Below are 72,089 nucleotides of genomic sequence, written 5' to 3'. Positions count from 1 at the left end.
AGCGAGAGGGAGGACTTGAGGAAACAGAGGGGTCGATTCAATTCAACGCGAATTGAAGAGCGCCGGGAGTGAGCTCCCGGAGCTATTCAATTCAGTGCACTGTGTGGTTGGAGAATGCCAATTATCGTGCCTATCGCGCCTTGACAAGGGTGTTAAGGTGCGTTAACCGGAATTCTCTGACCAAAGATGTGTGTGTTTGCCTCCATGAAGATAGCCATATAGTATAAGCTTATTTTATAAGTTTATTAGTCTATCATATGTTTAAATAGTTTGCTTAAAAAAAAAAAAAAAAAAACATCGGTAAACATCGGTTCCAGAGAACCAATGTTTATATCTAAATAATGTTTTGTATTCAATGTTAAAAACATCGGTACTTCCAATGTTTTCTTTCGATGTCCCATCCCTACTTCCTAGTGAAGTGGGCAGAATTAGGAGAATACCCGCGGCAATCGCGGGTCTCCGTGAAGGGGGCGGGGCTTAAGCTGTGATTCTGCATGAATTACGTGATTAATAACGTGAATAGTCAAGCCCCGCCCCCGTCGGCCCCCTGCTGCTTCTCTTACCCGGGCTTCTCCCGGGAAGAGAATATTAAAGGTAGGCAACCCTGCATCAGATTGAGTTGCAAATACAGATGACTGGGGATGTCGTTAGCGACCCGCGGGAGTGTGCATCGCTAGCGATCTAGTGCGTACACACTGGATGATAATATGAATTTGTCGTAACAATGTGTCGTTATCGGAAAAATCGTTTAAAATGTCGTCTAGCGTGTGCGCACTTTAAGAGATTAGATCTCCACTATATGGGAATTTTATCTGGTCACAACTAGAGCCCACAATTTGTTTTTGTTTCTCTTAATTTCTCCTATTTTTAAAGAAAATAAATGTTATATCCAGCGCCAGAGAAACACACACATCTGCCTCAGAATAAGGCCCAGCCTACCTGTATGGTACCATACAGTCTTCTACACCAATCCATCAATACTACACTAGAATATTTCACCATTTTTATTAACTGTGCCTGATTCAGACCCGCTCGCAAGCGGGTCGATGTTGGCCAAGTGTGCATGCGCACGAGGGAGCCGGCTCCGTTGTGCGCATGCGCGAGACCCGCATAGCGACAGGCAAGCCGTCGCTATGGGTCTCGCTACAAAGGGGGCGTGCTGTCGATGTTGAGTGACAGCATGCCCCCTTTGGTGGGCATGCCGGGAGTGTTGCTGCCCAGACGGAGGCGCTCCCATGGGAACGCCTACCGTCTGGGGCCGGCCCCACTGACATCACAAATGATGGTGGGAGTGCCTTCGGCTCTGATCGAGCCAAAAGCACTCCAGGGCTTGCGGCAGACGAGACCCTACCACAAGGGTCTCATCGCAAGCCCGATGGTCGCGATGGTCTTGACCATCGCGACCATCTTTTTGGCTGCTCGCTATAGCTGTGGGTGGTCACACACAGCTATGCGAGTGGCCAGGAGGCCGCTCTAAAAAAAGAGAGGGAGGGCACTGATTCAGAGCGAGCGCTCTGAAAGAGTGTCCGGCTCTGAATCAGGCCCTCTATTACTAGCATTACTATTTTTTTTTATTGTTCGCATTAGAATCTAGTGTTGAATACAATTGCAGTCACTCTTTATTTGCTACTAGCTGAAGTACCCGGCGTCGCCCGGGTTTAAAGTTATCAATGAGTTGGATGTGACTGTCAACATTTTTCCAGACCAATTGCATCAATATCCATCCAGTGGAAGGCTCAGAACAGGCTCCCTGGGTCAAAGTTCTGCTCAGCGTACACCAACGGGAGGTCCAACCAGGACCCTAACCCCCCTAAAACCTGTCCAGGATCCAACTAGACCACTTCGCGTTGGTTTCATCCCAATTGGTGCAGGGGTTTCCGAATGCATAACCGGACAGACAAACAAACAGACCAATGAATTTTATATATAAGATAATTTTTTATATAAGGTCGCCAGCAGTCCTGAGTTACTATCTCCTTTTAAATACCACTACATTTGTACTCAAATATACTGTGTATGGGGGGTCTATATGTACTAAGCCTTGATAAAGTGGACGGATATAAAGTACCAACCACTTCGCTCCTAACTAAAGGCCCCCATACATCAGAGATTGATTGCAGCAATCGTGCAATTTGCAATCGATTGTGTATAAAAATCTTTCCCCTTTTCAATCGATTGTGGCAATTCTGCAATCTACAATCGATTGAAAGAGGGAAAGATTTTTATACATAATCGATTGCAAATTGCACGATTGCTGCAATCAATCTCTAATGTATGGGGGCCTTAACTTTACAGGCTGTTTGAAAAATGACAGCTAAGAGCTGATTGGTTGGTACTTTATCTCTGTCTAAGGCTTAGTACATAGACCCCATAGTTACCCACTTTATTTAAACTATATGACAAACCTTTAGCCCATGTATTTCTGATATTATCGTTTCATGGAAGTTAACACTTGCCAGACAGAATTTAGGAGGATCACCACCACACAGAATTTGTGCTGTATAAGCAATAAGTATTTTTGTACTTCTCCCATGGGTGGAGTAACTCTTGTAGTATCGCAACTACTGAAACACATCAAATTGAGGATCGGATGCTGAGTTGGGCGTGAGTTTTCGTTGGTGCAATTTGTGCTTCTTATTACAATTGTACACAAAAATGATGGCGCACAGTCCTAGATGTAAAATGCGAAGTGATGTTGATAACTATCAGCACTCACCTCTGATTGGCTGAGAGCATCTTAATCCCTCCCACTGATACTTCTAGCATGGCCATCGGCAATCGGTCCCTGGTATTGTGTAGGGGTGAGCTCATTGCTCAAGCCCGTTGCCAATCACCGGCGTGTGTGTGCTGACAGGGCACCCATAGGCAAACGCCCCCTCCCCAGCCCACACCATGACCACAATAGAAATAGTAATATAATAGAATGTTACTAGCGCTACATGTTCTTCTCAGCATCACAAATGTAATAATTAGCACCACCTGTGGATCTCTTAACATGTATCAGCCAGTAATAAATTACCTTTGCATCATCTAGGAGATCTGGAAAACATGCACTGTTAGAGATGTGTTGCTATAGAGACCAATATGTACATATATGTCCAGGGCAGTGCTAGGTTATTCTGCTGCTCCTCCAGGCTCCCGGACTTGCTCCAATTCTCTGGAATGGTGCCCACATCTAAAATAAACATCGCTGGTCCTTTACATGGTGGAACTATGACACACAATACACTTTGTATGACGCATATTAAAGCTGGTTAAGTGTTAATTCTACCCTCTTCATGGACTGGCCACACTCGCTCTAAAATCAAACATTTAGAAACCCCTCACTAGAAATCTTTTGCCACTGGCGCGCGTACTTTGTACCTGCTCCACCCCCTACTGAATGAGGCCGCTATGATCGATTTGCATTTTTTATTTCATATTTGCAATGGATCTGCGGCAGGAAATCAAATTCCCATGTGACCCCTCATAGGGGAAGACAATGGATATGTGTATTTAATCGAACTTAGGGCCTGATTCAGACCCACTCGCGAGCGGCTGTCCACTCGCAAGTGGGTCGATGGTGTGCACTGCGCATGCGCACGACGAAGGGAGCTCCGTCGTGCGCATGCGCCAGACGCGACGAGCGAAGGACTTTCCTTCGCTCGTTGTGTCTGATCAAAGGGGGCGTGCTGTCGATGTTGATTGACAGCACGCCCCCTTTGGTGGGCGTGCCGGGGGGCGTGCCTCCCAGACGGAGGCGTTCCCAAGGGAACGCCTACCGTCAGAAGCCGGCCCCACTGACATCACTAGTGATGTCAGTGGGAGTGATTTTGGCTCTGATAGAGCCAAAATCACTCCGGGCCTTGCGGTTGAGAAACTCAACCGCAGGCTTCGGCTCGCAGTGGGGATGATCGCGATGGTCAAGACCATCGCGACCATCATCCTGCACGCTCGTATATGCTGTGGGTGGTGACCCACAGCTATACGAGCGTCCAGGAGGACGCTCCATAATTATGGAGGTGGGCCCTGATTCAGAGCAAGCGCTCTGCTCAGAGCGTCCGGCTCTGAATGAGGGCCTTAGTATTTTAATTTTGTATTTGTGTTTAATTGATCTTTACATGGTAAATGCACCTTTGTTATTTGTTTATAAGGCTGTAAATGCCCAGACAGACTGTCGTATGTATAGTATGTATAGTATGTATAGTATATGATATGATATGAGACTTCATTAAAGTACAATACTGTATATGAATTGTGTACTATAAATGTATCACCTGGAACATTATGAAGCTACATCTGGGGCAAATTAGCTGCTGTTACTACTGCTCTGGGCGTAACCTGGCGCACGTGCTCCCCGTGCAGATCTGACTGAACGCGCTGAGCAAAGTGCTGCTGCCTATCAGAACATATTTGCGTCCTTCAGCTAAATTTGCATCTTCTCGACCACCAGGGGCTCATTCCAATAAGGAACTCCTCCGGCCAGCCATCCAAACCTAGGTGCAAAGCTAGATAAAGTGGGAATGACTGCGCCAAAGTAAAGGTGCGACCACCATGCTGCGCTTTTGCTGTTTTACTTGTTTGTAAAGAGGACGTAATGTGTATTCCATGTCCATTGTAATCCATTTAGAAGCATCCAGCGTAATAATCTGTTTATTAGCAACCCCCGGAGAAAGCCGTGAAATCCCATTCCCAGGAGTCTGTATCACGTCTGTCTCTACGTACATAGGATTAGTGACACGCTCTGCAGGGAGCTGGCTGAGCAACCCGGAGAGGACCCAGCTAACCGGTATTATCATCCTGCAGCAACAACCACGGATCACCTATATAACTACAGACCGGCATGTTAGCTTATTGCATACTAATGCTTCGGGAGCTATGGCACCAACTTACTCCTCCTGGGATTATGGTGCCAGGCTGTGACATCATCACCTTGCGCTGCTACGTCAGCCCATTACCAACATGGAGGAGCAGCTACTAGCTGCATTACAGTAAGCAGCTGCTGGCTTTTTCCCCTCCATGTCAACGAATGCCACCTAAAGGGGGGAGAGGCGCCACAGAGACAATAAAGACCTTTAAAGCGTTTAATTCGGTCATCTAGGGAGAGATGTATCAAGTGTCTTATAAAGTGAAGTTACCCATAGCAACCAGTCAGCCTCTGGTTAGAATTTAGCAAGTACATTCTATAAAATGATAGGTAGACGCTGATATGTTGCTATGGGAAACTTCTACTCTATCCGTACAGCGGAGATCCTTTGCAAACCAGCATGTCTACAGCCTGATGAATCCATCTTACAGTCAAGATGCAACAAGTTTGCCAAATTCTTTGCAGATAATGTATCTTCCCCCCTGGGCTGGAATCCCCAAAGTGCCATCAATGGAGTGCCAAACTACCGAGCCTGCCAAAGTAAGCCATCTGTCGCCATGGAACAGCTTTGACATATGGATGTAAAAGAAATTGCTAAAAATTACCTGAATGTTGCGTCCCACCACCTGTGATCTGGACCCTGCCTCAACCAAGCTTCTAATAGGATGTATGGACAAGATTGGCCCTGTATTTGCAAAAATAGTTAAATGCTCTTTGTAGACAGACATATTTCCTGAACCACTAAAAGAAGCAATTATTAGACCACTTCTTAACAAACCTAATTTAGACCCTGACTACATGATCAACTGTAGACCGGTATAGAACCTTCATTTTCTAGGAAAGGTTATTGAGAAAGTGGTGGCAAATCAATTAGAAACCCACCTTTCAACCCATGATATTTATGATCCATTCCAGTCAGGATTTAGGAGAAGACATAGCACTGAAACAGCCCTGGTATGTGTGCTTAGTGATCTTCTGATGGCAAGAGACAGAGGTGACTGCTCAATCTTAATCCTTCTGGATCTCTCTGCAGCATTTGATACCGTGTACCATGGGATTCTAATTGAGCGCCTGAACATTTTCTCTGGACTGGGTGGCACAGTCCTTAGCTGATTCAAATCATCTGTCAATGGCAGGTCACATAGAGTTTCTTCTGGAGTAAACCCTTCATCACCAGTGCCACTTTCATGCGGTGTTCTATACTATCTCCCATTCTTTTTGTAGTATACATGCTACCACTGGGTGAAATAATCAGACTTCATGGCCTGGTCTACCACTGCTATGTAGATGATACATAACTGTATCTGTCCTTTGCTTCAGGTACTGAGAACCCAATACGAACTTTAAATGGCTGTCTTGCTGAGCTCCAGGAGTGGATGCGACTGAACCCTCATAAAATCGAGGTCCTGATGGTAGGTCACAGGACAAGGCTACAGAATAGCCAACCAACAAGACTTACGCTTGGGGGCTCAGACTTGCAAAACACTGAACATGTGCGGAATCTTGGTGTTGTCCTGGATATTAGCATCTGACACTTAATCATCAAGTATCAGCCGCAATCAAATCATCAATCTTTCATCTGAGGAACATAGCCAGAATCAGACAAGTAATTCCCTCCGAAGATCTGCCTAAAGTCATACATGCATACATCATCACGCCTAGACTACTGCAACGCCCTCTACCTGGGTCTCCCAGAAAAAGAATTGCACAGCTTGCAGATGGTACAAAATGCAGCTGCCAGGCTATTAACCAACCAGCCCCGTTCCAGCCACATAACACCCACTGTCTACTCCCTTCGCTGGCTGCCTGTTAGATGGCGAATTGTTTTCAAGATTGCCTTACTAACTTACAAAGCCCTACATGACCATGGCCCAAGGTACTTGAAGCAGCTTCACCCTGGAAGAGTGGGTGGCTCTCCTGCATCCTGCCACTTCCTAGAGAAGTGGGCATGATGGGGAAACATTACATGGATTTGCGGGCTCCCAGGGAGGGAGTGGGGCTAAAATTATGTGAATTGCGTCACTTTTGCTCCATCCCTACCCCACGGACCTGCGATTTGTGTCATTTTACCACAATATGGGCGGGCCTAATGAAATAAGGAGCCCGTCCGCGCAGTGGTTACCTCTTTGGGCTTCTCCTATAGAGGAGAATGGAGAAGTAGGTATATGTGAGGCAACCTGTGGCACTCTGCATGTCCAACCATGGCTGTAACTAAGGTGGTGCAACATGCGCCATGGCACAGGGCACCGCAGGGCGGGGGCACTGCTCGAGCCTGTCAATTTTCTGTGTATATTCATTTTAACTTGTAGCTTCCTCTTCTTTTATCCCTGGCATCTCCTGGCCGCCCAATATCTCTTTCCCTGGCCAACTCCCCAAGCACCTTCAGTCTTATCCTCCTTTATTTAACACACATTTCAAAATACTGGCATACCCGGGACTTAAACCTATCACCTCTTACATGGCAGTTAGACACTTTACACATGGAGCAATCTGCCCCAGAATTTTTGATGGCAGCCCTGAACACAGTCACCAATTCCCGACCCAGGTGTTCAGGACCAGTTCTATAGTTTGTGGAGCTCGAGGCGAAAAGCATCCTTTGGCACCCAGAACTCAGGGGGTGTGGCCATGGTTGCTCATAAAATAAAAATACTAATTGCGGGGCTGCACGCTGCCCAAGGGGGGCCGCCATTTGCCTAATTTCTAATCTTTTCAAGGCAGGCAGTTCCCTCCTTGCTGCTGCTGTTCCAAGTCCGTCCTCTTTTTACTGCAGACACTCCCAGAATGCCATGCTTGTCGTCATGCGTGGCACCAGCATTCTGGGAGACTGGGACTTCCAGTTTGAGGGAACAATGAACAGCCCCGGACTGCACAGTTTTGAAATATGTCTGTCAGATTAGATGGCGCCATCAGGCCGAGGTGCACTGGACGATAGCGCGGCTTGCCTGCCCCTAGAACCGACACTGCTACCAGGACACTTAGAATACTTTTTGCCGGTGAGTTCAGCTGCCTGCTCAGGGTTCACTGCTTACACGATTCAACCCGCTGCTGACATTTGCTGCATACACACTACAAGCAGCGCTCTCTCTATACCTTCACGCTGTGATGTGCACTGCCGGCTCCAGGCCTGTGCACGGCTGTTCTGATGGACAAATCCTGCTACAGGTGCAGCTTCCCCAGCGCTCTCCTACATCTACAGCTGGTGAGTTATACTGTATAATTATTGTATCATCACTGCAGCCATTGGGTTCACACTGTATTTGGCAGTGACACCTGGATAACAGTGGTACAACGGGATCAGTAAACCTTCATCATCGTACGGGACAAATCAGATTTGTCATGCCCCTTACCCCATGAGACCACACCCCTTTTTCGGCCACGCGTCTTATATCCCTGTTTAAAAAAAGGTAGCGAGGGCGCCAATGCTCTTTCTGGCTCAGAGCGCCAAAAGTCTAGTGACGGCTCTGTGTGTAACGGACCCCTAAAGGGATAATAAACAGGCCCTCAGTCATTACAAAGATAAACTCTATTCATTTTTCAAAGTTGATAACGGGATGATTTGCAAAACGTTGTTAATCATTTCTTATGGTTAAAATAAAGTACATAATAAAATGTGTTATCTGATCCGACCTTAATCATATTCAATTGTAATGCGACTATTTGGGGCTCTCATTTTTATTTCTAAATATGTAGTGTAAGCAGAGGGTGACTCTGGGTCTGATTCCGAGATTCACGTTAATGTAATCGCATCTGCGATCTCTCATGGTTCGCAATAGCGAAAATAGGCTGACTTCCAAAGCACTGGGGCACAGGGGCACCCCCACATCGCCGCACCCTACAGGTCACCCCCACATCTCCCGCACCCTACAGGTCACCCCCACATCTCCCGAAACCATCAGGTTAACCCGTCACAGGAGATGCTGGCGCATAGAATACCGGCGCCAGAATACCGAAGGTAAGTAGCGGGGTTGGGGGAAGGGTTAGGCACTAGGGAGAGGGTGCGGGGAAGGGGAGGTTAGATTTAGGCACTGGGGGGGTGTTAGGTTCAGGCACCAGGGAGGGGGAGGGTTATAATACTTACAGACAGGTGTCTAAAATAAGCTAGTACTCGCCCAACGCCCAACACCGTGTCATTCTGGCAGGAGAAGCTTCAGTTGCTATTCCTGGGCAGCCCGGACCTCTACCCCACCCCACGGCAGCACCCATGCAGACCCGACTCACCTTTCCCGTCTGGACTTGGAACTGACACAGACGCAGGAAGTGAAAACCCCGATCCCCCCCCCCCCCCTGGAGGTGGTCTGGGAAAAAACTCCCCTGTCAGCTCCGTGAACCACACTGGTTGAAAAATGCTGCTGCACTACTTGAAATGGACTTTGGGCCTGATTCAGAGGTGCAGTTTGCGAGCACTCGCTCTGAATCAGGGCAGGGTTTTTTTTTCTCCTGCCCGCTCGCTAAGCTGTAGGTGCTCACCCACAGCTTGTGCGAGCGGGCTGGAGATGGTCACAATTATCGCGACCATCGGCATTGCGAGGAGACCCTAAGGTAGGGTCTCAGCACTCGCAAGCCCGAGTGGACTTCCTGCTCTAATAGAGCCGGAAGTCCACTACTGACATCACTGGTGATGTCAGTAGGGCCGCCCACAAATGGCAGGCGTTCCTTCGGGAACGCCTCCGTTTGTTCAGCCGCCCCCCCTAATCGCCTACAAAACGGGTCAAGCTGTCGATCAACATCGACAACCGCCCCATTTTGTTGCGAGCCCCGGAGCAAGTGAAATTCTCACTCGCTACGGGTCTGAATCAGGCCCTTTGTACATTCAAAGACTGATCATTGTCTCTACCATAAGTCATACTTGCCTACCCAGAAATAAAGAGTCACTACTGTGGCTCTATATCAGGGCACACCTTTAGTTCTGTAATTACTTAGAACAAATAATTAGGACTATAATACGCTTCTCCCCAGTAAGCAAATCTGGATTGCTTTGTTTAAAACTTATAGAGGGTTAGTGCAGAATACGTTATAGTTGTAACCAACAGACACACAACTATTAAAAATAATAAAATAAACTATTGTTTATTGCACATAAATCCAGAGTCAAAGAGCCTCACAATAAAGTCTAAATATAATACTAGTATACTTAATCCTGATGGACCGAAAAAAAAAGGACATATATATCAATAATTAATTAGGTCCAGATTGTATGAATCCACAGTGTCAATCAGTATGCTCACCTCCTTATACTCAGTAACAGGAAGAATGGAAATTGCACATCATTCAAAGGTGATTATCACACACCTATAGTGGTAGGCTGCCAAAAGCATTAAAAGTGGGAGCCGGAAGAATTCCCAGGGTTCCTAATGACATTAAAAGGTAGGTCCACCGGTCTGGTTCCTTGATCCGAGTTCACTACAGGGATGGATAAAAGTTATAACACAGGATATCTCTTATAACTGATCTCAGTAGCCGTCACGCCGAAGTCGGGGTGAGCCAATTTGCTATCAACCGAGGAAAGCAACATTGGACAGCAGTTAAAATAATGTTCGGATACCTGATTTTATCCAAATCTGGAAATACCACATTGAAATTTTTCTGTGATGGCAACTGGGGATCAGATGAGGATGACCGTCATTCCTACATAGGATATCTATTTGTGTTGGCAGGAGCAGCCATCAGCTGGACAAGGAGAAAGCAACCCACTGTAGCACTGTCCACCACTGAGGCGGAATATATGGCACTTACAGAAGCAGCTAAGGAAGTACTATTACTAAAAGAGAATGTGTGAACTCTCTCTTTTAGGTCAGGATGAAATGTTCACTGTGGAATGTGACCACAGAGGTGCAATTGACCTGTTCTAAAGGAACCAAGCACCACAGGCTGTCCAAGCACATTATGAGACATACTTCACCCGTGAGCTATTCGAGCTATTAGTGTTACCTTTGTAGCAAGTTAAAATAATCCCGCAGCTGTGTTCACAAAGGGACTAATGTCACATTTACTGAATATATTAATACAGATATGAGGACTGAAAAGTGTATCATTGTTCATGTTTGACACATAACCCCTGATTCTGTTTACAGGACAAGAAATGGTAAAATGTATTTAGTACAGCCAGAGACAGCCTGTAGCGAGGGGAGGCAGGTATTAAATCTACCACCCAACACGTCACTACACATCTTCCACACTGCCTGTCACCAGAGCAAGAGATGGGATGCAGTCAGGAAGTCAACAGTCGCAATGCCGTCTGCCGGCTTCCCGACTGTCAAATCCCGGCAAGGCACTAATGACAGGCGGCGAAATCCCAATGCCTGTCATTAGACCCACACCGGGAGCCCAACGACCGGCATACCGAACGAAGGTAAGCCGGGCAGCCGCGGGGGGGGAGGGTTAGGTTTTAGGGCTCCCGGGGGGACTTAGGGTTAGGCACCCCCCCTGGGAGGGTTAGATTTAGCTGGGGAAGGGGGGGGTTAGGCACCCCCGGGGGGAGGTTAGGGTTAGGCACCCTCCTGGGAGACTTAGGTTTAGGTTGTGGGGACAGGGGGTTAGGTTTAGGCACTTAGAGTGGGGTTAGGCACTGGGGGGGAGGTTAGGGTTAGGCACCCCTAAAGGAGGGAGTTAGGGGGTAGAATAGGGTTAGTTATACTAACCTTTTTAGCTGTCTGGATCTTCACTTCCATGCTGCCGGCGGTATTACAAACTGATTCCCGAGAGACGTCACCTATCAACCAGTCATTTTCCGGCGGTGTTTGTACTAATACCAGAGTTAGGGGCATATTTACCAATTACCGGGCATACTTATTACTTTAGACCTGATAATTATTAATTTCTCATCTCCGCTAGTTGCGGCAATAAGAATGGATCGCGTGAACGTCCCTGCGTTGTATAAGAAGTAAAATGACAGCTAATGTGATCATTTTACTTCTCTATTGGGACCCCCGATGCGTTACTGGTCTGCTGACCGCACACGTGCAGTGGCCATTTCCGGGTAGACTTCCTACGGAACCTTTTCCTGGGAATTTTGGCAATCTGTAGCCCATGAGCTGGTACCCTCCAAAAACCGCCAAAAATATTATCTGATCAATAGGCCCCTTTATAGTGCTTTCCATACTTTGGCCAAATCTTTAGACACTTATTTTATTCATCTCATATTGTTCCAGGAATCTCTTCCTGTTTCTGGAACTACTTATAACAATTACAAAATATGGCAAAAAAAAAAAAAAAGGAGGAACGCCATAGAGCGCGGCCAGAAAGAAAAAAGCGTTGCGTAGACACTGGACTAGAATTGATAAAACGACTGACATTTGCATGTTAGAGCATTTGACTCCCCCCAGCCAATCACAAGTCTACTTTCCATGGAAAACTTTAAGCATTCTAGCAAACGTCTTTGTTTTCCTATGTAGCACAGGTCCATGGCTGGGAATGAGATGTACATACTAATGTGTTTTCTAGGAGAATTAAGGGAGGAAGGAAGGAAGGCTTGGATTACATAACGATTAAAAACTCAGCAATGTCATAGAACGTTATCTTTCCTCTCTGTATCTTTACAAGGTACATACGGGCCAGCGAGTCTCCCCGTGTGGCTGTGCTCTGTGTCAATACTTCCATGAATACAGCTGAGGGCTTCTATTCAGTCATGCACCTGGGAAATACAGCAGACTCTGCAGGGAGCGGCCAGACCTACCTACAGCAATATGCATAAAACAGGACAGGACAAGCAATGATACCTTAGCTCAGGTCACTTCTTATACCAGGCGAGGCAAAGCTCTACACAAAGCCAAGGAACTTTACACACGTTTGTCAGGTACCCAGGGCCCTGATACAGTGGTGGACGCTAATCCTGTCGCGGCAGATGTAATTTCTGGAGATGTCCACCAGCTGCCACTCTAATCTGTCGCTTGTGTACAAAGATGCACCATCATCAGTCGCACCATCGATCTTCTGAGCAACTGTGTGGCTGCTCAGAATGCCCATCGGAAGTAAGCCGCTGGGGCCAGTGAAACTACGCACAAAAGACGTAGTCGCTGGCTGCAACACGCCCTCAAAATGCTTGTGACATGCCAGAGTTTGACTAGCCACCCCCTGTTACCTCCCATAAACGAACGCTGAGCGTCAATCACTCGGCGTACAACTACACACTACAGACGCCGTCACTACACACTACAGACGCCGTCAGACGCGGCACATGATCTCTTCTGTACTACGCAAGCATCCGAGTCGCACAGCGTATACGTCACAAAGGTTACCGCCAGTGGACGCAGAACTAACGGGAGTGTTGCGCCCAGCCACTGCGGCTTTTTTCGCAGTAGCATTGGTACCGGCGACCATGTTCCGACGGACATTCTGCGTAACCATAGGGCTATTCTGACGTCCGATTGTGCGGCCTTTTTATGCAAAGAGGCGGATTAGCGCCGTAGCCGTCTCTGTGCGAATTCCTTCGACTGTGGCATTAGCTTAAAGACGCAGTTGCGCTGTGAAAAAAGACAGTTGTGGCTGCATTAGCTATTAATCCGGCCCTAATATAATAGGCTACAACAGATGTTAGATACTGGGGCCAAGCTGCAGGATGCTTTGCATTCCGGAGATTGGTAAATTTGGCAAATAAGCAGAACCTATAATTTTTTTATGGTCGCTGCTTTTGTGATCGCAAATGGAATATAGGCCCTGATTTATAGCCGGACGCTCTGACAGAGCGCTCGCTCTGAATCAGGGCCGTCCTTCTTAATTTTAGAGCGGCCTCCTGGTGACCACCCACAGCTATAGCGAGCAGCCAGGAAGATGGTCGCGATGGTCAAGACCATCGTGCTTGCGACGAGACCCTTGTGGTAGGGTCTCATTGCCGCAAGTCCTGGAGTGCTTTTGGCTCTATCAGAGCCAAAAGCACTCCCACTGACATCACTTGTGATGTCAGTGGGGCCGGCCCAAGACGGTAGGCGTTCCCATGGGAACGCCTCCGTCTGGCCAGCCACGCCCCCGGCACGCCCACCAAGGGGGGGGCGTGCTGTCACTCACCATCGACAGCACGCCCCCTTTGTAGCGAGACTCATAGCGACAGCTTGCCCGTCGCTATCCGGGTCTCGCGCATGTGCACGACGGAGCCGGGTCCGTCGTGCGCATGAGCACTGGGCCAACATTGACCCGCTTGCGAGCGCTCAGCGCTCGCGAGTAGGTCTGAATCAGGCCCGTAGTGTCTTCGATATCTGCTGTGGTCCCCCGTAGATGATATCTACAGGGGATACTTAATATTGGTGAAAATATTCATTGATAAATAGACACCAACTGCTATCGGCCTGTGTACGTTTCACTCTTCTTACTGCAATGACCGGTCGCAGCGTGAGAGGGAAACAGTTAGCGGTCATTCAGTTTGGCCGCCCACATGTAGATAGAATACATTAAATTTTTCAGCCATGTTTCAATTCTCCAGCTACAAGACCTGAGAAGCCTAATGACGCAGAACACGACGCAGAAAGCGCTAAAGGTCCCCCCTGCTGCCTATCTGCATTGAGAACGTGTCAGGTCCTGTAAAGTCATTCGCAAGGAAAATAAAGCCAGCGTCCGGCGTTTGCACAGCGCAGATAATGAAGAGCAACGAACGTGACAGATAAAAATCTATTGTTTCCTAGAGGCTAATCCTAATCAGATGAGATCGCTGAATTAACAGAAGCATCCACAAAATAAACATATGCTCTGTTATCCCATCAGGTGCCTCCTGCAGGGAGACCTGACCAGCTTATAATAAATGGATTATCACTTTTTTTTTTTTTTTTTTTTGTTCTTTTACGAACCTGAAATTCTTGATTTAAAAAGAGAAAAGTCACATTTACGGCATATCATCATCAGGTAACTTAATATGGAAATAAGGCATTGATCATTGGGTGGTACACTTCTCCTATGCACACCAGGCTTCATGTCAGCAAGTCAACAGATGAACACCAAGAATTCTAAGGCCAGACTCACACAGAGAGATCCTGACATTCACCCCTGGGGGTATGAACAGTTCCCAGATTGCCCACACAGGCTGACAGAGGGCGTCTGATTTTTTGGACCTGCCATAAAATGATCAGAATGATGGTGATAGATGCACTATTGGACATGGGGGTGTCTTCGGGACCACAAGTGTCATTGTTAGGGCAATTTACTAACAGGAAAGGGGTGGTGGGGGGCAGCGTAAACCAGAAATGGGCAAAGCTAAGGACAATAACTTGCAGTGAGGGGTCTGTATATCAGGGTTTCTTAGCCTGTTAGTACATTTACTGCAATTAGTAAATGGGGCAGATTCAAGTTGTTCACAGTGCAGCTTTTCCATCTTGGAGAATGCTCTATATATTTTTATATGATTGTCGTCTTGAGTTTTTGTAAAATAAACCACTTTTTTGATACAAAGAAAAAGATCTTTTATTGAGTATGGAGGATTGAAAAGATACCTTTATGAGCAGACAATCTTTCGTAGCCTTGTGAGTACGGGTACGCTCCTCCATTTCCATATTACATCAAAGATACCTTTATATGCTGAGCACCACCTGATAGGACTGTAAGTTCTAGGTGTGTGCATACACTTTGTGTTGTATTAAAACATCATGATAGGAGTGTCCCCATCTCTGCATTTAGTGAGTTGGGGGACGCCTTATTTTTCCACCTTATTTTGAAGAATCATTGTCTATTACCAACTCTTACTACATCTCACACTGACGTCATATACATAATTCTTTTTTTCCCCATGATCTCGGAACTTTGGGTAAAGACAAAGAAAGAATATTAGAACTGACGTTTATTACAGCATCTACACGGATAAGTATTTTTTCTATTTGTTCTAAACACACTATAACTAGCAGCGCCAATTTTTTCAATAAATTTTGCATAACGGATATTTCTTTGGATCTTTGGGGAAAGATCTTTATTGAAAAGGCTGCAGCATAGTTTTGAAGCGCCCTAGACTTTCTTCCACCTTGTTGTTGTATTCAGATTCAAGGGGTATTTGCAGCTGCCAGTTACGGGGTAATACAGTAGTAAATAATACAACTTATACATATCGATTTTATTAAAATGCTTAATGCTTCCTACTTGGACCGTACTTTGCTTGCTTACAGGTCATTATTCTTTTCTTTTAACATATTTAAGAGGATATGGCATCAACATCGGTGTTTCACAAACATCGATGCTATGAGGCCGCTCTTGCGTCTGTTGCCGGAGTCACGGCTGCGATAATATGTAAATGCTGGTATCAGCCTTCCCCTGGTGAAGTAGCTGCGCCTGAATGAGCCAGCACTGAAACGCCCACTTTCAGCGACTCTGCAATAACATCTATGGTCAGGGACATGCCACCATCGACACACCAGTCCTATGGCAGGTGCAATATCTCCTTCTGACCACAGCTCTGCGTCTGAGAATGCAGCCGCGGTGTCACATCTATCATGGGTGTTGGGTGTGCAGTGCACCTGGGTCCAGGGAGGCTCTGCACTGTACATCCTGCATACAGGACTGACCACTGTGCCTCCCGTGTGGCGGCTCCCTATGCTTTTCACACGGCACCATCCTGTTAGTGCTTATAATGAGAAAGATGGCGCCGCAAAGGATTTAGCATTTAGCCAGACGCTGGAGCGAGAAGCGATTCCTCATATCACTGCTGGTTACATCGACCAACTGTGTGCGTCAGACACTGCGTCCACCTACAAGTCAGACCCATAGTGGGGGATTCACTTAGCCATGGGGCTAAAGTTAGTCAATGAAATCCCCTGCATGATAAACCATGGGTTAACGCGCACTAACCGACTGATTCAGCATAAACGGCAGATTCATTGGGATTTTCCCCCGTCTTAAAGCTCAGTGGTAAAGTCCACCTCTGCTGTATAACGTGCGGGGGTAACAATCTCCCAGCTTGGGTAATTAGCCGCAGTTTTGTCCCCCCCCCCCCAATAATGTTATATTCACCGGGGGAGACGTAAAACATTGCTCTATAGGTTTACACTGCAGCCTGTACCAGTCATTTCTACCTGAGAGAAAACTAATGGTGGGATGAATAAGGACACAGGACGGCAGGGGGGGAAGCGGGGTAAAAAATTATTTTTGTTGGATACAGACATAGGGGAGCACCCCATATATCTGCTGGATCAATATACCAAATAGTATTCAACAATTACTATACTTTATTTACACAGCGCCACAATTGGGCCGCAGCGCGATACATAGAACATAAACAGTGCAAACAAAACAAGAAAACAGTGCAAAAGTCCTACAGTAAGAAACATTGCAGAACATGGGATACAGGCTATAGAACCGTGGCTGCACATTCAATCATAATACCCAGCGATGCAGCACCAGCTGTACCCAAAGGCTCATTGTGGGTGGGGAGGAGACGATGGCAAAGTGAGGGCAGGAAAAGCACATGAGGGCAGAGGGCCCTGCTCCCGAGAGCTTACAGTCTATACAACAATGAAGACAATTCAGAGTTGTACGCTAACGCCACGGCTACTGCGTCTGTTTACGCAGTGGATGTGCGAAAATATGCAAATGACACAGACGCAAGGAAATGAATAGCAACGTCCACTAAGCATCAACGCACAAAGACGCAGCATCGGTAACTTACTGTCCTTAGGCACTGTGCATTAACCTAGTGATTCAGCAGTTACATGAGCCGAGCCCAGCTAGTGACAGCGTGACAGTGTAGCCCCCCCTCTCTGGAGACTGAGCGGATGCCGGCACCTCAGCAGTTACATGAGCCGAGCCCAGCTAGTGACAGCGTGACAGTGTAGCCCCCCCTCTCTGGGGACTGAGCGGATGCCGGCACCTCAGCAGTTACATGAGGCGAGCACAGCTAGTGAGAGCGTGACAGTGTAGCCCCCCCCTCTCTCTCTGGGGACTGAGTGGATGCCGGCACCTCAGCAGTTACATGAGCCGACCCCAGCTAGTGACAGCGTGACAGTGTAGCCCCCCTCTCTGGAGACTGAGCGGATGCCGGCACCTCAGCAGTTACATGAGCAGAGCCCAGCTAGTGACAGCGTGACAGTGTAGCCCCCCCCTCTCTGGGGAGTGAGCGGATGCCGGAACCTCAGCAGTTACACGAGCCGAGCCCAGCTAGTGAGAGCGTGACAGTGCAGCCCCCCCCCTCTCTCTCTGGGGACTGAGTGGATGCCGGCACCTCAGCAGTTACATGAGCCGAGCCCAGCTAGTGACAGCGTGACAGTGTAGCCCCCCTCTCTGGGGACTGAGCGGATGCCGGCACCTCAGCAGTTACATGAGCCGAGCCCAGCTAGTGACAACGTGACAGTGTAGCCCCCCTCTCTGGGGACTGAGCGGATGCCGGCACCTCAGCAGTTACACGAGCCAAGCTAGTGAGAGCGTGACAGTGTAGCCCCCATCTCTGGGGACTGAGCGGATGCCGGCACCTCAGCAGTTACACGAGCCCAGCTAGTGACAGCGTGACAGTGTAGCCCCCCTCTCTGGGGACTGAGCGGATGCCGGCACCTCAGCAGTTACACGAGCCCAGCTAGTGACAGCGTGACAGTGTAGCCCCCCCTCTCTGGGGACTGAGCGGATGCCGGCACCTCAGCAGTTACATGAGCCGAGCCCAGCTAGTGAGAGCGTGACAGTGTAGCCCCCATCTCTGGGGACTGAGCGGATGCCGGCACCTCAGCAGTTACACGAGCCCAGCTAGTGACAGCGTGACAGTGTAGCCCCCCTCTCTGGGGACTGAGCGGATGCCGGCACCTCAGCAGTTACACGAGCCCAGCTAGTGACAGCGTGACAGTGTAGCCCCCCCTCTCTGGGGACTGAGCGGATACCGGCACCTCAGCAGTTACATGAGCCGAGCCCAGCTAGTGACAGCGTGACAGTGTAGCCCCCCTCTCTGGGGACTGAGCGGATACCGGCACCTCAGCAGTTACATGAGCCGAGCCCAGCTAGTGACAGCGTGACAGTGTAGCCCCCCTCTCTGGGGACTGAGCGGATACCGGCACCTCAGCAGTTACATGAGCCGAGCCCAGCTAGTGACAGCGTCAGTGTAGCCCCCCTCTCTGGGGACTGAGCGGATGCCGGAACCTCAGCAGTTACATGAGCCGACCCAGCTAGAGACAGCGTGACAGTGTAGCCCCCCTCTCTGGGGACTGAGCGGATACCGGCACCTCAGCAGTTAGACGAGCCGAGCCCAGCTAGTGACAGCGTGACAGTGTAGCCCCCTCTCTGGAGACTGAGCGGATGCCGGCACCTCAGCAGTTACATGAGCCGAGCCCAGTTAGTGACAGCGTGACAGTGTAGCCCCCTCTCTGGAGACTGTGCGGATGCCGGCACCTCAGCAGTTACACGAGCCCAGCTAGTGACAGCGTGACAGTGTAGCCCCCCTCTCTGGGGACTGAGCGGATGCCGGCACCTCAGCAGTTACATGAGCCGAGCCCAGCTAGTGACAGCGTGACAGTGTAGCCCCCTCTCTGGAGACTGAGCGGATGCCGGCACCTCAGCAGTTACATGAGCCGAGCCCAGCTAGTGATAGCGTGACAGTGTAGCCCCCCTCTCTGGGGACTGAGCGGATGCCGGCACCTCAGCAGTTACATGAGCCGAGCCCAGCTAGTGACAGCGTGACAGTGTAGCCCCCCTCTCTGGGGACTGAGCGGATGCCGGCACCTCAGCAGTTACATGAGCCGAGCCCAGCTAGTGACAGCGTGACAGTGTAGCCCCCCCTCTCTCTGGGGACTGAGCGGATGCCGGAACCTCAGCAGTTACATGAGCCGAGCCCAGCTAGTGACAGCGTGACAGTGTAGCCCCCCTCTCTGGGGACTGAGCGGATGCCGACACCTCAGCAGTTACATGAGCCGAGCCCAGCTAGTGACAGTGTGACAGTGTAGCCCCCCTCTCTGGGGACTGAGCGGATGCCGGCACCTCAGCAGTTACATGAGCAGAGCCCAGCTAGTGACAGTGTAGCCCCCCTCTCTGGGGACTGAGCGGATACCGGCACCTCAGCAGTTACATGAGCCGAGCCCAGCTAGTGATAGCGTGACAGTGTAGCCCCCCTCTCTGGTGACTGAGCGGATGCCGGAACCTCAGCAGTTACATGAGCCGAGCCCAGCTAGTGACAGCGTGACAGTGTAGCCCCCCTCTCCGGGGACTGAGCGGATGCCGGCACCTCAGCAGTTAGACGAGCCGAGCCCAGCTAGTGACAGCGTGACAGTGTAGCCCCCCTCTCTAGGGACTGAGTGGATGCCGGCACCTCAGCAGTTACATGAGCCGAGCCCAGCTAGTGACAGCGTGACAGTGTAGCCCCCTCTCTGGAGACTGAGCGGATGCCGGCACCTCAGCAGTTACATGAGCAGAGCCCAGCTAGTGATAGCGTGACAGTGTAGCCCCCCTCTCTGGGGACTGAGTGGATGCCGGCACCTCAGCAGTTACATGAGCCGAGCCCAGCTAGTGACAGCGTGACAGTGTAGCCCCCCCTCTCTGGGGACTGAGCGGATGCCGGCACCTCAGCAGTTACATGAGCCGAGCCCAGCTAGTGACAGCGTGACAGTGTAGCCCCCTCTCTGGGGACTGAGCGGATGCCGGCACCTCAGCAGTTACATGAGCAGAGCCCAGCTAGTGACAGTGTAGCCCCCCTCTCTGGGGACTGAGCGGATACCGGCACCTCAGCAGTTACATGAGCCGAGCCCAGCTAGTGATAGCGTGACAGTGTAGCCCCCCTCTCTGGTGACTGAGCGGATGCCGGAACCTCAGCAGTTACATGAGCCGAGCCCAGCTAGTGACAGCGTGACAGTGTAGCCCCCCTCTCCGGGGACTGAGCGGATGCCGGCACCTCAGCAGTTAGACGAGCCGAGCCCAGCTAGTGACAGCGTGACAGTGTAGCCCCCCTCTCTAGGGACTGAGTGGATGCCGGCACCTCAGCAGTTACATGAGCCGAGCCCAGCTAGTGACAGCGTGACAGTGTAGCCCCCTCTCTGGAGACTGAGCGGATGCCGGCACCTCAGCAGTTACATGAGCAGAGCCCAGCTAGTGATAGCGTGACAGTGTAGCCCCCCTCTCTGGGGACTGAGTGGATGCCGGCACCTCAGCAGTTACATGAGCCGAGCCCAGCTAGTGACAGCGTGACAGTGTAGCCCCCCCTCTCTGGGGACTGAGCGGATGCCGGCACCTCAGCAGTTACATGAGCCGAGCCCAGCTAGTGACAGCGTGACAGTGTAGCCCCCTCTCTGGGGACTGAGCGGATGCCGGCACCTCAGCAGTTACACGAGCCCAGCTAGTGACAGCGTGACAGTGTAGCCCCCCTCTCTGGGGACTGAGCGGATGCCGGCACCTCAGCAGTTACATGAGCCGAGCCCAGCTAGTGACAGCGTGACAGTGTAGCCCCCCCCCTCTCTGGAGACTGAGCGGATGCCGGCACCTCAGCAGTTACATGAGCCGAGCCCAGCTAGTGATAGCGTGACAGTGTAGCCCCCCTCTCTGGGGACTGAGTGGATGCCGGCACCTCAGCAGTTACATGAGCCGAGCCCAGCTAGTGACAGCGTGACAGTGTAGCCCCCCTCTCTGGGGACTGAGCGGATGCCGGCACCTCAGCAGTTACATGAGCCGAGCCCAGCTAGTGACAGCGTGACAGTGTAGCCCCCCCCTCTCTCGGGGGACTGAGCGGATGCCGGAACCTCAGCAGTTACATGAGCCGAGCCCAGCTAGTGACAGCGTGACAGTGTAGCCCCCCTCTCTGGGGACTGTGCGGATACCGGCACCTCAGCAGTTAGACGAGCCGAGCCCAGCTAGTGACAGCGTGACAGTGTAGCCCCCCTCTCTGGGGACTGAGCGGATACCGGCACCTCAGCAGTTAGACGAGCCGAGCCCAGCTAGTGACAGCGTGACAGTGTAGCCCCCCCCTCTCTGGGGACTGAGCGGATGCCGGCACCTCAGCAGTTACATGAGCCGAGCCCAGCTAGTGACAGCGTGACAGTGTAGCCCCCCCCTCTCTGGGGACTGAGCGGATGCCGGCACCTCAGCAGTTACATGAGCCGAGCCCAGCTAGTGACAGCGTGACAGTGTAGCCCCCCCTCTCTCTGGGGACTGAGCGGATGCCGGAACCTCAGTAGTTACATGATCCGAGCCCAGCTAGTGACAGCGTGACAGTGTAGCCCCCCTCTCTGGGGACTGAGCGGATGCCGGCACCTCAGCAGTTACATGAGCCGAGCCCAGCTAGTGACAGCGTGACAGTGTAGCCCCCCTCTCTGGAGACTGAGCGGATACCGGCACTTCAGCAGTTACATGAGCCGAGCCCAGCTAGTGACAGCGTGACAGTGTAGCCCCCCTCTCTGGAGACTGAGCGGATGCCGGCACCTCAGCAGTTACATGAGCCGAGCCCAGCTAGTGAGAGCTTGCGTGACAGTGGCGGGTGGATAATGATAGATGTCGGGATTTCGACGCCTATCATTAGACCCATGCCGGCGTTTGGCATTTCGACCGCCAGCTTCCTGACCGCATACCGCTTGAACATACTGACGATATCGTCAGGCCGTGTAGGTTCAGGAATGAGGGAGGGTGCCAGCACTGACCGACATATTGTTCAGTGTGGGCACATTATCCACTGCACAGTATAATGAACGATTATGATGTTATCATTCAATAGTCGTGTAGTAGATATTCGGCTTAAGAACAGTCTCCTGACCTGCACTACTGTAGCTGTTACTGCCCCCTTCTGGTCACAGGCTCACATTACCCATGATTATTCCTCAACATACAATCTTACTTTTTTGTGACACTGTGGCAGCTTCCTGCCAAGACACTCTCTATATATTTCACCGATACATTTATTTATAAAGTGGATTTACCCTCCCTCGTTATTGGTTAGTATGGCGCTCACTCACTTCCGATAGAATCATCCACATCACCTGGAGGCGTCACAAGGATTTTCTACTTTTTCAGGGCAACAATTTTTAGTAACACAATTGATTTGAGAGTAACATATATTGTGTCATTACTTTATAGATAAACTAGTATATTCGTACAGTCATTTGTCGGGTCGCAACCTAGCGTGCAGAAGTTCCCCCCACCGCCCATTCTGTTCTCTTTTTGTCTTCCCCCCATCCACATTCTCTCTCTACCTCTCATCCCCTGCAATTACCACTCTCTGCATCTCCCGTTCTCTTCCACCACCCCCCTTCTTGTTGTCTCTCTCACCCCAGCCGTTGCCCCCCCATACATTTCAGTATGTAATAAGAATATACGCACAGACAACAGTATCTCATTTTCTTGTGGCTGGCGTTGCCTTCATTTTCTGATTTCTCTGTAACCCTCCCCTTTCCATGTCTGTCCCCCTTTCCCCCCCCCCCCCCCTATATGAGGCTCTCTCCGGCTGTCTTCTTCCTTACCTGGCTTCTCCTTTTCTAACCTCTCTTCGCTCTTGGCCCAACTCTCTTATCTCTCTCCCCTTGCACCATATTCCTCTCCCACTCTATTTTCTCTTCCCAGCTGTAAATCAATAGATCAGATCTGGCCAATATCGTCCCAGCTGCAGATAGATAATACTATATTACTATGATAATACTATGCATTGGGGAGACACGGTGAGCTGGGGGAGAGGATAAGCTGTGGTGTCCAGGCAGCCAGTGAGAGCTATGAGGGGAGGGAGGGGGTGGGGCCTCCTTGCAACTCTCCACTGCGTAGCTGTTAGACACACCCTTTAAGAACATTACATAATAGATCTATTGTTATTTTTGGCTGGCTGCAGTTGTAGTTTTATCCGATGCGCATGATAACCACTAAAAGCCACCAGCGGCGGAATCAGACCCAGTTTTACTGCATATACTGTTATTGCCCCTATAAAATAACTGATGTGGATCAGATTTCACACGTAATGATCTGTAATATATATTAATAGCCTGGATTCTACTCAACTAGTAACAGATTTTCATTTCATCATGGAAGCAATGTTTCGCATTGATCCCTTTAGCCGATTTTGGGGGGGGTTTGAGAGAGAGAGAGAGAGACCAATAGCACCAATCAGCTTCTGACATCTCAGACTGCGCTAGATAAATGCACCAATCAGCATCTGACATCTCATGGACTGTGCTAGATAAATGCACCAATCAGCTTCTGACATCTCAGACTGCGCTAGATAAATGCACCAATCAGCTTCTGACATCTCAGACTGTGCTAGATAAATGCACCAATCAGCTTCTGACATCTCATGGACTGTGCTAGATAAATGCACCAATCAGCTTCTGATCTCATAGACTGCGCTAGATAAATGCACCAATCAGCTTCTGACATCTCAGACTGTGCTAGATAAATGCACCAATCAGCTTCTGACATCTCATGGACTGTGCTAGATAAATGCACCAATCAGCTTCTGACATCTCAGACTGTGCTAGATAAATGCACCAATCAGCTTCTGACATCTCATGGACTGTGCTAGATAAATGCACCAATCAGCTTCTGACATCTCATAGACTGTGCTAGATAAATGCACCAATCAGCTTCTGACATCTCAGACTGCGCTAGATAAATGCACCAATCAGCTTCTGACATCTCAGACTGCGCTAGATAAATGCACCAATCAGCTTCTGACATCTCATGGACTGTGCTAGATAAATGCACCAATCAGCTTCTGACATCTCAGACTGTGCTAGATAAATGCACCAATCAGCATCTGACATCTCATAGACTGTGCTAGATAAATGCACCAATCAGCTTCTGACATCTCATGGACTGTGCTAGATAAATGCACCAATCAGCTTCTGACATCTCAGACTGTGCTAGATAAATGCACCAATCAGCTTCTGACATCTCATGGACTGTGCTAGATAAATGCACCAATCAGCTTCTGACATCTCAGACTGCGCTAGATAAATGCACCAATCAGCTTCTGACATCTCATAGACTGCGCTAGATAAATGCACCAATCAGCTTCTGACATCTCAGACTGTGCTAGATAAATGCACCAATCAGCTTCTGACATCTCAGACTGCGCTAGATAAATGCACCAATCAGCTTCTGACATCTCATGGACTGTGCTAGATAAATGCACCAATCAGCTTCTGACATCTCAGACTGTGCTAGATAAATGCACCAATCAGCATCTGACATCTCATGGACTGTGCTAGATAAATGCACCAATCAGCTTCTGACATCTCATGGACTGTGCTAGATAAATGCACCAATCAGCTTCTGACATCTCATGGACTGTGCTAGATAAATGCACCAATCAGCTTCTGACATCTCAGACTGTGCTAGATAAATGCACCAATCAGCTTCTGACATCTCAGACTGTGCTAGATAAATGCACCAATCAGCTTCTGACATCTCATAGACTGTGCTAGATAAATGCACCAATCAGCTTCTGACATCTCATAGACTGCGCTAGATAAATGCACCAATCAGCATCTGACATCTCAGACTGTGCTAGATAAATGCACCAATCAGCATCTGACATCTCATGGACTGTGCTAGATAAATGCACCAATCAGCATCTGACATCTCATGGACTGTGCTAGATAAATGCACCAATCAGCTTCTGACATCTCATGGACTGTGCTAGATAAATGCACCAATCAGCTTCTGACATCTCAGACTGTGCTAGATAAATGCACCAATCAGCTTCTGACATCTCAGACTGTGCTAGATAAATGCACCAATCAGCTTCTGACATCTCAGACTGTGCTAGATAAATACACCAATCTGCTTCTGACATCTCATGGACTGTGCTAGATAAATGCACCAATCAGCTTCTGACATCTCATGGACTGTGCTAGATAAATGCACCAATCAGCTTCTGACATCTCAGACTGTGCTAGATAAATGCACCAATCAGCATCTGACATCTCATGGACTGTGCTAGATAAATGCACCAATCAGCTTCTGACATCTCATGGACTGTGCTAGATAAATGCACCAATCAGCTTCTGACATCTCATGGACTGTGCTAGATAAATGCACCAATCAGCTTCTGACATCTCAGACTGTGCTAGATAAATGCACCAATCAGCTTCTGACATCTCAGACTGTGCTAGATAAATGCACCAATCAGCTTCTGACATCTCAGACTGTGCTAGATAAATGCACCAATCAGCTTCTGACATCTCATAGACTGTGCTAGATAAATGCACCAATCAGCTTCTGACATCTCATAGACTGTGCTAGATAAATGCACCAATCAGCTTCTGACATCTCAGACTGTGCTAGATAAATGCACCAATCAGCTTCTGACATCTCATGGACTGTGCTAGATAAATGCACCAATCAGCTTCTGACATCTCAGACTGCGCTAGATAAATGCACCAATCAGCTTCTGACATCTCATAGACTGTGCTAGATAAATGCACCAATCAGCTTCTGACATCTCATGGACTGCGCTAGATAAATGCACCAATCAGCTTCTGACATCTCAGACTGTGCTAGATAAATGCACCAATCAGATTCTGACATCTCAGACTGTGCTAGATAAATGATAGCTGGAAGCTGATTGGCGATTTCTCCACTTTCTCTCTCTCCAAGCCTCGATACATCTCTCCTATAATGTTATTTCCGATTTCACATGAATATTTCTCACTGAACACATTACGCAGAGGAATCCATTTATACTACATAACCGGCGATAATTGTCCTGGAAGGTGCCTCATCCTCTCGCTCATAGCTTCCTCTACAGTCCCTATTTTCACCAATTCATTGATTCTATTCACATACTAAGGGAACCCCAGCTTTTAGGCAGTAAATCCTTCCATTTCTTCCTATCTTTTCTGAGTGATGCAGGGTATATTGCCTACAGGGGCCTATCCATTAGCAGATAAATTGACCAACTGAACGATATATCGTTCAGTCGGTCATCTGCTAATGGATAGGCCCTGAATGATGACAGATGCGCACTCCCACGGCCGATAAATTGTGTCTTTCGTCTCTCCAACGTGTTGGTCAATTATCGCTTATCGCTGACAGATATTAGAAATATCTGGCAGTTTATAAGCGGTAAACGAACGACATTTTTAATGAAAATTCATAGAAACATAAAAAAATCCACTCCCTGAATGATGTCATGTAATATCGTTCGTTGTTCGCATAAATCTGTCTTGTACGTGACAGATATCTGTCACTGCAGCCCCAGGAGTTTTCAAGGGATAATCTTTCGTCCTTCATCGTAGAGCAAGATCTGCTAATGGATAGGCCCCGTTATCCTCATCAATTACTAATAGGACTTATATTATTTGTAATATTTCCCTATTCACATTAGTTTTGGAAACCATTACGCAATTGAGGAGTCACTTCTACGCCAGAGACGTTACACGGAGGAGACGTCATTGTTTGCGCATCCGTTAGAAATCAGTGTTACGTGACAATTACGCAGCAGAGAGCATATTTGCTGCCGTTCGATTTGTAGCAGATTAATCACTTCATTAAGGCTCAGTGATGGAGGGGACTAAGTTTCAGTAGCCGGCAAAGAGAGAAGATAAGGGGGGACCAGACACACCCAGAACCTTCACCTGCGAACCCCGGAAATTATCTCCACGTGATCACTGGAAAATGGCAGCTGAAAACGTATCTGACACAAAGCATTGGCCAGGCGGCCAGGCTACAGAATGATGGCACTCCTTATACTCTATCATAGGGAAACTTCTCAGCAGAGATATACCCAGCAGCTTATATTTACTAACCAGCAGCGGTCTAAACCGCCGATCATTGGTGCTTTGACCGATGGATTTAAAAGCACGGCAATAAAAAGAACTTGCTAAATCGGTTTTGTGTAGCATTTTTTCTATTGCCGTTTTAGATCTATCGGTCCAAGGCGCCAGTGACCAGCAGCTTCAGCATCCCGCTGGTTAGTACATCTACCCCAATATCTTTTAGTACAGCAGAGGCGCTGAGCGCACACAGGGCCTAATTCAGCAAGGAACGCACGCTAGCAGACGCACGCACCCGACCGCTGCGAGAATATGCTAATCAATGCATACGCACGGAGACCGCAGCACAAGATACAGACGCCCAGCCCCATACTAAGCCGCCCATCTCCCTTTATTCACAGCCTGATCAGCACGCAAGATAGCGTAACCATCGGAACAATTAGCATAATAGTGGGTGACCTGACTTGCCGCAGGATTTTGCCCGCTTCCTGTGTATAGCTACGTATGCCACCGCACTGCCTTAATTATGCACGCCCCTATAACACCTGACCACCCCGTCACCACCCACAAACGGCACTTCCTGTCAATCAATTTCGGAAGGGTCTGCGTACACACTGCGTGTAGTCTGCGTACCGAAACCCGATCGCACTGGCTAGTTTGCGCATAAGCAGTGCAAAAACATCGACCGAGTGCGTGCGTGCGTTCTCTCCTTTGCGTCCCTTGCTGAATCAGGCCCTGAGTGTAGGGTGGAAAGTAAATGGACACAAGTTTAGCAGCCAAATCTGTAATTAAAAGTCGTCCATTCGGGTTTAGCTTAACTCCCAAGTCTCTGCTAAAACAGTCTTCTGTCATCCAATGACAACCAGCGCCCACCAATCAGCTGATCATTTATCATCGGCCCAATCAGGCCGTGAGTTACAGCCTATAACTGCGTCACCTTTATGTATTTGATATTTCAAGTAAAATTTTATTGTTGTATCAACTAATAATTTAAGATTTTCGGTCACTGTTGAAATATTTCCAAAGGCCTCAATTTAGAATGATAAAAAGTTTATTAAAAAATACAGAAAATGGCTTTGTATAGTCTCCTTGTATCGCCCCCATCGTGCACCGTTCCAGGGTGTAACCCTTACAGTCCTTATGCTAACGATCCCCCCCGTAAATTATCTCTTCTTGCCCTTGCTTGGCTTTGGGAAGAGCCCTGGATCCATCTGCTCTCTGGAAAGCCCGCGCACGGAGAAGAGCCTGGCCGCGCGTTCCTGCAGAGTGCCGCCACATTTCAGGCCCAGGGCCAGGAGTTCCAGCTTCAACTTGTCCAGGCCCAGGGCTTCCAGCTCAGCCGCAGAGGTGAACGCGAGGAGGTCAAAGGGAGAAGAGTCCTGCGGACGGGACAAAGCATCAGCACATAGCGCCATGAGCCTTTATATAGGGAAAATAAAGACAATCATGGACGGAGAGCTCATTACTGTGACATTCACTTACAGTGTGCGGGGTCTTCAGCTGGGCTTCAGGGTTAACTGATGATTGGTCAGGTTCTGGGGTAACTGCTGGTTCGTGTGATGGGGTAACTGCAGGGTGATCAGCCTCTGGGGTAACCGCGGGAGCACCAGCCTCTGGGGTAACCGCGGGAGCACCAGCCTCTGGGGTAACCGCGGGAGCACCAGCCTCTGGGGTAACCGCGGGAGCACCAGCCTCTGGGGTAACCGCGGGAGCACCAGCCTCTGGGGTAACCGCGGGAGCACCAGCCTCTGGGGTAACCGCGGGAGCACCAGCCTCTGGGGTAACCGCGGGAGCACCAGCCTCTGGGGTAACCGCGGGAGCACCAGCCTCTGGGGTAACCGCGGGAGCACCAGCCTCTGGGGTAACCGCGGGAGCACCAGCCTCTGGGGTAACCGCGGGAGCACCAGCCTCTGGGGTAACCGCGGGAGCACCAGCCTCTGGGGTAACCGCGGGAGCACCAGAACTGCACGTTGGCTGATCCTCCATGTCTCTGAACCCTTGCATGGAACTCTCAGCCTCCATCTGTTCCGGACTCTGTTCGATGGGTGCGGCTACGAAGGAACCGTGTGCTGCTCCATCAGAACTGCTTTCAGAGCTGTGCAGCCCCGATACGGTATTTCCACAGGACGCCGATGTACAGGGGGATTCCGAGTCACTATCGCTGCCACTATCAGAACTTGAAGAAGAGACGTCCAAACCTTCCACCCCAGACCTGAAAAGGAATTGCAGAGTGTTGTATAGGTGGCTGTACGACAACGCATAATACATGGCTCATCTACAGTGCTCCTGACCTCCCGATCATGGAAATGAATTTATCTGCATAATCTATGAGCATATTAAGTAAGACTAAACTCTTTCCCCGAATTACATTCATCCTACCTATAGGCATCCCCACACCGTAGCCTATAAACAAATTATACGCATTTAAAAGGCAGAAAAAACAACAAAAAAACTTTAGTTATTGATATCACAAACTTCAAAAGATTACGAGCAAAAATAGTTTCCATCTTTGTTTGTGAAATGTGTTTATTATTCCTGGATATTTCCTAATGAGACTGGCATTATTCAATGTTAAATATTACATTTCAGGGGTACTTCTGGTGTATAAAGGCCAAGAGATGTGGTGTGTGGGGGGGGAAAGAGCCCTGGCCAGGGGTCTTCTGCTAAAGCTGGGTACAAACTATTCGATATATCGTTTGGATGTGGTTCTGAACGATATATCGGACATATTGTATATATGGTGTACGCCCAGATCCGTTGTTCCTGACATCGTTCGTTGCATCGTCCCATATGCTGTACCGCGCAGGAGACGGGCTGCATGCAGACTACTTGGAAGTTTTGCTCATTCACTTGTGAGATTTGCCGTCACATTACTAAAAGGAACTGAGAGCCTGATTCAGAGCCGCTCGTTAGCACAACTGCGCTTGCGTATGGGTCGTAATGCGCAATCCAGTCATTGCGGGCGGAAATCGTGCGCTCGCAAAACAGCGAGGGGCTGCTAATTTGATTGACAGAATGTACAGTTTGTGGGTGGTAACAGGGGAAGGTAACAGGGCCGAGCGTGGGCATATTTCTTTTCTGTTTTGTTTCGTAACAGGGGAAGGTGCTTGAAAACGGGGGAGTGGAGATCCAAACGCAGGCGTGCCTAACGGTCAAAAAAGCGTAATTAGTAAAGGAGCGTCATCGACCACGTCACTTGGTTGTCTATTAGCCTGAACTGCTCGCAGTGATTGCGGTAAGAAAATCCTACCACAAGCACTGCGAGCAGTTCAGATGCCTTTCGATGTTCCCGATTAATCTAATACCGGAGATGATGTGTGATGCGAACGGCAAAGGGGCGTCTTTACAAAATAGCGAGCGCATTTTTAGTTAGCTCGCTCAGACATAGAGGCGTCAACAAACCGCAAAGAGCAAGCGCTCAATTTAAATAGCCGGCCCCTATTTTGGAACGACCGTCCGCAAATAACGTCCGGCCTATGAATCAGGCCCAGAATCTACAAAGGTCCTCTGAGGAGGCTTTAGAGCCGATGGTTAAGGGAAAAAAAGATGTAAATTCCACTATAGGACGTAGTGATCACTAAAATGATCTCTTGGCCAGTGCTGCATGTCCTGTGCAGCAAGAAGTGCCCCACTGCGCCCTCTTGTGGCTAAACATATAAATGCAACAATCCTATGACTATCCCAGTGGAAAGATCAAAACAAATCAGTTACAAGGTGATAATTTCTACTACAATTCACGGAGAGTCCCTTTAAGTAGTGCTCACCAAAGGCATTTCTTTTTGTCAGATTGTCCTTTGCTGCTCCCTGGGTCCTTCCGGCGTTTACGAGAGTCACCTGAATCTGCAGAAACCTCTCTGCTTGACGCAGCCTGCAGACCTGAGGAAAGGGAAATAATCTGCATGTCATTGTGCGCAGCAGAAATATCCCAGCAGAAGCCTCGTCATTAAGAGACTTAGACTGAGAGGGGCGCTCATTATCAAAGTTTAATTTTCCCCGATGTAAATGGGACACCTATTAATGGATAATATCAGTGACGTTATTGATTTAAAACAAAGGAGCTCCACTAAATTACCAACATACAGTCAGGTGCATAAATATTGGGACATTGACAGAATTTTCAGATTTTGGCCTCTACTCACCACCACAATGGCTTTGAAATGAAACAAACAAGATGTGCTTTACCTGCAGACTCTCAGATTTAATTTGAGGGTAATTACATCCAAATCAGGTGAACGGTGTAGGAATTACAACGGTTTCTATATGTGCCTCCCACTTTTTAAGGGGCCAAAAGTAATGGGACTATCAACTCAAAAGCTATTTCATGGACAGGTGTGGGCTATTCCCTCATTATTTCATTATCAATTAAGCAGGTAAAAAGTCTGGAGATGATTCTAGGTGTGACATTTGCATTTGGAATCAGTTGCTGTCGACTCTCAATATGAGATCCAAAGAGCTGTCACTATCAGTGAAGCAAGCCATCATTAGGCTGAAACATCAAAGCAAACCCATCAGAGAGATAGCAAAAACATTAGGTGTGGCCAAATCAACTGTTTGGAACATTCTTAAAAAGAAAGAACGCACCGGAGAGCTCAGCAACACCAAAAGACCCGGAAGACCACGGAAATCAACTGTGGTGGATGACAGAAGAATTATTTCCCTGGTGAAGAAGAACCCCTTCACAACAGTTGGCCAAGTCAAGAACACTCTCCAGGAAGTAGGTGTATATGTGTCAAAGTCAACAATCAAGAGAAAACTTCACAAGAGTGAATATAGACCACAAGATGTAAACCATTGGTGAGCCACAAAAACAGGAAGACCAGATTAGAGTTTGCCAAACAACATCTAAAAAAGCCATTACAGTTCTGGAACAACATCCTATGGACAGATGAGACAAATCAACTTGTACCAGAGTGATAGGAAGAGAAGAGTATGGAGAAGGAAAGGAACTGCTCATGATCCAAAACATACCACCTCATCAGTGAAGCATGGTGGTGGTAGTGTCATGGCGTGGGCATGCATGGCTGCCAATGGAACTAGTTCCCTTGTATTTATTGATGATGTGACTGCTGACAAATGCAGCAGAATGAATTCTGAAGTGTTTCGGGCAATATTATATGCTCATATTCAGTCAAATGCTTTAGAACTCATTGGACGGCGCTTCACAGTGCAGATGGACAATGACCCGAAGCATACTGCAAAAGCAACCAAAGAATTTTATAAGGCTAAAAAGTGGAATGTTATATAATGGCCAAGTCAATCCCCTGACCTGAATACGATTGAACATGCATTTCACTTGATGAAGACAAAACTGAAGGGAAAATGCCCCAAGAACAAGCAGGAACTGAAGACATTTGCAGTAGAGGCCTGGCAGAGCATCGCCAGGGATGAAACCCAGCGTCTGGTGATGTCTATGCGTTCCAGACTTCAGGCTGTAATTGCCTGCAAAGGATTTGCAACAAAGTATTAAAAAGTGAAAGTTAGATTTAGGATTGTTTAGTTTGTCCCATTATTTTTGGCCCCTTAAAAAGTGGGAGGCACATATAGAAACCGTTGTAATTCCTACACCGTTCACCTGATTTGGATGTAATTACCCTTAAATTAAATCTGAAAGTCTGCAGTTAAAGCACATCTTGTTTGTTTCATTTCAAAGCCATTGTGGTAGTGAATAGAGGCCAAAATATGAAAATTCTGTCAATGTCCCAATATTTATGCACCTGACTGTATATTATACACAGACACTGTACATGATTTAAACACCAAAATATAAACAGAACACAAGTAACATTTAGCAACACAATTCTCCCATACACAGTACAGCTCTGAAGGTGAAGGCTGTCATAGAAGTGCTAGAGAAGAAGGCTGTGAGACAGGGGGGAGGAGGACCCTGCTCCTAGGAGCTTACAATCGATAGGAGCAGTTATAAATAACTGCTGGGTTCTGCCAGGGCAGAAAAGGATTCAGTATGATTTACCAACGGGCCGCATCCCGGCATCACTGGAAATCCTGATCGTCCCCAGGTAAGTATCGGTCTAACCTTTTCTACCCCCTAACCCTCCATAGGGGTGCCTAAACCTAAACCCCCCCTTCCCCGCCGCCTAAACCTAAGTCCCCGGGGGGGGGGGGGGGGGGGGTGCCTAACCCTAACCTTTCAGGGCGTAGGGAAACTAACAGGCGTCGGGATTTCGACGCCTGTCATTTAACCCTTACCGAGATTATACAGTCGGGAAGCCGGCGGTCGGGATTCCGTCCATTGGCTTCCCGACTGTTTCCCGTTATAACACATCTGGGTCTGTCACGTAACACATTGGGATTGACCTTTGTACCTTTACAGTCAGTGATCATACAAGGTCCAAAACCCACCCACAGCGGCAGCTTTCTTCAGCTCAGTGGCCCTCAGGGAACAGCCCTAAACGAGTGATCTGATGACGGATACCTTGGATAACCGCATCCTCCATCCTCTCCGACATATCGCTGCACTGACGATCGTACTCTGGGTCGTTGAAGTAGTGTTTGGGCTCCGCGAGTTTACGCTTCAGCTTTTCGATGCGCCGCTGCTCTTTCTCAGCCTCGCGGTCCGCTTGCTTCTTTATCCATTCCGCCATGCTGGGAACAAAACGATATAAATATCCAGTATAAAATAGCATCAAAATATTTACATCCTGGAAAAAAAAGGGAAATAAAAACAGGATCTGTATATTTCCATTAATCCCTTTTCTCCAAATCCATTGGGGGACCCTGGGCCACGAGATATTGGTCTTTGACACTTTTAAATAAAAAAAAAAAAGTTTCAATCCTTTCTGTGCTATGGGCCTCATTCAGCGCATACAGCGCTGTACCCTATGCCGATGTTTTCGCAGTTGAGCAATTATCGGCCGTCTGCCTCTTGTCCGAGTCGCACTGCGTATGCGTCAAGGTACATTACCGTAGTCACTCGCAGCGAGCATTTATTCGCAGTGCGATTGTCAGGGAACATTAAAGGTAGGTAACGGAGAGTGGTGGGAAGCAACGCCGGCGTGTCGCGACGCGGCGGCAATAGTGTACAGCGTGAACTAGGCCCTATATCCCCAACCTGTTATAACAGCATCAGAAAGGGAACGCCATTATTTTTGTAACCAAGCAGTGGCGTAACTAGGGTATTTGGAGCCCAGGGCAAATTTGAAAAGAGAGGTGCGCGCGGCAAAAAATGGGCGTGGTCACTTAAAAGTGGGGCGTGTGCCCTTTATATAGTGCCCCCAGCAGTAGTCCCCCCCCCCCCCCCTCCCATGCAGCTTTCCCAGTAGTGGCCCCCTTATGCAGGCACCCAGTAGTGATCCCCCCTATCCAGTGCCCCCTGTAGTGGCCCTTCCTATTATTGCCCCCAGTAGTGGTCCCCCGAGTGCAGTGTCTCTAGTAGTAGGCCCCTTTTATAATGCCCCCAGTGCTAGTTCCCCCCCCCCCAAGTAGTAGTCCCCAGTAGAGGTTCCTCCTCCCGATTAAGTGCCCCCAGTGCTAGTTTCCCCCCCCCGCCAGTAGAGGTCCTCCCAATAATGGTGCCCCCAGTAGTAGCCACCCCTCCCCCGTTGTGCCCCCACCCCTAGAAGAGGTCCCCCCAGTAGTAGCCACCCCCTCCCACGTTGTGCTCCCACCCCCAGTAGAGGTCCCCCCAGTAGTAGCCACCTCCCTCCCCCGTTGTGCCCCTGCAGTGCAGATAGGTTAAAAAAAAATTATATATATATATATATATATATATATATATATATATATATATATATATATATATAAATAAATATATAAACTTGCCTGAATCCACGCTGCTGCTCCGGTCCGCGACGCCGCTCCGCCAGTCCTCCTGGGCTGGCGCGCTCAGCATTACGGGACAGACGTAACAATGTCAGTCCCATTACCCACTGCAGGAGCTGGACGGAAGTCCGGCTCATGCAGTGGGTGCTGCAGCAGTCAATGAGAGTCTATCTGACTCTCATTGGCTGCTGTTTAACACACGCATTGCCGCCAGCGCTGGCGGCAATGCGTGTGTTATGCACAGCCTGAGCCCGCCTCCTAGCGCTATTGGGCAAGCGCTCAGGGGGAGGGAACGGGCTCAGGTGTGCAGCACAGGACCGGCGCTGGAAGCCTAGCGCCGGTCCTGTGTAAATGTGTAGCGCCGACCGCACTCATTGCACTCACTAGGGCGGGCCGGTACCGTGGCCGGCGGCGCCCCCCCCCCCGCGCCGCCGGTCCAACGGCGCCCAGGGCACACACCCCGCTCGCCCTGCCCTAGTTACGCCACTGTAACCAAGTCCCTGAGGGCAAAACCAGTCAGAAGCATCAGACTCAAAGAGAAAGAAATAAATTAGAAATAAAAAAAACAACCCAACAATGTAACAATAGTGTAAATGTCCCCAAATGTACTCAGAGAACAATGTGTGACATACACCGCCCATTACAGGCTATAGAACACCCCCATTTTTTTCCAGGTTCTTTTTCATTGAAATTTACACAGCTCACTATTCTCTGACAGTAAAAGCATAAAACAAATAAATAATTGGAGATTAAAAAAAAAAATCATCATCAATGAGCTCTCGGAGCTATTCAATTCAGCGCGCTGCTAAACTAGACTAAGGATTCTTCTCGCATCCCTCCTGGGGTGCGAGCAGAAATCCGGCAAAAGAACAGGCGCAATGCTGTTTTCTGCCCTTATCGCGGCGGAAACAACATTGCGCCGGGAAGTTTAGTCGGAGAATGCCCTCTCACACGACAAAACAACTTGTTTAAGGTGCGAGAACGTGCATTCCCCGACCTAACAGGGCGCAGAATTGAATAGCATGGGAAGCGCCTTCCCTGCGCTATTCAATTTGCGTTGAATTGAATCGAGCCCATAGAATCATTTTCACAAAATTTGATTCAAATTTCTGACCCTTTAAAGTAGCCGCCTTTAGCAGATATGACCACAGGACACATGCGTGGCTCTTCCTACAATGGATATCACATTGTCCAGAAAGTTCCCACAGATGTGTTCCACCTATAAGTTACCTTCACCCTTCATCCCAAACTAGCCCAATGGAGTGCAAGTCTCGGGACTGTGCGGCCGCTCCATAATTGTAGCCTACGGTCTGGTTCTTTACCTGGAAGGTGGCTCTGACATAGCCCGGAGGTAGTTTGGGTCATTATCTTGGTGAAGGATGAACACCTGACCAACTAGGCGTAGACCCGAGGGTACTGCATCATGCTGTAGTAGCCCTTTTGGTTCAGGGTACCAGTCACTCTGTGCAAATCGCCAACTCAGGATCCAGCAAAAGAGCCCCAGACCATCGCGCTTCCTCCTCCATGTTTGACAGGTGGTATCACAGGGGTTTATTTACTAAGCTGCTACTTCTCAGTAGGTTTAAACTCAAAATTTTTAAGGGCAATGATTTTAATAGCAAGACACTGTGCTTTTTGCTGTCAAAGGCATTGCTGCAGTTTTACATTTTGGGCGTAAAGTGTAAACATGCCAGTAAATGGTAAGTCGCTGCTTAGTAAATAAACCTCACACACTTGGATACCATCCTTCTCCCTACTTGACGTCTTCCAAAAACCCTGTGCGCCAAACCAAAGATTTAGCATTTTGATTGGTCGGTCCATAAGACAGTCTTCCAGTCCTCAGTAGCTCACAGGTGGCGCTTTATGGCCCTGTCACCGCTGCAGAGAAGCTGTCAATTCTTCACCCATTACTTGTACCCTGAGAAAGGCCTTTTATTTAATAATGCTGAAATGTACATTATTTTCCGTTTTTTGCTACTTCACAGCCGGGGTCAAGTAAAGAGATGAGATCTAACATAACAGGAAGCAGACGATGCAGCGGTCAGACGCCCGCCCTTGTGCCCCTCTACAATGAACACTATAGTACCATATACAAAGTAAAGTGTATATCGCAGAGAAAGTGTACAGGATCAGGGCTTTTCTTACGCTTTCTCGTGGTTCACGTCCCGGAGCCGCCTTCCGCTGAGGTCGCGACAGGCCTCTCGGTTTGTCGTCTTCTCTATTTGAGCCCCGAGTGCCCGGAGCATGGAACCGAACCCTGTAAATGAAACAGACAATGATCATCTCGTGTTCCCGGCCGCAGAGGAGACCAATGAGACTGGACAGCACTAAACCAGAGACAGAAAACATCTTAATAAGATATACTGGCCCTCATTCAGAGCGAGCGCTCGCTTTACTTTTCTAGTGCGGCCTCCTGGTCGCTAGCTAAGCTGTGGGTTACCACCCACAGCTTTAACGACCGACCAGGCTGATGGTCGCGATGGTCAAGACCATCGGTGCTTGCGACGAGACCCTAAGGTTGGGTCTCGGGCAACCGCAAGCAACAGGGAGCTTCCTGCTCTGATCGAGCAGGAAGCTCCCCACTGACATCACTGCTGATGTCAGTGCGGCCGCCCACAAATCGGCAGGCGTTCCTTAAGGAACGCCTTCGTTTGTGAAACCACCCCCTGAGCCTACAAAACGGGGCAAGCTGTCAATCAACATTAGAATTTCTCTCTCGCTCCGGGGCTTGCGCACGCGCAGTGCCTAAACATTGACCCGGTTGCGAGCGTTCTGCGGTTGCGACCGAGTCTGAATGAGGTCCACTTTCCTTAGACACCACAATGGACTAGAAACCTAGGACACAAGATATAGGGGGTCAATTCCACTAGGCGCGACTAAGTCATGCCGAGTGTAAGTGCGGCTCTAGCCGCGCTTACGGTATCACTGGACTTTCTGCAGCTCCATAAGGCTGCGTACAAAAATCCATGTGCCCGGGGCGAGATCGGGCCGCGAGTTCAGCTGCCGTTGCCGCATATTTCTTTTACGCTTTTGTTCCAATATTCATCTGATCGATTGACTAGAACCTACTAGGGACATGGAATGGGTATGAAGTCCCGGCAGCTGAATAGACGCTGAGAGAAATACAGACGCCGGAAGCCCGATAGTTAGAGATCCCGACAGGGGCACACAAGTATGTTACCCTACCCTTCTCCCCTAACCCTCCTTTGGTTGTGCCTAACCCTAACCTCCCTGGGGGGTGCCTAACCCTAACCCTCCCCCTGGTGGTGCCTAACCCTCCCCCTCCCCCTAAACCTAACCCTCGCCAGGGGGGTGCCTAACCCTAATCCCCCCATCCTCCCCGCACCCTAAACCCAACCCTCGCCGAGGGGTGCCTAACCCCCCCCCTCCCCCTAGCCTAACCCTCCCCCTGGTGGTGCCTAACCCTAACCATCCCCCTGGTGGTGCCTAACCTTAATCTCCCCCCCTCCCCCTAAACCTAACACTCGCCGGGGGGCTGCCTGACCCTAATCCCCCCCCTCCCCGCACCCTAAACCCAACCCTCGCCAGGGGGGGTGCCTAACCCTATTAGCCTAACCCTCCCAGGGACATCAATGAGGCAAAAAATAGGATTTTGGTACTTACCGATAAATCCCTTTCTCCGATTCCACAGGGGACACTGGAGTTCAAGACAGTGGGGTATAGACGGTGGTAGAGCAGAGCCTGGCACTTTAAATAATCTAGAAGTGTGACTGGCTCCCCCCTCTATGCCCCATCAGCCCCAGTTTAAGAACTGAGCCCGAGAGGAGACGGAGGACAACAGAAAAATTAGGAAAAGGAAAAGACCACAGAACGGAACAAGACCGACTGAAGGAGAACAAAGGAACCCATTGCAGGGAAACCATGCAGTCACACAACCATAGAAGGAACCAAACAAAACAGCAAGTACGCAGCGCTGTGCGGGCGTCCAGTGTCCCCTGTGGAATCGGAGAAAGGGATTTATCGGTAAGTACCAAAATCCTATTTTCTCCTTCATCCACTAGGGGACACTGGAGTTCAAGACAGTGGGGACGTCCCAAAGCCAACCTCCTGGGTGGGAAGCGCGGAGAACTTGCTGACCCCTTGGCCAAACCAAAACAGGGACCGCAAAGAACCATAGGCCCAGCGGAAGCTGAGGATTAAGTGTCGTAGAGCACAGGAGACAAACACCACTCCTTGCTAAACAGTCATAGAAACTTCCATAACGTACAGGTTAAGTCAAAAGGAACAGAACGGCTGGCGAGAGAACAAAGACAGTTGAGAAACGTCAGAACCAGTAATCTCAACTGAAATAGACCAAACCGGACCGTTGGCAGCCGAGAGCCCCAACAAGAATCCATAGAAGGGCCGTAAACAAGAACAAACTCGAGAAACCGTACTAGAGGCTATACAGGAAGCTGCAACAGGTGCAGACAGCAGAATCCCAGCACTGCTGGACATAAATCGTATATACAGAAGTATAACAATATCAATATACAGAGATAAACTTGTCCACAGACTCCAAACAGAGTATGCAGGGAGTCAAAAGACTAGACCGAACAGTCGCCCTGAACCCTCCTTGAGGTCCAACTACAACAAAGTTGTTAACCAGCGGAAGGGTTAGGCCATAGAAGTCTCCAAAGAGTGGAGATCCCACTGGGCCTGAGACTGAGTCGAAATAGAGATTATTGAGACTACAAGACCCTTCAGAGGGTCAGACAGCAGTACATCCCATACTGAAAACAGGGATAAAACAGCAACTGAAACGCTGCCGCTAAAAAGAAAACAACTTCCAACATGATGGAAGTGCCTAGTCAGTACCAACTGCTGGCCCGAACCCTACCAGTAAAAGAGCACGAATGCAACAGTCAACCAGGGAGAGCTACCAATATAGGGAAGCATCCAGTCAGCAAGGCTAGAGCACTAGGACAACCATGAAAGTACCCGTCAGGTACCTGTCAGTGTGATCAAATATCAACAGATATAGAACAGAAAGCCCAACCAGGCCCCCTGCGTGGAACATAGTGACTGTTACACATCTATGTAAAGATGTGCACTAGCCCATAGGTGCGCTTCGGTCCATAACCCCAACAGATTCTAGTAGATAGTGTCACTAATCCAATGTTGAAACGATGCACCCACACACCAGGAAAACTCTAAAGTGTAGAGCCAACTGATTAAAAGAGTGGATGGCTGCTAGGACAGCAGCTAGGGTGCATTAGGGAGAATAACACTATGTATGTCAGGTTGCATGAAAAATGAGCCTCTTCCTAGGCATCAGTGAGGTATGCTCTTACCTTTGAGCGACCAGAATCCCTCTGGACGCTATGTAGAATGTCACTGACCTTTACCAACACACAGCAACCTGCCACGTTAGGAATAGAGAGTAGCTTCAGTGGGCCAAGACCAATGCTCTACAGCACGGACATCCATCTGGAGATGTGCAGCATAAAAACAGGATTTTGGTACTTACCGATAAATCCCTTTCTCCGATTCCACAGGGGACACTGGAGTTCAAGACAGTGGGGTATAGACGGTGGTAGAGCAGAGCCTGGCACTTTAAATAATTTAGAAGTGTGACTGGCTCCTCCCCCTCTATGCCCCATCAGCCCCAGTTTAAGAACTGAGACCAAGAGGAGACGGAGGACAACAGGAAAAAAAAAAAACGAGGAAAAGGAGAAGACCACAGAACGGAACAAGACCGACTGAAGTAGAACAGAGGAACCCACTGCAGGGAACCCTGCAGTCACACAACTATAGAAACCAAACAAAACGGCAGGTACGCAGCGCTGGGCGGGCGTCCAGTGTCCCCTGTGGAATCGGAGAAAGGGATTTATCGGTAAGTACCAAAATCCTGTTTTCTCCTTCATCCACTAGGGGACACTGGAGTTCAAGACAGTGGGGACGTCCCAAAGCCAACCTCCCGGGTGGGAGCGCGGAGAACTTGCTGATCCCTTGGCCAAACCTAAACAGGGACCGCCAAGAACCTGAGGCCCAGCGGAAGCTGAGGAACAAGTGTCGTAGCACAGGAGACAAACACCACTCCTCACTAAACAAGTCACAGAAAATTCCACAACTTACAGTGCAAGTCAAAAGGAACAGAACAGCTGTTGAGAGAACAAACACAGGTGGGAAACGTCAGAATCTGTAATCTCAGCTGAAATAGACCAAACCGGACTGTTGGTGGCAGAGAGCCCCAACAAGAATCTATAGGAGAAGGGCAGTAAACGAGCACAAACTCGAGAACCTTACTAGAGTCTAAACAGGCAGCTGCAGCAGCCGCAGACAGCAGAATCCCAGCACTGCTGGACATAATCGTATATATAAAAGTATAACAATACCAAACTACAGATAGAGCTGATCCTGTCCACAGACTCCCAACAAGAGTATGCAGGAAGGCAAAAGACAAGACTGAACAGTCGCCCCGAACCATCCTTGAGGTCCAACTACAACACAGTTGTTAACCAGTGGAAGGGCTAGACCATAGAAGTCTCCAACGAGTGGAGATCCCACTGGGCGTGAGACCGAGGCGAAAGAGAGAGAGAGAGGATTGAGACTACAATACCTTTCAGAGGGTCAGACGGAAGTACAACCCATTTTGAAAACAGGGATAAAACAGGAGCTGAAATGCTGCCGTTAAAAGGAAATAACAGACAACTTCCAACATGATGTAAGTGCGTAGTCAGTACCAACTGCTGGCCTGAACACAGTATGAAAACAACCAGGAATCTAACAGTAAAACAGCACGAATGCAACAGCCACCCAGGGAGAGCTATCAATATAGGGAAGCATCCCATACAGCAAGGCCAGAGCACTAGGACAACCATGTGAGTGTGATAAAAATATCAACAGATACTGAACAGGAACCCAACCAGGTCCCCTGCGCGGATCACACTTATGTAAAGATGTGCAATAGCCTATAGGTGTGCTTCGGTCCAGAACCTTAACAGGTTCTAGTAGAATAGTGTCGCCAATCCAGTGTTGTAATTATGCACCACCCACACTCCAGGAAAACTCTAAAGTGTAGAGCCAACTGATTAAAAGAGCGGATGGCTGCTAGGACAGCAGCTAGGGTGCGTAAGGGAGAATAAAGCTATGTATGTCAGGTTGCATGAATTAGGAGCATCATCCGAGGCATTAGTAAACTCTTACCTTTGAGCGACCAGAATCCCTCTGGACGCTATGTAGAATGTCACTGACCTTTACCAACACACGGCAACCCGCCACGTTAGGTATAGAGAGTAGCTTCAGTGGGCTAAGACCAATGGTCTACAGCACGGACTTCAGTCTGGAGATGTGCAGTAGAAAACACTGTGGAAACTAGCAAAATTTTAGTCGAGACAAGAAGGTCGTAGAACAGGACTCTATACCTGAGCCTGGTCCATTAGAGACGTGTATCTGTATAGCCGTGTTAGATTATACATACAACCCCAAAAACGGTCTGCTAGTTTAAGTATCCTTGCATAAATATTTCTATTGGTGAAGTGCGTCTTATGCCCACCAGTCTAATATAACTCAGGTCTGACCCTGCCTATATCGGCAAGTGGCCCTAGGCATTCCAGATATGAATTGTACCTAAGGGCACTTTAGACCCATTTTATTGAGATATGCTACAATAATATGTAGTGCCGGAATAGATACTGAGAAGAGTACCTGTACTTAGACATAGAACGAGTTGGTTATCCCAAGTAAAGAAGGGAGATATCAATAGTGATAACCCCAGTAGTTTAAACAAAACACAGGTTTTAGTTTCCCAATTATTAGGAAATATTCATACAAGAAATGGGCGTCTTACAAGTTTACTACCCAGTGCATCACTGTAATGATAATAGGTCCCCCGAAACGGGGTGCCGTATAACTGGCAGGAATGGAACTAGAACTCCAGGAGGGTGGAAGTACATAACTTTATATACATGTGACATGTCTAGGATCCATACTAGAAGCAATGCCTTAGAGAATTGTGACTATCACCATGTAAGCTGCAGCACATGACTAGTTTATAGAGCCACCCTATAATATTAATATGTAGGGATATAGCCTACAGCTTCTGGTAATCCCAGGCGGCTTCCCTTGTGTGGATTATAGGTAAACCTAATGATTGTGGAAGTATAGGCATTCTACCCATATACACAAATATATATATGTATATGCACACACACAACCCAATCCACAGGGAGAGATAGTGTAAAGCGTAGTCATTATACAAACTACCGCATCAGGAGAGTCCAGCCTCCAAACGCAGCCTCCTTCTATCAATATGCTAGGTATTAGACATAAATTGATAAGAACAGATCCTACCGCTGCTCCTACGGTAAGGAAAGAAGCGATATCCACAAATGGATACGCTTACCTACATACAAATTTAGTAGGTGACGTAACATTTTAAAATTAGAACATGAGCAATAATTGAAGCCATGGAAGGAATTGAGCCCAAGGACAAAATCACTCCAGCATGTGTGTTATACAGCAGGGCTAGTATAAAACACAATAGACATACATAGACTGCTCATGTGCCGCAGGTGGCCGTCATTCTGCTACGGCGTAGGGGCAGGATATTTTAGCAGTGTGCTGTCCCAGACTGGTTTCGATCCTGGGACCCTTCTGTTACTGGCGTACTCGCCTTTTCAGATGAGCCATCTTAACACCAGATGAACCCATTTTTTGAAGTGAGAATCAACAGGAAGACCCCAGCGCTGTGAGGCAGCAACGCCAACAACCACACCAGCTGCGCGTCACTAACCTCTTCCTGTATGTGCTGCCAAAGGGAACACATGATATAAAAAGATGCACCTATGCATACCTTCTAAGGTAAGCACAGAAAACTGGGGAGAAAGGTTTTAAGACCAGCCTAAAATGGTATCCACAAATGCATGGGAAGCCAATGTGAGGCATAAGCCTGGGGATGGGACGCAAAAATGTGCTAACCTTGGGTGAAGGGTATGCTATGACCATAAGTTCTGGCAGCAGCACCATAACAGTGGAGCTAATACACCATGAGGCTATGATACATAACAGGCCCTTAGATTAATCTAGGCGCCCTATGTTACAGAACGAAGGGGAGCCTGACTGGGTAAACCAAGCGGCGCTGCAATTGGCAGGACTGCGTTTGTGCACCGGTCCTGGAAGAATGTCAGCACATCGCTTCTAGCCGTGATGCATAGGCTGAACAACTGGCCCCTTTCAGAACCGCTTAACACGGTGTCATAGTGGAAAAGCGGGATAGGGCTAGTCTACCGCTAGCGACCAGCTATCCACTGTAGCTAGTACTAAACTCCTGTCATACAAGGACAGGCAACCCTTGCTGAAGCACTCGCAGTGTGGTAGGCGTAAGGGACGCGCGCTAAAGCACTTCCTGCTGCAGGTAGTGCCTGAGCTATACTGCTTGTGTGCAGCAATAACTACTGTCCTTAAAAGGGAAGCAGGGAACGCTGTTTATCATGAATACCACGCTGTGTGTGCGCAAACTGCTACACTTCTCAGCATAGCGCTGCTAGCCCCCTTAATCGTATAAGCGGAGTAGTTGAAGGTCCGGTCAGTGCCGGGAATACGGGGAGCCATCAAGGCTCCTGACGCAACACTGCGCATAAACCAACGTTTCTCCTGCAAGACAGGAGAGGGGCTAACTCTCGGGAGCACTGAAGTTGTGCTGCTGTGGTAGCAGCGTGACGTCATACAGCGCTGCATTGTATAACGTAAGGCTATTAGCTCTATGCTATGCAGTAGCTAACAGGGAAGCCTGCTCAGCCCAGCCAGGAGCTGCGGGACGCGGCATCTCCTCCTGATATTTAGATGAGGAGAGAAGCTGATAGCTAAGGCAGTGCTGCCAGCACAGGGAGAACATACAAACTCCACACAGAAATGGCAGCGGCAGGATCCGAGCCTTGCGCTGGTACTATTAGCCTGTTACTATAGACTAGGGATAACAGGGAAGCCTGCTCTGAGGAGAGCTGCTAAATAGCCAAGGCAGTGCTTGTGCTTCCTCCCTTGCGGCGTACATGCTATGCTGGTACCTGTAGTTCTTCTACTGTGGATGCTTCCATGTGCTGCAAAACAAGCTGTAGCATAGGGACACCTTGCTGTGTGTAATGTCTCCCTGATGGGACACACTTGTGCCTGCCTACCTCCTAAGCTGGAGATACCCTAGCCCGCCTGTTATAGTGCACACAGCCCAGTTGGAGTGCACTTATCCGGAGAGTAAATCCAGAAGCCTTGCATAGCGGGTGCACAGGGTGGGAGGGTGAGCGGTGCAACGGGGACCTAAACGCTGCCATCGCGCCACTCCCTATAATCAGAGACCCGGACACTGACCACTGTAAGCCGTGTCCAGGACTGGCCGGCTGCACAGAACAGGCAGCCTGATAGAGGAAATGGTAGGCGTCCGCATGCGGCAGGCGTTCAGCACGCCTACCCCAACGCTACACATGTACCTTCTGTAGCGAGGTCTTAATATGGCAGGAGGGAGAGCCCGACTACAAATGGCGCCGCTAGATAAGCAGGACGCGCCATTCGGAATAGGCGGCTGATGCTATGGCCGCTGGTAATAAGCTCCACCCCCGCTAGCCGAGACCGCGATGTCCTGTCAGCGTTACATTAGTAACTGGCCGACTATGGATAAGCCCTAGACCCGGACACTGCCTGCTGAGAGCAGCGGCGGGTGCTGGAAGGAGCCATTAAGTCGCGACAGCCCTGCAGCGCATTCTTCGGGCCCACTTAGCACCTTCTGTTACCCGATAAGGGACTCGGGTGCGTGCGGGGGGGATTGTCGGGTCTCCTAACAGTGACATTATGTCACTGAGCCCAGCTATGCATCCACTGCTCCTGCTATCAGGAGCAGTGGTTATATTTACAACTGCTGCGGCCGGGATGCTGGGCTGAGGGGGCGGCGAGGAACCCGGACACATGCCGGTGTCAGCAGTGGCGGGTCCTCGCAGAGTCCGATGACTCCAGGTGTGTGCCCCCTCCTCTAGGTCACCGGACACAGGCTGCAGTAGCCGTGTGGTGCCTTTCCCGGCGGCTCCCACGTAGCAGGCAGACTGCCACAGTAAGCAGCCTGCCTGTCCTCAATGCTTGTCTTAAAAACTAAAACTAAATAAGAAAGGCTGGAGACAGCCTGATGTGCGACCGGCTCTCTCGGGCACATTCTAAAAACTGGGGCTGATGGGGCATAGAGGGGGAGGAGCCAGTCACACTTCTAAATTATTTAAAGTGCCAGGCTCTGCTCTACCACCGTCTATACCCCACTGTCTTGAACTCCAGTGTCCCCTAGTGGATGAAGGAGAAATACTGTGGAAACTAGCAAAATGTTAGTGGAGACAAGAAAGTCGTAGAACAGGACTCTATACTTGAGCCTGTTCCATAAGGGATGTGTATCTGTATAGTCGTGTTAGACCATACATATACCCCTAAAACGGTCCGCTAGTGTAAGTCCTTACATAAATATGTATAATGGTGAAGTGCGTATTATGCCCACCAATCTAATACCACCCAGGCATTCGATCCTGGGACCCTTCTGTTACTGGTGTACTCGCCTTATCAGGTGAGCCATTTTATCTCCAGATGAACCCGTTTTTGAAGTGGGAATCAAAAAGACGACCTCAATGCTGTGAGGCAGTAATACCACCGCACTAGCCGCGCATCACTAACTTCCTCTTGTATGAGCCACCGAATGGAGCACAGAAGATATAAATCTATATAGATGCACATATGCATACCCTCTAACGTGAGCACAGAATGAAAAAAGGTTTTAAGATCAGCCTATAATGTAGTATATGGTTTTCACATATATGCATGGGAAGAGTACTGCTCCTCTCAAAGGTAAGCCAATGTGAGGCATAAGCCTGGGGAAGGGACCCAAAAAAAGAGCTAACCCTGAGTGAAGGGTATGCTATAACCATAAGTTCTGGCCACAGCACCAGAACAGTGGCTAATACTATACATTTAGGCAAGGTAGCTAGTATACCATGAGATAGCTCAGACTTTAGATGAAGCTAGGCACCCTTTGTGATAGATGCGGTGAGGCAGTTCCAAGGGGAAGTCTGACAGGGGGTAATAGCAGGCGCTGCAATTGGCAGGACTGTGTCTCGTCAGCACAGCGCTACTAGCCGGGATGTGCACCAGCTGAATAACTGGCCCCTCTCAGAACCTCATAACGCGGTGTTATAGTTCAAAAATAAAAGGGGATTGGGCTAGTTCCCATTCTGCTAGCAAACCAGCCATCACTATACTCCTGTCATCCAGTGACAGGCATCCCTACCGTTTGCGCTGAAGGACTCCCAGCGTGGGATGTGGAGGGGATAGGAGACCACGCTAAAGCACTCCCTGCTGCAGGTAGTGCCTAAGCTATACTACCTGCGTGCAGGAGATGACAGTAATATTTCTAAATAAGAACATGAGCAATAATTAAGAGCCATGAAATGAACGGAGCCCAAGGACAAAATTCACCCCAGCCTGTGTATGTTCTATAACTACTGTCCTTAGAAGGGAAGCAGGGGGCGCTGGAATACCGCTCTGAGTGTGCGAAGTGTCACACTCCAGTCAGCACAGCGCTGCTAACCCCATTAATAGAACTGACACTACTTATATCGGCAGGTGGCTCTAGGCCTTCATGATATGAAGTGTACACAAGGGCCCCTTAGAGACTAATTTTATTGAGATATGCGACAATAATATGGAGTACCAGAATTGATATTGAGAAGGGTACCTGTACTTAGACATATAACGCGTTTGTCATCCCAAGTATTCATACAAGGAATGGGTGTCTAATAAGTTTGCTACCAAGTAATAATAGGTCCTCTGAACAGGGCGCTGTAGATATAGACTGACGGAAACCGAACTATAACCCCAGGAGGGTGTAAGTACGTATCTTTATATACATTTGTGGACATACAAGAAGGCCCCAGGACATGTATAGGGTCCATACTGGAAGCAATGCCTAAGAGTATCACTATGTAAGCCGCATCACATGACTAGTTTATAGAGCACCATATAATATGTATGGAACTAGCCTACAGCTTCTGGTAAGCCCAGGCGGCTTTCGCATGCGTGGAATTATAGGTAAACCTAATGATAGTGGAAGTATAAACATACCTACACATATACATAAATATATACACACACACACACACACACACACACACCTCAAACCCCAAGGAGAGATAGTGTAAAGCGGAGTTATTGTACCAACTAGCGCATCAGGAGAGCCAGCAACCAATCGCAGCCTCCTTCTTTCAATATGCTAGGTATCCGACATAAAACTGATAAGAACAGATCCTACCTCTGCTCTTATGGTAAGGCTAAGAAGCGATATCCACATATGGATACGCGTACCTCATACAAATATATATATATATATATATATATATATATATATATGTGTATTACATATACATACACCCACATATATGTACACACATACACACACGTGGCTTACCTCCACTCAGGGAGACTGCTCATGTGCCGCATGTGGCCGTCATTCTGCTACTGCGTAGGGGCAGGATATTTTAGCAGCGTGCTGTCCCCGACTGGTTTTGCATAAAGCGGAAGCATTCAAGGCTCCTAATGCAAAACCCCTCATTAACTGAACCTCTCTCCTGCTAGACCGGAGAGGGTTCATGGGAGCACTGATGTTGTTCTAGGCCTACAGTTCCCGGTATTCCCAGGCGGTCGTAGGCTGCTATGGCAGGGCGTGCCGGTCATACATCACTACATTGGGGAGCTGCATTTGGTATAACGTTAAGGCTATTAGCCCTATGCTATAGACTAGCCAATAGGGAAGCCTGCTCAGCCCCACCAGGAGCTGCGGGATGCAGCGTCTCCTCCTGAGTTTAGATGAGAGCTGCTAATAGCTATTTGGTGGTTTCACTGGGGACTGAACCCAGGACCTGCTGTCTGTAATCCAGATGTGATAACCACTACACTATGAAACCTCAGGTAGTGCTGCAAGCACAGGGAGTACACACAAACTCCACACAGCAAAGGGCTGCGGAGGGATCTGAGCCTACAACGTCATCGCTGAAAGGCAGTCATGTCAACCATTATCTGTTATAGAACAATGATAGCAGAACCACGCTGCTCTATGTCCAGCAGGTCTGTAACTTTGACTGTGCCTCAGCTGCCTATACTAGCTCGCCTTTTGAAAAGGCAGACGCAGCGCTCCTGTTATGGAGAATGTCGGGCCTCCACGCGGTGCTTAAGATGATTCTTTGCACTTGCTGCCTGGGGCACATAGACTGTACTGGGGAATACAGGGCAAGAGGGTGCATGGTGCAACAGAGACTCTCCCGCTATCATCGCACCACTCCCCTAATCAGAGACCTGACTCGCAAGCCGTGGTTCTATAATCCGCGGTGCAGCGTCTCCTCCTGTAACAAGAGGAGGGACATTGCAGATAGACAGGCGCGCTGTAGCGGCGTCTAACGGGCGCGCGGGAGATCAACCCGGCGCCGGTGTTCTTTTAAGCACTGGCGCGGTGATTACAGACAGCCGCTGAACGGCTCTGTTAGGGTGCGCGGTGCATGCACTGAAGCGGTGTCCACGTGCCCCTGACCATGCCGTCGCCGGAGCTTCTACATTACAAGCCCCGGCGCAGTACAGGAAAGCTCCTGCTAGTGGCGCGCCTACCGCAGCTACCCCCTCCAGCTCCCCTCTGGGGAGGAGGACCCGGACTGCGGCCTGTCAGCGCTTGACCTCGCTGCAGTGCAGAGCACTGAGGGGGAGAGCCCGCCTTAACGCTGAGCCACAGACGCTTTACAAATGGCACCGCTGAAATGGCGGGCTTAACAGTGACCGCTAGCGGCATGTCACTGAGCCCAGCTAATGTCCACTGCTCCTGCTAATCAGGAGCAGTGGTCATACTTACGGACTGCAGTGGCCGGGATGCTGGGCTGAGGGGGCGGCGTGGAACCCGGACACATGCCGGTGTTAGCAGTGGCGGGTCCTCGCAGGGTCAGATGACTCCATTATGTGTGCCCCCTCCTTAGGGTCACCGGACACAGGCTGCAGTAGCCGTGTGGTGCCCTTCCCGGCGGCTCCCACGTAGCAGGCAGACTGCCACAGTAAGCAGCCTGCCTGTCCTCAGTGCTTGTCTAATAACTAAAAATATATATGAGAAAGGCTGGAGACAGCCTGATGTGCGACCGGCTCTCTCGGGCATTCTAAAAACTGGGGCTGATGGGGCATAGAGGGGGAGGAGCCAGTCACACTTCTAGATTATTTAAAGTGCCAGGCTCTGCTCTACCACCGTCTATACCCCACTGTCTTGAACTCCAGTGTCCCCTGTGGATGAAGGAGAAAGTGGCTCATGCCACAATAAAATCACTAGTCTATTATAAAATTGGACCCTGATCTACATTAGGTCACTACGCACATTTGTATGCGGCTGTTACACAAGCACATGAAACCTAAAGTGCACCGTGCGCCCAGTGCATAGTAGGTGTAAAGTGCGCGCTGCAGCGATTAGAGAGACGAGGAACCGGAGGAAGGAAAGGGGAGTGGTGGTTACGTATAAAGGTACAGGAGGGAAGGAAGGGGCAGGAGAGACAGGGAGGAGCTGCTGATGGAAAGGTCAGCTAAGGTCACCTAACTACTGACTAGTTCCTAATAAATGTTAGGGTTGAATTTGACATATACTGGCTCAGCCCTCACCCGAGGGTCCTGTGACTTTCTAGTTGGATGGAGACAAGTGACGAGTCACGGAACGATCCCTGCGCCATTATACCGTCAGTTTCCCGCAATAAGTCCTATTGAATGGAGTGTGACCTACAAAACCCCAGCACTTCTGGTGCGGGTCTGTAGCAGTATGGTGTAATAGGTCTCCTGGCATCATCATATCAGACAGTAACATGGCTATGTAGCCAGATGGGCAGACTCACCCCCTTTTCCGCCACACAGGCGCGGCTCCACACTGTATACAACCCCGTTCCGCAGCTCCTCCTCCGCGCCAACTCTCCGTCCATTGCACTTCACGTAGAAATCACGCCACGGCCTTCCCTACAAACAGATCAGACTGGATGAGTTGACAAGTAATGTGCCAAGAACACACACACACAGTGATGACTAGAAGAGAAAAGATATTGCTATAGTGCAACCTAAACCCCAAACGTAAAGTTATTCCACCTGCAGCGTAAAGCCTAAGCTTGGATAGAGATGGGGAAAATAAAAAAAAAGTAGTCTTTTTCCCTATATAATAAAAAATTGGATGTAAATGTCTGAGGAAACAGGCACCACTCACCTCTTTCGTAAATGATCAACAATGAAAGAAAAAAAAAAAACACGCTGCATTCAGAATGGTCAGAGGTAATATTGGAATTGGGAGTGACCAGCAATCCAACACCCCTATCATATATCATAGGGGCCCAATTAAGAGACTTTCCCTAAATTCACAAGTGCAGATCGGTTTCTACGATTTTGCTGGCAGTGCCCCAAAAGCCAAAGCATGCTTGACACGCTGCTGGCGTTTGTGGACGGCGAACGTTCCATAAAATAGGGGACGCGTCTGCCCCATTTTCTGGGCGTGACGAAGCTGGCAAGGGCACAGCTTTACTGGCCCCGGCAGCGCGAGAACACCAGGCATCTTGAGTAACCCGAGGGTTCCACTGAAGTCCGATGGTCACACAAGTGATCCGATGACGGCGGCGTCTGACGCAGCAGCGGATCAGAGAAGCCAGCAGGAGGCGGCATTTACATATAGCCGTACAGCCACCGCGAACAAAGAATCAGCGGCTGCCACAATAGCGTCCGTCTCCGATTCACTCTCACAGTGCGTAGTCACAATGAACACAGTTTAAAATGTAGATAAAGGTCTCCTGTGAATTCTGAGAGTGGTCTTGAGGCCAAATAAAAAGAAAATGGTCTTCTGCCACCCTTTTGTGCGCATATTTGGATTTTGAAAATATATTTGACCTAAGACAAAACCTAGCCATGCGTGTCCCACACATTCAATTCATCTACTAAAGCAGAGGTTCCCCAACTTTCTTGAATTTAGAGTACAAGCATTTTTTCATGGCACCCCAAGTTACTTATAGAGAAATTCTGCAATCGTTAAGTGAAGTAAATTATGCTCAGCTGTCATCCTTAGGTCAGTTATGTGGTGGCGGACAGGGCTGGGCTTCTATTTGCCCACGTATTGTATAGTTGGCAGCCTCCAGAACTGGTTTTGCCTATTACATGGACTAAACAACAAACAAAAAAATGTGATTTGGTCCTGGACCCACCAACTCATGGCACCAGTTTGGGAACCACTGTACTAATGGTTATTAACTTTGAGTTACACTAATGGGAGATTCATTACTTCTATAGCACCAAATCTAATCTTATGCAGATGTGAGATATTTTACAGTATGCTGTGTCTGTGACATGGCCTTCCCAATATGGTAGTTTACCAACAGCCTAGCTCCTCCCCCAACCATTAGCAGCCAGTCCTTATCCTACCACCCCCTTTCCAAACTGCCCCCATTCCATTACCCCTTCCTGACCGCATTCCATCATCCCTTCCTGACCTGCCCCGGTTCATTCACCCTTACCCGACCAACACCATTCCATCACCCCTACCCAACCTGCCCTTGTGCCATCACCCCTTCCCGATTTGACCGCATTCCATCACCCCTAGCCGACCAAGCCCGTTCCATCACTTCTACTCACCCCGCCCTCATTCCATCACCCCTTCCCGACCAAACCTGTTCCATCACCTCTACTCACCCTGCCCTCATTCCATCACCCCTTCCTGCCAACCCTGATCCATCACCCCTTCTCAGACTGCCCTGGTTCCATCAGCCCTTCCCAGACTGCCCTGGTTCCATCGCCCCTTCCCAACCATAGCCGTTCCATCATCCCTTCCCAACCTAGCCCATTCCATCACCCCTTCCAGACAACCCCGTGCCATCACCCCTTCCCAGCCAAATATATATATCAGTATTCTCCCCAGAATTTTTTCCAGCCGGGTGGCATCAAAAAGTAGCCAGATGGGGGCCTTCGCAATTATGCGCGTGCCGGGAAAAGGGGTAACTCCCTAACCAATCCAGCTCGACAGGTCTCAGGCTGCTCCCCCACTGGTTCTGTCAAAAGTGCCCATTATGCAGTGCCCCCTGTAGTTTACCTTTGCCCTTATGCAGCGCCCCCAGGCTGCAGTAGTGCCCCCAGACTGGTCCCTTATGTTATGTTGTGCCCCCAGACTAACCTCTTATGCAGTAGCCTCAGGCTTAGTGTCCCTTATGCAGTGCCCCCAGGTTTAAATAGTGTCCCTTATACAGTGCCCCCAGGCTGGCCCCTCATACAGTGCCCCCAGGTTTAAAGAGTGTCCCTTATGCAGTGCCCCCAGGTTTAAATAGTGTCCCATATACAGTGCCCCCAGACCCTTCCTGGCCCTGGTCCCAGCCCAGAACTTATCTTTACTTGCTGGCCGCTCCCACTTCCGGCGCCTCGCGCTGACTGGATCTAACTAGATCCAGCAGGCGCGTGGGGCAGACTCCTCACGTCACGGGTGACGTCATCCGCGCAGTGCATCATTGGGAACGCTGGCCTGTGAAGCAATCGGAGGCTTCTTTAGCTTCCAGTCACTTCAGAGGCCAGCGCTCCACAGCAGGGGTCAGGTTGGCGGGGGAAAGTGCCGGGCGGCAGGCTGTTTCTGCCGGGTGATGCGCCCGCAGAAAACAGCCTGGGGAGAACACATTATATATATATATATATACATACACACACACATAGTGATAGCGGCACATACAAAATAGTATATTATTAGGCTTGCCATGTCTCCCCTTAGCTCGGGACACATATGAATGACACAGATTCTGGGGCCGGATGACAGTCTCCATTTCCCCTGGTTTTAATCAGCCACAGAACGTGTGTAATACAGGAGTGTCCCGGAGGGGACAGTACGGTCAGCCCTGTATATTATATATGGCCCCGTGTGACGGGCTATAGTGGGTAAAGGAGGGACTGGTCCTTACCGAGCTGCTCACGGGAAGAAGATCCCGCACCAGGGACCCCCGGGGCAGCTGACACGGGGACAGGCGACCCCCGGCCGCGTCTCTCACCCACACCAGCTCCGCCATCATGTATCACAGCCGGTCACCCGGGCCGTCACCGTCTCACACAGACTGCGCAGGCGCAGCCCTGCCGATGGCGCCCACGTGACCGCACATACGTCACAGAGGGCGGGGGGGGGAGGAACACGCGCCATCTTTGATGAGGGAACCGCAAACGAGCTCCTCCTCCTCCCGTAGCGAGAAAGTTCTAGAATCACCTCAGCAGAACAGAAAACGAGAAAGCCCAACGTTAGCAACCAATATATGCGATCCTGATTTATACAGCCGTCATTTCTGTCTAGCAGACCCCTACAGAGTAACGATTCCTCCTCAGGCCTGTTTTATGGTTGATTGTTAGGCGATGACAGAAACACAATTTGCGTGGCGGTGGTGGTGCTGCGAATTTGTTATGTCACTGGTGTCACACGTTGTAAGAATGTATAACAGAAGAACGCGTTATACACCCACAACCAAGATGGCCGCTGTGAGCGTGCGGTGGGCGTGGTGCATTGTGACGTCACGTGCCGCGGTTGGGCGCTGTTGTTGGTGGGCGTGGCTTTGTGCTGTTGTGGTGAAGCTGAGACTTCTCTCACCGCAGTCAGTCTGTGACAGAGGAAATGCAGAAGCAGTGTGGGTTATATACTGGCTGCAGCATAGGCAAACGCAGGGGGGGTTTCTGTCTGCTTGGAAACCCCCCTCCCCAGTCCACACCGTGACCACAATAGAAATAGTAATATAATAGAATGTTACTAGTGCTGCATGTTCTTCTCCGTATCACAAATTAAATAATTAGCACCACCTGCGGATCTTTTAACATGTCAGTAATAAATAACCTGTGCATCAACTAGGAGATCTGGAAAACATTCACTGTTAGAAATGTGTTGCTATAGAGCCCAATATGTACATATATGTCCAGGGCAGTGCTAGGTTATTCTGCTTCTCCCCCAGACTTGCTCTAATACTCTGGAATGGTGCACACATCTAAAATAAAAACATTCAGCTCAGGCAGGATGGCCCTACTGCCGCATCTAATGGCTTACTGTGATCTTTGGTCCTATATATGCTGGAATTATGACACACAATACACTTTATATGACGCACATTAAAGCTGGTTAAGTGCTAATTCTACCTTCCTTATGGACTGGCCACACTCACTCTAAAATCAAGCATTTAGAAACCCCCCCTCTAGAAATCCTGCGTTTGCCACTGTACAGGGCAATAATAGTTTCCCAAACCATGCAACAGGGGCACTATTATATCCTGTAATCATATGTGTCACAGTCCAGGTCACTATACAGTGCATGCTAGGGGCAATGTGTACTGTAGTACATGTTCATGTTACGTCACTTACCATCGCACTCATAGGGCTCGATTCTCTTCTGCGCGATGTGAATAGCTCCGGGAATCAGCGCCCGGAGCTATTCAATACACCGCGCAGCTAACCCCGACTAAGGATTTCTTCTCACACCCCTCCGGGAATGCGAGCAGAAATCCGACAAAAGTGCCCTTAGCGCCGGGAAAACAGCATCGCGCTGGTAAGTTAGGTCGGGGAATGCCCATTCTCGCACCTTAAACAGGGTGTTTAGTCGCGAGAATGGGCATTTTCCGACTAAACACCGTGCACAATTGAATAGCTCCCGGAGCTATTTACATCGCGGGCTATTGAATCGAGCCCATAGAGAGCGAGTGGAGGGAAAATAATTTATCCCATTACAATATAATTGTCCTTTAATCTCGGTGCATACAGCATAATAACACCCAAACTGAGAGACATCGTTATGGCAGTGCCAGGTTGAAATGTTGGTACAGAGCCACGTAAAGGGACACATTCTGAGTCGCACGCAGGTCTGAAAGCGGTCGCAGTCAGTGACGCATGCATTGTAGTGAGCATTCTCATCTTTACGTATCTCTCGTGATTCTAAGTCAGACGGATCTCGGACCCTTCTCTCTGCCCCTGAATCGGGGTTCTTGGTCTCAGCTGGGCATACACACGAGAAAGAACCGTCTTGTGGGAATGTCGTGGGCATGTTGCCAAAGTTACACCATACTCTGAGCCGTGCGTATGCCGAGCGCATGCCTATTTCAGACAGATCTCTTGCAACCAGCATGGGTTAGGTGTAAGTACAGATAATAGAGATGGTGGCTCTCTTGCAGACCATTCTTGACGATCCTTGGGCTGCCCCCTCCGGGAGGGGGAGCCAGGTCGGCACTGCGGGGAGCGTGGCATGGTAGAAGTGGGCGGTGCTGGGGACTGGTGAGGCAATTGTGTCATCATGGCCCCGCCCCCACTAGACAAACGATTAGCAGCATTGTGAAACGGGGGCTAGGCCATGGTGGCGCAATTCAATGTGAGACTTGTCCAATCTTTTGGGCGTCTGGGAGTTCCACACGATTTTTGGAGGCTCCCTCAGGATATGGGCGGATACTCACATTCGACTTCCGACCGTGGACAGCTTACAGAAGTTCAGCAGAGCTGCATGCGACTTAGATTCTGGCCCTAATGCTCTGTCTTTAACTTGAATTGTCTTTTCCCGATTTGCACCATGCATTGTTTTATTATGTCTATGTATAGGTGAGTACAATGTACATTGTATTCTGTAAAAAAAAAAAAAACCTTTCCCATGGATTTGCAATTAAAGCCACCCCGTGAATATAGAACTATTGGATGAGGAGCACTCAGGTGCCACCTCCATCCTCAGTGCTGACAGGTAAGCTGAGATGGCCGTTCTCTAGGACCTGCCGGAGCGCAGTGAGGGGGTCTAACCGCAGACGTGCTAGTGTGCACGCGCAGCGCCTACCTGCGTCTTTCTCCCTGGTAATAATGCCTACTAGACGCGACTCCAAGACTCTCCAACATACTAGCCGTGCAGAGCCTATACGAACACCGCAAGTACACCACCCCTACAGTGTGTCGGCATATTGCTAACATTCGCTGGTGCATTTACCGCTCAGACGCCCAGCGTACTATAATGCCCAGCGATACCCTAAATCTCCAAGTGCTACAGTTATACCAGTCTTATCCCTGTGCCTTATGTTGCTTGTGCAACGCACTCAACATCATATATACTTTGGCCAAGTGTATTCCCTCCTGGTGGGTAAATTGGGGGGGTATGCAGTCTGGAAACCGGCTGCCTTAATACCGACAGCCGGCTTCCCGGCTGCTTTATCCCGGCGTGGGATAAATGACCGCCGTCTATATCTAGATGCCGGTCATTTACCCGACGCTGGGATCGAAGGGATGCCGGGCGCCGCGAGCAGACAGCCGCGGGGGGGAGGGTTAGGTTTAGGGCATCCGAGGGGGACTTAGGGTTAGGCACCCCACCGGGAGGGTTAGGTTAGGGGAAGGGGGGGTTAGGGTTAGGCACCCCCCCGAGGGACTTAGGGTTAGGCAATGTGGAAGGGGGGGTTAGGGTTAGGCACTTAGAGGGGGAATTAGGGTTAGGCACTTGGGGGGGAGGTTAGGGTTAGGCACTTAGAGGGGGGAGGTTAGGGTTAGGCACTTAGAGGGGTTGGATTAGGGTTAGGCACCCCCCCGGGGGACTTAGGTTTAGGCAGTGGGGAAGGGGGAGGTTAGGGTTAGGCACTTACAGGGGGGATTAGGGTTAGGCACTTGGGGGGGAGGTTAGGGTTAAGCACCCCTAAGGAGGGTTAGGGGGTTAGGTTAGGTTAGTTTATACTTACCTTAGGGACGATCGGGATTTCTAGCACTGTCGGGCTTCCGCTGCCGACCTCTGCTGATCTGTCAGGCTGCCGCTGCCGGGAATCGAACTGCTGGCCATGCGGCAGTCGGGATTCCATACTGATTCCATTGGGGGACTACTACATCCAGCAACACTGTTCGGCTAATAGGTTATAGGCCCAGCAGTCTCAAGTGCACAGGCTCTAGATCCCCCATACATGTCCCGATACTCACCTCCGCAATGTTGATATTCTGGCAGTGTCGACATTTCAATCATGCTGTCAACATTCTGAACATTAACATATTTAACCGCCAGAATTTAAAGTTACGTAGAAATTAAAATAACAATCAGTAAAAACTTTCACATGTCAAATAAATCCTCTCCGTACTCATGTAATATGGAATCCCATGCTCATTGCTACATTTTCCGGATGCAGCACAAACCCCGGGTACCATCGGGACCTTTTCCTACAGGATTTCCCTGGCAAATGGCAACAGCTGTGCTTGCAGCAAGCACCTGGGTCCCAGGAGATCCCTGCTCATGTGTGCAAGTATTCCTGCAGATCATCATCCCATACTATGGGCCTGAGGCAGATCTAAGAGTCATGGGGCCCATACATCAGCGACGGATTGCCGCGATCCCGCGATGCTGCAACTCGGCATCGCAGGATCGCAGAAATCCAGCATGTTGGATTTCGGCGATTTGACGATCGCAATCAAAAAATGATCGCAATTGTCAAATCTCCAACAATTAACATGTGAAATGTCTGCGATCTGGCGATGGATCGCAGAACATCGATGGTGGGCAATCGGAAATTTCCAATGGCGATCGTAAACTCCCGATCGCAGCCCTGCATCGCGGCGATCTATTGCAGATGTATGGGCACCGTAAGTCGGGCGTATGTGTTCCTGCATTGCAGATATATATATATATATATATTCATTGTATGCAGACTTGTATGGCTTTGCGCTCGTCACCTATGCATGCGTTAGCTTAGGTATGAGGCATCATTATTAGTGCAGACTTGCATCTACCCTATACTCAAATTTTGCACCTGACATCCAGGTCTACATAGCGCCACAGTTGCGCTGACACACTCTCAGTGAACTCTGCCTACATGAAACTGCTTCAGTTGTAAGTGCAGATGTGATCAAAATGCGTAAACTGCATCACCCATACTTGCGTTGGCTCCGGAGCATGCGCAGGGCGAAACACGCCAGATACGCTCCGCAAATGGACTATTTCTTATTGACAGGGCTGTTGTGATAAGATAAGAAAAAATGCTACGCGCAGCAGCGGACTCGGGGCCCCGCCAGGCCCTTCCAATAAGCCCTTCCAAGTAGTACGTGCTAAACCCCCCCTCAGCTCCCCTGCTCATTGGGTTCATGTCATGTTTGTGAAGAACTGATAACACTGCAGCGTGAGGTAGAATGTTAGCGTCTATAAGGAGCATCAGGTGTCACAGGTGCAATTATTCTGCTCAATCCCCTTTACAATTACAAACAGAAGAAGAAAAAAAGTCTCTAAACTACCTTGCAGAATATAAGAATAGGTGTTGAGAAGGCAGCGACGCCACTGAGAAGCAGCGCAATGCACGACGACTGAAATAGCAGCACACAGAGAAATACTGAGAAATTACTGGATGTTCATTACTCCCAACATGTAGACATGCAGAATCGCCATAAAATAAGCCGACCCCTCTTCTTCCCAAACCCTGCCCCTATCTATCTAGAAATGCCCACTCCTAGGGGTATAGTTACTAAAGTGCAGGTTTTTTGAAGTGGAGATGTTGCCCATAGCAACCAATCAGATTCCAGCTATTATCTTTTAGAACAGGCCTGGCTAACCTGTGGCTCTCCAGCTATTGTGAGACTACACGTCCCAGCATGCCTTGCCAGAGTTTTAGCATTCCCTAATAGCAAAACTGTGGCAAGGCATGCTGGGACTTGTAGTTTCACAAACAGCTGGAGAGTCACAGGTTGGCCAGGCCTGTTTTAGAAGGTGCTAGATAAATAAGTAGAATCTGAATGGTTGCTATGGGCAACATCTCCCCTTATAAAAACCTGCACTTTAGTAAATATACCCCCTAGTCTTGGAATTCAGGACTTTCACGCCAAAGTCAGGATGGTTAGCATGTATGGATGTTATAAATGTATGTCTCAGGCTTCCGTCTTATGCCGCATACAAAGTAATAATGTAGTGCGCCACTTATGGTTGAGGCTGCTCCCAAGAGCAATTGCCAATTCTCTTTTTTAGCTGAAAACAGCTACAAACACAACATCTAATTTAATAGGAGCACCAATACTAAACAGCTAAATACAACTCAAGGTTTTTGTACAAATAAATTTAATATCCATTAATAATTACATAACATGCAGAATATAAAGTTAAAAAAGCCTTCAATCAAAAGGACATAAATAAATATTTTCCAGCAATAACTGTGCAAAATCAACTCACACGGATTAATATCCAATTCAATATGGTGAATTAGAGCAGCTGACTTGATGCAAATGTATCACTAGAAAAAATATTCCAGCAAACCTACAAACGTCACTGGTAGGTACAGAATGCACTTGCGTTGGCCCAGAACGTATAAATGGGAGTTTGGGAAGGTGTATAGTGACTTGCTGCTGTGCTCCTGGTCGTGTAGGACAGAAGAAATGACCTGACTGCAGCTCCACTTCCAGCTACTCTCCTCGTCCATACCGTCCTTAGCTCACTGCAAACTAATACCCCTTTTACACCGGAGCTAAAACCCGGGTTTTTGAAGGGTTAACCCGGGCAGCTCCCTGGTGTAAAAGGGCAGAGGGTTGGATCGCCGGGTCGAGTGACCCGGCAATCCAACCCAGGTAACTAGCAGGGTTTAACACGGGCGTAGCCCGTGAAACCCTGCTGTGAGAACAGCGCACTTCAGGTCACGATGACCTGGAGTGCGCTGCTAGCCGGCCGATTGGTCCGGCTTCAGTGGTGCTTGGAGATGACGTCATCTCCAAGTGACCACTTTCACTCCGCAAAAGCCGGGTCTATGCAGACCCGACTGCGGTGTGAGCGGCGCTGACTCGGGAAAATCCCGAGTCGGCGCCGGCAAAATTCCGGGTCTGATCCGGATAGGAACTTTGGCCCTCATTCAGAGCCGTACGCTCTGAGCAGAGCGCACGCTCTGAATGAGGGCCGCCCTCCATGAAAATGGAGCGTCCTCCTGGACGCTCGTATAGCTGTGGGTCACCACCCACAGGCTATACGAGCGTGCAGTTTGATGGCCGCGATGGTCTTGACCATCGCGACCATCGAAACTGTGAGCCGGAGCCTGCGGTTGAGGTTTTCAACCGCAAGCTCCGGAGTGATTTTGGCTCTATCAGAGCCAAAATCACTCCCACTGACATCACTAGTGATGTCAGTGGGCCGGCTTCTGACGGGAGGCGTTCCCGTGGGAACGCCCCCGTCAGGGAGGCACGCCCCCGGCACGCCTACCAAAGGGGGCGTGCTGTCAATCAACATCGACAGCACGCCCCCTTTGATCAGACACAACGAGCGAAGGACTTTCCTTCGCTCGTCGCGTCTGGCGCATGCGCACGACGGAACTCCCTCCGTCGTGCGCATGCTCAGTCCAGAACATCGACCCTCTTGCGAGCGGACAGCCGCTCGTGAGTGGGTCTGAATCAGGCCCTTTGTTCCAACTCCGGGTCACACCCGGAATTTAGGTGGAAAAGGGGTATATCTGTGAAGCAAGCCATCATTAGGCTGAAAAATCAAAACAAACCCATCAAAGAGATAGCAAAAACATTAGGTGTGGCCAAATCAACTGTTTGGAACATTCTTAAAAAGAAAGAACGCACCGGACCCTGCAATCCAACCCAATCCAACCCAGGTAGCTACCAGGGTTGGACCCAGGATGGACACAGGTAATGGTGCAGTGTAAACGGTGCAACCCGGGTTATCTGACCTGGATCATGCCTAAAATGAGCGGATTGGTGGTTGTGGAGCATTCACCTCCCACTTTTTATGACCTCACAGGTTTAGCAGGGCAGACCTCAGTTCAGTGTGAACAGGGCTGACCTGGGAGTAACCCTGATCAAAGGTGCAGTGTAAATGGGTCTGACCTGGGTCTGACCAGGGCTGGAACCATGTCCAAAAACCCAGGTCGGACCTGGGTTTTTGGTGGAAAAGAGGTATTACACTGTACCTTCTATCTGGGTTACTCCCAGGTCAGCCCTGTTCACACTGAACTCAGGTCTGCCCTGCTAAACCTGTGAGATCATAAAAAGTGGGAGGTGAATGCCCCACAACCACCAATCAGCTCATTTTAGGCATGACCAAGGTCAGATAACCCGGGTTGCACCGTTTATACCCCTTTTACACCAGAACAAAAACCTGGGTTTTTGCTGGGTCTACCCAGGTCGCAGCTCAGTGTAAAAGGGTCCCTGAAAAATAACCTGGGTCAAGTGACCCTGCAATCCAACCCAGGTAGCTACCAGGGTTGGACCCAGGAAGGACCCGGGTAATGGGGCAGTGTAAACGGTGCAACCCGGGTTATCTGACCTGGATCATGCCTAAAATGAGCTGATTGGTGGCTGTGGAGCAGTCACCTCCCACTTTTAATGACCTCACAGGTTTAGCAGGGCAGACCTGAGTTCAGTGTGAACAGGGCTGACCTGGGAGTAACCCAGATGGAAGGTGCAGTGTAAATGGGTCTGACCTGGGTCTGACCAGGGTTGGAACCATGTCCAAAAACCCAGGTCGGACCTGGGTTTTTGGTGGAAAAGAGGTATTACACTGCCCCATTACCCGGGTCCATCCTGGGTCCAACCCTGGTAGCTATCTGGGTTGGATTGCTGGGTCACTTGACCTGGGTTATTCATCACGGACCCTTTTACACTGAACTGCAACCTGGGTAGACCCAGCAAAAACCCAGGTTTTTGCTCTGGTGTAAAAGGGGTATTACATTCCCCACACTCGTCAGCGCTAAAGGGTACTCGCATAAGTCCAGATCGTGCCGCTTGCGGTTGGCTGCCGTAAGATGCAATTAGGGTGGCTGCTCCGTCACTGCTGTGTCTTGGTTGTGAGCAAAATAAGATGCAGCAGCCAGCAACATTCTTTTGCACCTGCTCCACAGCAGATGCACAATTTGGCCACCTCAGACTTGATGTGGAGTTCGAAGGCCGGCAAAATAATATATAATATATGCCGCATACACACTAGACGATAAGTTGGACAGTATGAATGATAATGATATTGTTATCGTTCATTGCGTTCAATATCATCCAGTGTGTATGCAAGACATCGTTAATGATGCGCGCTCTCGCAGGATTGATAACGATTTCTTTCATCGCCCGTACTTGCAGGGCAACCTGACGATATCGTCAGGTTCTGCAAGTTCGGGGATGAGGGAGGGTGCCGTCACTGAATGATATCATTAACAACATGGAGCCCGGCAGTGCAGGGGAAACACGTAACGATATCGCTCATGGAGCATATCGTTAAGGGTGTATGCGGCTTTAGAATCCCAGGGAATTGGTGTCCAATACATAAGAGCCAGGCAACAAGCTGAAGCTGTGAGGCTTCACATATATATATATATATATATATATATATACACACATATATATACATATATATATATATACATATATATATATATATATATATACATATACATTTATATAGGGTGCGACTGGCTAATACAGTAAGTGTGTGTCAATATCTATGGGGAAGTATTGTATAGTGTATACTAACAGACACCTTTTATAGTGAGTAGACGCTAGGGGGTCAATCCAATTAGGTGCGAGTTGCAAGTTTGTTCAAGGAAACTCGCAGACTTTGCGCAAATGTTTGCACCAGAGAACCTTCCTGGACCCCAAAAAACTGTCAATTTTGATTGCAGAATAATACAGAAGGCATAAGGAAAGTACTGGAAGTACGGTGTTACAGTTTGTTTTTAAAAAAAAAAATGTGTATATATATATATATATATATATATATATATATATATATATATAGACACACACACACTACCGTTCAAAAGTTTGGGGTCACTTAGAAATGTCATTATTTTTGAAAGAAAGCACTGGTTTTTTTTCAATGAAGACAACATAAAATTAATCAGAAATACCCTCTATACATTGTTAATGTAGTAAATGACTATACTAGCTACAAACATCTGTATTTTAAAGGAATATCTACATAGGTGTATAGAGGCCCATTTCCAGCAACCATCACTCCAGTGTTCTAATGGTACATTGTGTTTGCTAAGCACGTTGGAAGACTAATGGATGATTAGAAAACCCTTGTGTAATTATGTTAGCACAGCTGGAAACTGTTTGCTTGTTAGAGAAGCTATAAAACTGGCCTTCCTTTGAGCTAGTTGAGTATCTGAAGCATCACGTTTGTGGGCTCGATTATACTCTCCAAATGGCCAGAAAAAAGAGAACTTTCATGTGAAACTTGACAGTCTATTCTTGTTCTTAGAAATGAAGGCTATTCTATGCGAGAAATTGCCAAGAAAATGAACATTTCCTACAACGGTGTGTACTACTCCCTTCAGAGAACAGCACAAACAGGCTCTAACCAGAGTAGAAAGAGAAGTGGGAGGCCCTGGTGCACAACTGTGCAAGAAGACAAGTACATTAGAGTCTCTAGTTTGAGAAATAGACGCCTCACAAGTCCTCAACTGGCAGCTTCATTAAATGGCACCCGCAAAACGCCAGTGTCAACATCTACAGTGAAGAGGCAACTCTGGGATGTTGGCCTTCTAGGCAGATTGGCAAAGAAAAAGCCATATCTGAGACTGGCCAATAAAAGGAAAAGATTATTATGGACAAAAGAGCACAGATTTTGGACAGAGGAAGATTGGAAAAAAGTGTTATGGACAGACGAATCGAAGTTTGAGGTGTTTCAATCACATAGAAGACAATTTGTGAGATGCAGAACAAGTGAAAAGATTCTGAAAGAGTGCCTGACGCCATCTGTCAAGCATGGTGGAGGTAATGTGATGTTCTGGGGCTGCTTTGGTGCTGGTAAAGTGGGAGATTTGTACAAGGGAAAAGGGATTTTGAATAAGGAAGGCTATCACTCCATTTTGCAACGCCATGCCATACCCTGTGGACAGCGCTTGATTGGAGCCAATTTCCTCCTCCTACAGGACAATGACCCAAAGCACACCTCCAAATTATGCAAGAGCTATTTAGGGAAGAAGCAGGCAGCTGGTATTCTGTCTGTAATGGAGTAGCCAGCGCAGTCACCAGATCTCAACCCCATTGAGCTGTTGTGGGAGCAGCTTGACCGTATGGTACGCAAGAAGTGCCCATCAAGCCAATCCAACTTGTGGGACGGTCTTCAGGAAGCATGGGGTGAAATTTCTTCAGATTACCTCAACAAATTAACAGCCAAAGCCAAACGTCTGCAATGCTGTAATTGCTGCAAAAGGATCATTCTTTGACGAAAGCAAAGATTGAAGGACAAAATCATTATTTCTAACCTTGCCAATGTCTTGACTATATGTTCTATTCATTTTGCAGCTAATTTGATAAATAAAAGTCAGTTTTCATGTAAAACATGAAATTGTCTGGGTGACCCCAAACTTTTGAACTGTAGTGTGTATATATACTTTGAGTTGACCACAAAAATGTAAAAAAAAAATATAACAGGCAATTAGTAAAAAATAATTTTCTAATAATTTCTATGCCATCATATGGGGGGGGCAGGGGGTTGCACCTCTTAGGCCCCCACAAGGACACAGGTGGGTACTGCTGTGTGCCCCTTTATGTGTGAGCTGGATACTGGTACCCGACAGTAGACCAAACCAATGCTGAGATTTCTCCTGCGGAAGCTTCCCCATTTAACAAAGATCCCAGCATTACAAGTACTCCTGTAACCGTTCTTCTCTTATCGCCATCTCGGGATGACAGTAGCTGAAGATAGTGATCGAAAAAATGCTTTCTTATTTAAATTACTAAAATCAAGCATATTTTTTTTACACATGAGAATAATATTCAAACATTAGCTGGGTCACGTATGATCATATGTCTGGAGGCTGGACCGGCTAAGCGGTAAGTTTACTTTTGGCGCTGCCAGCCAATATCTCCGAATGCCGGCGAGCATCGCTCAGCGCCCCCATTTTATTGATAGGAGGTTTCCTATTGCGGAGATAAGCGGCGACAGAAAACCAACCCTATTGTCTAATGTTAATAAATAGGCCAATCGAACCAGCTACGAGATAGTAGTAAGAAACTGTTGGAGATTCATATATATGACTGACTGCTATTGCTATGTACCACCGTCTACCTATTCCTGTCACCAGAGACGCCATGATAAATGCCGGACCCTGGTAAGGAGGAAGGTGTGGCCACAACAGTTGGGGCTGTGGCTGATCCTCTTTGGCAGGCCTTGGTATTTTAGACCCACCCTCCTTTCAGTGTCTATGCATGTCACTAAATATATATTTTACGCTCATTTTTTATACTTGAACTGGGCCATGAGGGTTTTATCACGGACAAAACTGCTGGCGAACAGCTATTTACATATAAGCTCCTACATACCTAAAATAACTGCGCTGAAAACTGTCTAAAAGATTGTACAAAATAATAATAGTGCTAAATAGAACAAAAAAAATTGTGTGAACCTGTGGTTTTATTAAAAAATTTAAATTTAAATTTTTTATTGACTTTATTACATGGTTTTACAACTTTATATATATATATGTATTTTATATGCTTATCGTATATGTAATATAATTTACTGTTTTTCTTAATCAAATTGCTGTGTTTATAAATAAAGAATTTAAAATATACTGTATATATATATATATATATTCCCTTTTATAAATAACACAGCTAAATTCTATGTATATTTATTAACTGCAAATCCATGCCAAAAATAAAAAAAATATTCTGCATTGGCTTATCCTAATATACCACCTACCTTTTGTGTCCACCTATATAGTGGTATACAATCGGGAAGCCGGCTGCCTTAATACCGGCAGCCGGTTTCCCGACTGTCATATCCCGGCGAGGGATGAAATGCCGGGCGTCTAGATGTAGACACCTGACATTTCCCCGACGCCGGGAGACCGGCATCCCGATCGAAGGGATGCCGGGCGCCGCGAGCGGACAGCCGCGGGGGGGAGGGTTAGGTTTAGGGCACCCGGGGGGGGACTTAGGGTTAGGCACCCCCCGGGAAGGTTAGGATTAGGCTAGGGGGAGGAAGGGTTAGGGTTAGGCACCCCCGGGGGGGACTTACGGTTCGGCACCCCCCCGGGGGACTTAGGTTTAGGCAGCAAGGTAGGGGGGTTAGGGTTAGGCACTTGGGGGGGAGGTTAGAGTTAGGACCCCTAAGGAGGGTTAGGGTTAGGGGGTTAGGTTAGGTTAGCTAGTACTTACCTATCCACGATTGGGATTTCCAGCGCTGTTGGGCTTCCGCTGCCGGGAACTCTGCTGTTGTCGGCCAGGCGCTGCCGGGAATCGAACCGGCGGTATTTCATACCGATTCCTATATAGTATATCCTTTAGATTGCAAGCTCATGCGAGTAGGGTCCTCTCCCTCCTGTATTTCTTACATTATTATGCTAACTGCACACTTATGTGTTTATGTGAAACTGTTCACTTGTTTGTAATAGTCTGTACTCTTGTAAAATATTGTTAGCTGCATTTCTCGTGATTGGCGCTACCGAGCGCTTGTGGCAACTTAGAAATAAACAATGATAATAAGAGAAGACAGTGATGTATCAGTTGTACTATCTTTGGAAGTCCTCATGCAAATAGCAAATCTTTAAAAACCGGACACTTTCCCCTAAAAATAGGTCCAGTCACCAAATATGTGACAGGTTGATATTTTGTAATTCTCAGTATAGGGAAGGAGGGCGTGGCCACACCAGTTGGGGGTGTGGCTGAGAACACTGAGATAGCAGGAATAAATGTTGGGACTCCCATCGCGCTACTAGTGAGGCAGAGGGAAATGGAGAGTATAACAATGATAGTTAGTTCCTCTTTAAGGATGATGCAGGCAGAGCAGCAGCTGTTATCTGTACCCAGCTGCATTATGAAACAGCCCAGAAGTCGTCCAGCCAGTAAATGGGCGTTGTTCTGTTTGCACTGGCCACACCCATACCATGGCCTATTCCGTGTCGTGTGTGACGTTGCTTAATGATGTGTAATGGTCTATGCATGCACATACAGTCTGTGTCATAGAGCAACGTAAAGATCAAGTATTAGTCGTCTAATGTCTACCATCAATTCATAAATGAATTACAATATTATTAGTGTCACTAAGGGGACTAAGTATATTTTATTTTATAGTTATTATTTTCTTTTATTATATTTTATTTTATAGTTATTATTTTCTTTTATTATATTTTATTTTATAGTTATTTTAAATAACTATTATTATTAGTGTGGCTTCTGCTATCTATGCTTATTATCGATGACAGAGGGCCTGATTCGGCAGCGATTGCAAATACAACTACGTACGCAGATCGAGCGATTGATAGCCTTTGCACATGCATATAAGCCCCAGCGCGCGTGCGCTGGGATCGCAGTGCGAAAACATACACACAGAGGAATCCATCACAGAGTGACTGACAGGCTGTTAGCGTTTGGGGGTGATGACGGGAGCATTTTGAAAAACGCAGACGTGCCAGTCCGTTTGAACGCCGTTGCACGGACGTGCATAAATTAGCCACTGCGGTTGCATACGCAGCTTGAGTACTCATTGCATGCGACGAGACCAGGGCCTAAGGGGCCCATGGCCGCTCCCTCTCCTCCTGTGCTGCTATGTGTTTCAACTGATACTGGCACCGGCCGGGGAGAGGTAACACACAGACACATTATATATCACTCAGCAGCAGCACGATCAGGGCTCTGTCTTTAACATGCGGGGGAGGAGGACTCGGAGGCGGAGTTACAGTCCTTCAGCTGGCAGCCCGGGTAATCAGTGTCACTCACCACTGTAGCGCGGCATCTCCAATCAATACCACCCCTGTGATGTGCAGTGTGAGCAGGCACAGTGAGTTCAGTCAGTCTCCTCAGCTGCCCTCCCCCCCCGCATTGTAGCCAGCCCCTCCCCGCAGCATGCTCCCCATGATCTTGATCGCCCACTCCAAACCAGGCTTGCCTACCCTCCCGATTTGGCCGGGAGCCTCCCGATTTTCGGGTGCCACTCCCGGCCCCCCGGAAAGGCAGGCAAGCCTCCCGGAAGCCTCCGACCCTCCCGTCCTCCCCCCTGAAAAGATTAGAAACCCCCGCAGCAGGGGAGCCGGTGACGCAATTTGCGCTGAATCGCATCATCGCGGCCCCGCCCCCTGCTTCACACTGCCGAAAATAACAGCATTGTGAAGCGGGACGGAGCCACGATGACGTGATCGTGCGGCTCCGCCCCCGGCTCCACCCCCAATGCACCACCAACTGGCTGGCCCGCCCCCAGCTCCGCCCCCAATGACCACCCCCGCCCCCCGGGTCTGAATCAGGCCCTCTGTCCCCCCAGGATAGCCAGAGATGGGATAAGACAGGAGTAGAGAGACAAGGGAAGAGGGGGACAGAAATGGGAATGTGGGAGCTGGACCATCTGGCACAAAGGCTAGCAATCTGACGAATCACGGGTCTGTAATGCTAGAAACCAGATTCCTACCTGATTTTTTTGAAATGGGAGAGCAATCATTTTTTTTTAATTTTAATTAATACTTCTTTCTTCTTCAGTGTCCATAGGGTTCCACATGGAGACAATGCGGTGTAGGTGGGACTTGGAGGACCGGACACCAACAGCAAAGCTTTTCAATCCCAGGATGCTTCGGTCCTTCCCCCTATACCACGCCCACAGCCTGAAGGTAACTCAGTTTCGTTGGTGTCCGGCAGGAGCTGGATCACCATTTTAACAGTGGGGCTGCTATTAAGCAGCCCAATCTTATTTATATAATTTAACTTTTATTTTAATTTATTTTACTACTGAACAGCAGCGCGAGACAGTCCTTTGGATGTCTGCACTGCTGCTCCATCACCGGCGAAGTGACACCAGCCCTTGGCTAGGTACTCCCGGCGGGGACCTAGCTAGCAAGGCTCCCAAGACCCCAGACTGCAGCCAGGACTCAAGGGGACAGGTAAGTTAGATACCCGCTGGCGGGGACCCACGTCTATGCGCAGTCTTGCCTCCGGTCTCAGGAGACAGACCGTAGGCGCTGATGTGGACACTGGTTCGTCGAGGACTCCACTAGACCACAAGGGCATTACAAGCACTTGCACAGGGCACAATTAAACCCTGGGGACCTGGTAGTTAATGTCAGCATAGGGGAGAAGGCGCTCTCCTTGCAGCCCCTCCCTCAGCTCAGCTGCTCCTCCCTCACCCTCCGCCCCCTCTGAGACTCACTGCAGCCATTTTCTGCATTCAGGTCTCCAGGAATGCTGGGTCCAGTCTCCTTTCACACCTCTCCCAAGGGCCAGGTTTATACAGCGCTATATCCTACCAGCCACTGCGGTCTGTGTAGTTGCTTTTAGTGCTCACTGCAGTTATATTGTATATTCTGCATTGTATGTGACTTGTACTGTAGTGTTGCTGTCTGTTTTATTTTTTTTTCCTATTACTGTCAGCTTATACCTTTCCCTTTATTCTACTATAACCCTGGCATACTAAGGTATAGGGGGTTCATTGTACCTCACATCTCCTTATATTTGTGAGGGCTATCACATACTATATATCGCTGTTGCGCACTGCACTGTGCCATATTACACATACATCTGGGTTGCTCACTGCGCTGTGTCAGATTGGGTGTTACATTATTCTTGCAGCTATGTCTGGCAGAGGCAAAAATAACAAGCAGCCCATTGCTCCCACTCTGGTGTCTTGCAAGTCCTGCTCAGCAGGCTTAGCTTCAGAAGACCTCATTCAGGATGGTCTTTGTGCAACTTGTTATACTTCGCCGGGCCCATCAGCACCAGTGTCCTCTCCTCAGGACCCACCTGGGCTACTTTTTCACAAGTGCTGGCAAAAATTGCAGACCACCCAGCGGCCCTTGTGGTAGCTCCCCCTATGGGATGGCCCAGCAGGTACTCCCTGCAAATCATTTGCCTCCCCCATGGTTGGACGTACTTTCTACCTCAGTGCAGAGTCTGGTGGATACCTCTAGAGCCTTTCAACAAATACGGATACCTCTAGAGCCTTTCAACAAATGCTGCAAAAGGAGAGACACTTACCTAGTAAACCTACCCACCGAGTGTCAATTCACTGCAATGCAGGCCCTGAGATCCATGGTGTCCACCTTCGACATGGTGGAGTTCGCTCAGTTTAACTCCAGACCCCTACAACAGCTGATCCTCTCCAGGTGGAATGAGCTGCCCCATCTGCTCAGATCCCAGATGATGGGCCTCTCCCCGAAGTTTCACTTGTCCCTAGCCTGGTGGCTACAGACGTCCCACTTAGACAAGGGATGCCCCTTTTGGATCCCGAACTGAGCACTCTTCACCACGGACGCAAGCCTTCTTGCTCAGGATATTCTTCAGGGCAGGCCAGTACAAGTACAGTCCTGACGCCATGGCAGTGGCCTACCTCAATCACCAGGGAGGCACTCTAAGTCAGACAGCAATAGCAGAAGTGTCCCGTATTCTCACATGGGCCGAACGCTATCTCTCAGCCATCTCCTCAATGTTCATCCCAGGAATTCTTAATTGGGAAGGGATTTCCTCAGCCGTCATGACATGCATGCGGGAGAGTGGTCTCTACATCCAGAAGTTTTTCAACTCCTGGTGGACAAATGGGATCTACCAGATGTGGACCTCATGGCCTCAAGACACAACCAGAAACTTCCAGTGTATGGAGCCAGGACAAGGGACCCCAACGTGGCCTTCGTGAATGCATTATCTGTGAGGTGGACCTTCCATTTGGTGTACCTCTTCCCTCTAATATCCCTTCTTCCTCGGGTTCTTTGGAAGTTCAAACAGGAAAGGGGCACAGTCCTGTTGGTAGCTCTGGCTTGGCCTAGATGCCATTGGTAATCCGATCTTCAAAGTCTCTCCATAGTTGTTCCTCTTCAACTTCCTCTATGATTAGACCTGTTGTCTCAGGGTCCCTGTCTACATCTGGACCTAGCCCTCTTGTCTTTAAGAGCTTGGCTCTTGAGACATCCCTCCTAAGGGCTAAGGGATGTTCTAGCTCTGTGGTCCAGACCATGCTTAGAGCCCATAAACCAGCCTCAGAAATAATTTATTTCCAGATATTGCATACATATTTCCAGTGG

At 48.8% G+C, this 72,089-nt stretch overlaps 1 protein-coding gene across 1 annotated transcript; it reads right to left on the bottom strand.

Annotated features, from left to right (window-relative positions):
* Window positions 1-28,435: 28,435 nt before the first annotated feature.
* Window positions 28,436-54,314, bottom strand: SDE2 (spliceosome associated SDE2). Its single transcript, XM_088449367.1, has 7 exons — window positions 54,120-54,314; window positions 51,048-51,165; window positions 37,327-37,438; window positions 33,836-34,005; window positions 31,167-31,278; window positions 28,885-29,614; window positions 28,436-28,781 (listed from the first exon to the last, which is right to left on the bottom strand). The coding sequence occupies exons 1-7, from the start codon at window positions 54,225-54,227 to the stop codon at window positions 28,566-28,568; spliced, it is 1,566 nt and encodes a 521-aa protein (XP_088305493.1). The 5' UTR covers window positions 54,228-54,314; the 3' UTR covers window positions 28,436-28,565.
* Between the last annotated feature and the right edge of the window lie 17,775 nt (window positions 54,315-72,089).

This window comes from Taudactylus pleione, unplaced genomic scaffold, assembly GCF_031769625.1.
Source record: "Taudactylus pleione unplaced genomic scaffold, aTauple2 ptg000483l, whole genome shotgun sequence".
Lineage (NCBI taxonomy): Eukaryota > Metazoa > Chordata > Amphibia > Anura > Myobatrachidae > Taudactylus > Taudactylus pleione.
The sequence above is the reverse complement of the archived record's forward strand: the minus strand, read 5'-3'. Positions and strand labels throughout refer to the sequence as shown.

Coding starts and splice junctions, on each gene's coding strand:
- SDE2 (XM_088449367.1), bottom strand. CDS start 54,227: ATGATGGCGGAGCTGGTGTGGGTGAGAGACGCGGCCGGGGGTCGCCTG. Junction 51,166..54,119: donor TTCTTCCCGTGAGCAGCTCG/GTAAGGACCAGT, acceptor ATCTGTTTGTAG/GGAAGGCCGTGGCGTGATTT. Junction 29,615..31,166: donor GACAAAAAGAAATGCCTTTG/GTGAGCACTACT, acceptor ATTCCTTTTCAG/GTCTGGGGTGGAAGGTTTGG.